Raw genomic sequence first — 72,089 nt, 5'->3', positions numbered from 1 at the left:
ATGTGTGAAACTTGCAAGCTGCTAATTGTCTTAGTACATTCTAAGACAGAGTCTGTTCTCAAAGCAATTCACAGAGAGAGAGACTCAAAGCAATACTCTAACAACAGAAACAGCACCCAGAGACTCCCGCCCTTTTGTTGTATTAACAATTGTGATTAAAATAGAGATAGAGGATGTATGTGGATGGATGCTTGGTGTGGATAATAACTGAATGATCAGGGAGGTGCCAGCCTAAGAATCCAGTGTCCATCTGCTGAAGAAGGCGTCAAGTGGAAATAACCAGAGGACCGCCCCCCACCCCCGGAGGGCAGACTGGAATCCACCCAACAGCCTCAAGAATGGGAGAACCAAAGAACAAGATAACACCTTGGAGCTGTCAGGAATGTGCTATCTGCTGATTGATTCAGCAACAGCATGATGAAGCAATTCCCATAGACTGGCATAGGAAGAAATTCCTATAAAAATAGACTCTAAAAAGTGAGAACTTTGGGGTCTGATTCTGCAAACCAACTTCCAGGAGCATCAGATGAGCATCTGACAGGCCCTGCTCCCTCCTCATGTCCAGGCCACCTGGCCAGTGGCTTGGCATGAGCAACTCTAAGGCTGGTAACTATGATAACAACCTTGCAGAACCTGTGTGTGTGGGTGTGTATGTGTGTGTGTGTGTGTTTGTATGAATGAATGTGTGAATAAATATGAGATTGAATGGAATGTTATAGCTATAACTAACTGCTTACTATGATTCTTTCTGTATTCACAATAAATGTGGTATTTTGCCTTTTTCCCTTTAATAAGATCCTGCTGGTTTTTATTTTATTGGTACAACATGGCTACGTTTTGACAAGGTCCTTTATACTTAGAAAACAACACGAGTCATTTCATGTTCCAGTTACCTTTGCCCAAGTTTTACTGTAGAAATTGAAACTAACAACCCAGAATAATTAAAGTTATTCTCATCACAGCACCTAACTGCAAACGAATAAATCATGGGGAAAGTGTCCTGTTTTAAAAAAGGGAAGCCATGATTTTCACAACAATGGCAAAGTGATAGTGAAAGCATTTAGGAATCAGAGTGTCACTGTTCTAAATTCAGTCATTTAGAAAATGACTGAATTTAAGAGCTGGTTCAATAATTTAAGTTCACACAAAGGAATTAAACCAACCAAAACAAAAAACACACAAACAAAAAGAATTAAATGCATATATGCATTTATGCACAACACCAAAAGTCTGCTTACAGGGCCTGAGCCAAAGTCTATTTTAGTCAATGGAAAGATTCCCATTGAGTTCAGTGGGTTTCAGATCAGGCTGATAAATCCTACCTTTACATATTGCAATGATTCCTCATGCTTTCATATAGTGTTCTTTCCATCTTACTTTACATCAAAGTAAACTGTCTCTGGAAGGCATTATTAAAATGATTGCCCCTGCGGAGGAAGACAACAGCCCAGTTCACCTAGGATGAACTTCCCTTATGTGCACAATGCCCACACAAGGCCTATCTACCACTGAAGTCAGACTTGAGGCAGCACTATAGGACTTACATAGGACTCAAGTGGGCATAGATCTTGTAAATGGTGCCCTATACACAAAGGTAAATGTCATCTTTAGTGGAAACACTGAAAATGACAAATAATTCATAGATTTTAAGGCCAGAAGGAATTGCTGGGATCATCTAGTCTGCATGACCCAGGCCTTCGGAATGACCCAGGCCATAGGACTTCCGCAAAATAATTTCTGTTTGAACCAGAGCAGATCTTTTAGAAAAACAGCCAAACTTGCTTTAAAAATTGCTAGAGATGGAAAATTCACCACAAGCAACCCTTGGTAAATTGTTTTAATGGTTAATAATCCTGGTTGTTAACGTGTCTAGCTTCGACTTCCAGCCATTGGCTCTTGCTATACCTTTGTCTGTTAGATACTGAAGAGCCCAGTATCAAATAGTTTACAAGTATCTACCTGGGCGACAAATATGACAAGTCACCCCTTAACCTTCTCTTTGTCAAGCTAATAGATTGAGCTTCTTTTCAAAATTCTTCTTTTATTATGTATTCCTATTCCTTTTTGTTATATATTTTTCTTTACACATTTTTCAAGCTACAATTACAAGGTAATAACTGATGTCACCCTTTAAAAGCTGTGACAAACATTCTCAACCTTAGGAGTTTAATATTTAAGCAACTAAATCTACAGACACCTAATTAAAAGTGGCCTGATTTTTAGAAGTAGCTGAGCACCAGGAGCTCAGAGGGAGAAGTGGGCACTCAGCACCTCTAAAAATAAAGTTGTTCATGGATCAAAGTGCTTACACTTTAGGTACCTACAGTTGAAAATATTGGCCTAAACATCTCTTGAAATACACATTAGAGCAGATATTTTTGGTGACTCACAAATAAAAGAGACTGGCAAATGTGCATTATTATATATGCTGACAAGAGAGCCAGAGAATGAATTGTGCAACTGAACTTAATATAACTGACAGTGCTAAATATCAAAGTTCATTGTAACGCAGCTTAACTTCACCGAGGCAGCTCAACACACCTGAAGAGCCTTCATTCCACAGAGATTCGAAAAGCCACAGTAGCCGTTGCACATTTTTCTTTTCACACATCATTCCTTGCCACATATAAGGAACCAGTGCTGTTGTCGGAGGATACGCCGAATGTTTGAAGTGTCCTTTCTGGGCTACTTAAAGGTTGCTTGAAATTCCATCAGATGCTTTTAGATGCTGATGGAAGAGCAACAAGGCAAATCTCATTCTGTTCTTTAGACTCTTACCCAGCTTCTCTACCTCATACATAGAGATTACCACACTCACTGATAAAGATTACAGTCTGGGGAGGTGTGACAACACAAATCTCAGCCCTCCCCTTTTGCAGCTAGGTACAGTTGCATGTGAGTGGACTCCTGTGCCAGGTGGAGCCCCACTGAAATCAAAGAGCAGCCTATCCACACACAAGCTACAAGATGCACAAGCTAACACCTTACAACTGCGCTGTATGTAGAAAAGTAACTGGATGACAATGTTAATTCAATTGGCCATTCTTTTAGGAAAGCTCTATGTAAACAGTTGTTTTGAAGTCATGTTGTCTTTCAAAAAACCCCACAAACCTCTTCTAGAGCCTATTGAAGTCAATGGAAAGACCTTCATTAACTTTAGTGGGCTCTAGATCAGCCCCTTAAACATTTGTAAGCTAAGAAGCTACAGCCCCAAAGGATAGTTCCTTCAACATGGCACCAGTTCATTTCAATAGATACCTCTTTATTTGAAATGGAATGCATTTTGAAAAATATGAAAAATAAATCACATCTCTCAGAAATCATTTATGAGTCGTATTTACACACAAATTTGACAACACCGATATTTCAGCTCACGACAAGATATGCTAGAAAATATTTGGTACATCACTGCAGCTAATGGTCAGAATCCGGCAGTTACAGAACATGAATTTTAAGGAAGAGGAGCTACTTCAGGATGTAACAGAGATCACATTTGGTTGAACTTCTTGCTTCTAAATACTAAGCTATTAAGCTACAGAATGGTCACCACAGCTTGAATTTCCCTGCCGAATTCTGCCCCTCCTTACATGCAGGCATATTCAGTTTGCACCAATGTCTTCTACTAAGACATAAAAAAGGTTGACCTCTTTATTAACCGGCTTTCCACACTGCTGCTAGCTACACTGAGCACCTCTTTTTGTTTTACTGGCACTGTAGTTTATTTTCTATTAAATTCATTGGAGTCGTATACCCATTCTATCCTTCTTCCATTAAAGGGAGGGGACTATCATGATTACTTCCCTTGTGAACCTTGTGTAGGAGTATACATGTTGTTCTGCCATGGATGGTGCAGGACACACTGGACCTATTTGAGTAGTTACCACTGACAAAGAACATGTAGGTGACAATCAATATTTAACCAAGTAGAGTCAATGAAGACTGTTCAGTAGGAAAAGAACAAAATAAACATGTATCTTTACAAGTCCAGCTGAATTTTTGGTCTGTATTGCTACTATTCTCAAGAAGAGCATAGTAAATTTAATACTTCAGAAAGTTGCCAGATTGAATGCCCCAGAGATTGAAGTCTCATTGACACTAGAATGGCATGAGCAGTATATGCCAGGCTGCCCTCACACTGCCTCCATCCTGAGCTGAGGGAGCAAACGCCCTCATCCCAGCCAACGACTGGAGCTTCTACTCAGACCACAAGGACAGATGCTAACTCAGAAGTGGATTTTGTGACGTGCTCACCTGTCACAGCAGCACCTGGGCTGACAGCAATGTTTTAAACAACATAACGGGAAATAAGTAACACATCTGGCAATATAAGCAAGCAACAGTTTGTTCATGATAAAGATTATTACATTTAAGATAGATGTTCAAATAATACAGAAAGAGTCTGTCTCAAACCAACATAAACCAAGACTGCAACGTGAAAGAGGACACTTTGATTTCAACCTGGAGGGCAGATGTATCAAAGTGTGAGCTAATGATGCCATCAAACTTGATTTTGAAAATCTTGCCTTTCAGCAGTTTGAGACAGAATCTTAATGTTATTTAAACCTTTAAAAAAAGGTCCTTTTTTTGTTTTTAAAAGCACAAGCACTTTGAGGGAAAATGATAAAATTAAATGATTTAATTAAATGATCTAGCATCAGAAGGAGTCTTGACTTCAGTGGGCTTTGGATCAGGTTTGTGTAGGATAGGAATGACTGCATCTCCCAGGGAAATACCTATCTTGGATCACAGAGACACATTTTGAATAATTCCATTTATTCTTTACCTGGTTAAATGCATGTTTTGATAGGTGAATTTTCTGTGCTATAGGTGTATATCTGAAAGGGTGGGTTAGCTACCTGATAAACTGTAATTAATGGCTCTGAAAAAGAGATCACATTTTTCCACAAATCAATATTTTGGCACTTTTTAAAAGGTAGATGTTTTACACAGTCAAGGGCAATGGTTTTGAAGGAGCCACTACAGTCTATAACAGTCTATTTTGTAAGTCTCCCTTCCAGCACAGTCATCTAGATTTAGCAGAATGAGAATGGCAAATGAACTGAGATGTGAAAACTTGCAGCTGCACTTGCAGGGTATCTTTTCACCTCCTTCCTCCCTGTGTCCCAGACTGAGGGGTCCAGTCCTGCAAGGTGCTGAACATTCTCTGTTTCAATTAGCCTCAAAGGAATGACTTTCTTAGGGCCATTGTAACCTGCCATTCCAATCCAGTCAATATATGTCCCTACAAAGGACCTGAACTCCAATAGCCCCATGGGACTGTTCACATGAGGGTTTGCAGGACTGGGCCTTAATTTTGCTAACACTTGCTTAACTTTATTCACATGCATAGTCCCAATGACATTAATGGGGCTACTTACATGTTTGCAGGATCAGGGCTAAATTATGTTCCATCACCCCGGAAGGGGCTCAGTACCCTAAATGACCTGTAAGATAAAGGGGAGCAGAATGAATTCAGCACCTTGCAGGACTGGACCTCAGTTTGAGATGGGAAGTAATTTAAAAGGTACCCTTCAAATGCAGTGCTTGGTTTAAGATCTCACTGTGTCATTTTCATGTTTTGTTTTATCCAGTTACTAAAAACAATATGAACGGTGTCATTTTTTTAAGGTGAAGCTACAAATCAAAAGCTCTAAACATATTACTTTAAGTCTGTTTACGTTTGTACAGCTTATGAACGGGCAGAGCAGTTTCCCTACTGAGTTGGTAAAAAGAAATAGTTCCATGGCTGAGGCTCTGTACCTTGACTTAGCGATAACAGGCCGTACCGTACTATCAGATTTTTAAGGACAACTTACTATTTATTTCAAAGCAGAGAGCTTTAACTACAGCAGTGCAAAATGGGGAATGACCCACCACATTAAGGGCCCAATCCAGCAAAGCACATAAACACCGGCATAACTTGCTTTTCTGGATCAGGGCCTAGTCACCCCATATGCTGAAATCAACAGCAAAACTCTCATTGATTTCAACAGGAGAAGGAAGACACATATGCCTAGTGCTTTGTTTTCTAACTTCATGGGGTTCATTAACATAATGCAGACAAGGTCCCAACACATCTCTCGACATCCGGTAATATTACACACTAAAATAAACTTGTTTATCTCAGCAATATAACATTTTTCAGTTTAGGAAAATTATGACTGAAATGACTCATTTAAAAACTTGAAGACATGTACAAGATGGGCTTTAAACTGTGGAGTTTTTCAATGCAAGACATTTAAAACCTGTCAGAAAAAGGTCAGGAACATGGCCCTTTCATAAACCTTCTGTACCAAGAGAGCCCTGAACTCAAATGTACAGAAGTTTTAATAAATAGTTCTCAGCTCTCACAACCATTTTCATAACACAAAATAAGCAAGCACATAAAATTGATATAATTTTAATGTGACATGTTCTCATATCACAAATCAAATTGGTCAGAGTTCCCTCTTCAACTGCTATAGGTGATAAATGAAACAAAGGTATTTTATCTAATAATAATGAATCAGATTAGTCTTTCTGTATAACTGAGTTGCATATAAAATGTAATACTCTTCCCCCATATTTATGTTTAAAAAAGAATAATAACCTTGACATCAGGTTCCAACCTTTGGAGAGAAGCATTAAGATCTTTATCCTAATTCTAAACCATGCATTATACTTTTCACCTTAATATAACAACAGTTTCTCAAATAATATTTTGAAATGAAATGAAATGAAAACTATTGTATTCCATGTGGAAAACCCCCTAAAATTCATGGTTATATAAATCATTCTCTTCTCCCACAACCTCCCCCTCTCTCCAAAGGTTGCAAAATATATCCAGGAGCTGAGGTGTGCTTTGAATTTTTATTTGGAATTTGATTTCTGGATAATGGCCTACATTCAGAAAGGTCTTGCAAACAAGCCTTTTACATAATCCCTAATAAATAACCATAAAATACAATACTTTAAAATAAATGTACAGTACATCATGTGTCCTAGAAGCCCCACCATGCCAGATGATCCTTTCCAAGGTTCATAAACAGTAGTCAGAGTCCATATGACTTGAAATGTTTTCCCTGCACCAAGGGAGGGATTGTGCAGAAAACTCGCTGGGTGTTCAGGTTGTTGATCTGACGCTCTCCAGTCTCCCTGCTCCGCGGCTCTCCTTGGTTTGCCAAGCGTTTTGAGCCCCCGAAATGTGTTCACAACAGAAAGGTGCTGCTCGGTCTCACGTCCTGAAGTGGCGCTTGGATTCAGCCTGCGATACAACAGCACAGAAGGAAGGGCATCGGAATGAGCTGGCCAAGGGCGTGTGCACAGGTAGCCAACCTGCCTGCGCCTGGAACGAGCTCTCCCAATGACAAACGGGGTGGGTGCGCGGCCCTGCCACGGCCAACCAGGCACAAACGGAGGGGCAGGAGATGGAAGATCATCTGGGCTCCTGGGGCCTACGAGGGCTCGGAAACCGTTCACCCGCGGCACAAAAGGCAGCGCTCCCCGGCTGCCTCTGAAACTCCTGGAAGGCGCTGGGAGCAGAGAAACCGGCAGCCGGAGTCCCCGGCCGGTACGCTGGCGCTGGTTTGATCTGTAAAGGCTCCCCGTGCCCCCAGAGCGCTCGGGAGCCCACCTGCTCCGGCCAAGGGAGGGACCGGGGGGTTCCCGGCTTGGCAGGCAGCCGGCTGTGGCGGCCCGCAGATCCCACGCTCCCCCGGGGTTCTGGGGCTGCGGGGGCAGGATCCCCTAGGCGCCCGGGGCGGTACCGGGGCTGTGGCGCGGCCGGTCCCTCGGGCGCCCTACGCGGAGTTGGAGGCGCTGCGGAGGCGGTGGCCCGGGTGCTGCTGGGCCAGGTGCTGCTGCTTCTGGCGGGTGGACTTGACGGCCAGGATGGCCTGGCGGTTCTTGTACTGCACCAGCCGCAGCGTGATCTCGGCGTTCCAGCCCTGCTCCTGCGGGCCCCGAAAGTCGATCTCCTTCCCCTCGGCCATGACCACGGTGAAATACACGTACTTGCCCTTCCGCTCCACGCAGTCCACCGTCTTCATGTGGGAGAAGTGCAGCTCCTTGATCTTGGCGGCCGGCGGCTCGGCGGCCGGGGGGCCCGGCTGCGGCTGCTTGGGGGGCACGAGGAGCAGCCCTTCCTCGGTCAGGATGCAGCGCTTCTTCTTCCACAGCTGCAGCAGCCCGTCGCTCCGCTTCTCCAGCACGCCCTCCTTCAGCGCCTTGCAGCCGCTCTCCAGCATCCTCCCGGCATGGGGCGCCGCGCGCCTGCTGGCCGCCGAGCCTCCTCCCGGCGGGGCAGGCAGCAGCCGGTCCCTTTCCTCCCCGCGCCCGAAGCGGATGGCGGCGAGCGGCCAGGCTCCGGCGAAGCCGGGACGATCCTGACCCTCCCGCGGCGTCTAGGGCGGCCGTGCGGAGCCGGAGCCGGAGCCGGAGCCGGGCCGGCGCTCGCTCTGGCTGCTCCGCGCGCCTTGCCCAGCCCCGAGTGACACCCGGCGGAGGGGAAGCCCAGCTCCGGCAAACGCCGCGTTCCTTTCTCACGCCCCCGCTGCCCTGGCTTCCCTTCCAAATATGGGGCTGCCTCGCGGCGCGCTTCCTGGCGGGCGCCTCCCTTCGCTGTCACCCTGCTCGCGTTGGCGCTTGCTCGGCCTGGGGTGGGTCGAGCGCCCCGGGAAATCGGCTCACACTTCGCCTTCATCAGCCCCCTGCAGTCGGGGTGATGGTTTCTCTTCTGCTTACAGTTTGCTACCCACTAAACGGTTTCAGTTATTAGAGCTGCAACGTCAGCAGAGCCACAAACTACCGCGATCTAAGGCTGAAAACAGACTAACACGGCTGTTCCTCTGAAACCTAGAAAAGCTAGGTGGCTTTAGTAATTATTTATTATTATTAAGAGGCAGGTCTCAAACCATTTACAGTCATAAATACTTGTAGTGTATGTTAGATTGCCAATTAATGTGTTCATTAACACTCTTGAAATGCTGCCGGCCATATTTCACATTTTTTTCTTATCAGGTTTCTCAGGTGAATTAGACCCAGCCCCAAAAGGTTTGTGTACTGGAACCTACTTTAATGATGTCCATTGGCATTAGTGAGTAGTGGGGCTTTGCAGGGGCCCTCACACTGTAAACGGGGGCGCTGGACCAATTTATATAGTGGGGACGCTGAGAGCCATTGAACCCAACTGTAAACCTTGTGTATGATGGAAACCACTTCAAGCCGCAGCCCTAATTCCAGTATTTATGACCTAATCCTTGGTGTAGATATACATGGCTAGGTCAATGGAAGAATTCTTCTGTTGACCTAGCTACCACTTCTCAGGCAGGTGGACTAACTAGGGCACCAGAAAAACCACATCCCATCAGCAGAGGAAGCATCAAGGGACATGACAACGCTGGATGCTTCAAAGCCCGCAGCCCCGGGAGCGCTCCCAGTGTTCCTGGTACTCCGCCTCCACAGGGGATTAGCTTAGAGCGCTGCGCTGGGGCACTGTTTACACTGGCGCTTTACAGCGCTGTAACTTGCTGCACTCGGGGGTGTTTTTTCACACCCCTGAGCACAGCGAAAGCTGCAGCGCTGTAAAGTGCCAGGATAGCCATAGCCTACACCACAGTACCCTGGAGCAGTGTTGCTGTAGCAGTCCTAGTGTAGACAGCCGCTGTACATTACTTGGACCTACAGTAAAATCGCAAAATTCTGAACAGCTGACGATCCAAATAGTTACTTTCAAAGTGGAACAATATGCATGTGCCTAGACTGAGCAATTGGAATTAGACACTACTTTATGAAACAAAACTCCTTTACAGCTGTTTGAATGAATGTTCAAGAAGAACAAGGTGGAGTATGTTGAACTACACTGGATGCCTCAACAGTTCTGTCCTATAGTCTGTCATTCCTGCATAAGTACCCTCCAGCATGAAGGAGTCTGTCTTGCTTATCCCTGGCTGCATAACAGCTTCCAGACACTCAAGCACTCTCATCTTGGCAACTTCCAGCCCTAACTTCACCTTGCAGGTTAACAAGAGGTACACACCGGTCCCTTTGAATTGTATCCCTATGATCTACAGCCCCTGATACTGGCTATTCACAAAAAATCCAGATCCTTCACACCCCAAGGTGCAGGGTACCCCAGTTGACAAGTTTTACCTTAAACCATCACTCTTGGAAACCACACAGCACTTGTGAGCCCTTATAATAAAACAAAAGTTGGTTCAAGTGAGAATAAAAATTTAACTAGAAAAACAAAAGTGATAGAAACAAGAGGTTACAGCACAACAAAAACCATAAACTGCAAACCTGGAAGACTTATCAATATATGAAGTAAGTTTTCCCTGCAAAGTTCAGTCTGTGGTAGAGCTGGCTGGTTTCACAAGACTCAGGATCCGGTTCATGAAAGCCCCCATGTCCCTTGGGGGATGTCCTCAGTGAATGGATCCAAAATGCTTCTCCCCCTGTGTGTTATACTGAAAACAGCCTCTTGTTTCTATTCAGACAGAGCAAACCTCTTTCTGTTGTAATGTTCCTTTTCCACTTCCAAGTGGTTTCAATTGTTTGTAGTTATATCTGATGGTTTCCCAGTGGTAGGCTTGGGAGGGAGCAAGGCCAAACAACTGAGTTTTGCATTACCTCCCCAGCTAAACAGGGTGGGGTGACAACTCCCCCTGAATGAACGGGTCATCCCCGAGACACAGAACTCTAGTGGCTAATTTTTATTTCAGTCCATAAAGCATGTTTTCAATATAAATACATTATTCCTTAAATATTGCCCATACATACATCTCACAATGATTCAGAGTCTTGACAAGTTACAAGCTTTCTGTAGATAGGTGTTACTCTTTAGGGACAAATATCCTGTAAGATGTGTTTGGTGTAGTACGTTTGTAGGGTCTGAAGTGAGAGCTGTTTGCAAGGAATAGGGGCCAAGGGGCCTCTGTCTCACAAATGTATCCAAAGCTCTACCTGTTCTACTGTAGTTCTAATAAATCCTATGCAAGGTTTGCTAAGTTTCCTAGTAGCAGCCCTGTTAGCTAAATTCTTTGGCTATAGCTGATGTTCAGATGCCTCCTAGCGCCAAACTTTAATATTGCGAGCTGGAAGGATTCTGAACCTGATCCTTGAAAATATAAATGATAGCCCTCTCATTCTTCTGGTATTTTCCCCTATTCTTCCCTTGCCCAGAGAGGTTGCTGATAGAAGAGTGCAGTTGTACAGACATTGCACCTGTGTATACAATATTATAAGGCTCCTAACTTTGAAAGCCAAAGACTGATGTGCCTGAAAACCTGTAGAATGTACTTATTGTGTGAAGCTTGAGGGAAATCTGGCAATGTTTTGGGAACTACAGAGAATGGGCTCAAAAAGAGGACAGAAAAAGCAAAAGGTACTATCTGCAATGCTCCACGTTCCCCTACTGGTTTCCTCCCAAGATTTGTTCTGATGAAGCTTGATGATCTTAACTACAGTACTTTCTGCGGTAGAAAGGGGATGGTGGTAGAATTTATTAATTGATAGCAAGTTTTGAGTTTCATGATAGGCTCTTACTGGAGGGACTTTATTTCTTCAAATGTTCATAAATATCTGTCTGGGGGTATCATAGATTTAGCTTGCATGACACCGTCAGAATCTGAGATTCCATAGAAGGAAAGGAAAAAAAAGTAAGTTTCTAGGGCCTGGTCTATGGGGCGGGGCAGGAGGGGGAGCGAGCTAAGTCCGTCTAAGCTACGCAACTTCAGCTACGAAAATAGCGTCGCTGAAGTCAACGTACTCAGAGCTACTTACCATGGTGTTTTCACTGCGGTAGGTCGACTGCTGACACTCCCCCGTCGACTCCGCCTATGCCTCTTACTCGGGTGGAGTGCCGGAGTCGACGGGAGAGCGCTCAGCGGTCAATTTATTGCGTCTTCACTAGACACAATAAATCAAACTGTGCTGGATCGATTGCTCCGGAGGTAAGTGCAGACATGCCCTAGCTCTTTTGGCTGCAGACATAACCCTCCAATTGTATAGTGAGTACAAACTGATGTCATGTTTGCCTGAATCTGCAGACAGCCTGAAACACAAGAGTCAGATGTGAGAACTCCCATGTCCACCATAAACTGCACTGGGGCGTGAACCATAACAGTCAGTAATAACCTTTTCAATATCAACTTTAACTATTCCACTACTGATCAATTAAGCAGATGTAATGGAAAAGACATTGAGAGTGAAGTCTGCAAGAGGTGGGCACAGGGAGTTGTTGGGAGAGGGGAAAAAAGAGAAAAGGGAGAGAAACTGTCAAAGAAAGATGGGAAAGGAAGAGAAACAAGGGCAGAAGTAGCAGTGGCATAACAGGGCTCAGCTTTTCTCACACAGCATGACAAGGTACTAAATAAATAATAAATAAAAATTACTACTTGAGTTCTGGTTTCTTGATCTTCATACAAAACTCCCATTGATATCAGTTAGGGATCCACTGTGGACTGAGGAGAAGTAAGATTTCCTGTATTTATTGTCCAGGCCACAAACCATAATCAAAGACACCAGAATAAGAGCTGCATTGACAGCAGAGAAGCAAGTGGCATTCACACTCTGGAAGCTTGGAACATTGGACTGTCACTGCTAAATAGGAAATCACTTTTGAGTTAGAAAATCCACAGTAGGGGACAATGTCTGGGCCAATTGGGTACAATGGAATGATCATGCTTGGTCATAACAAATCTTCCATAAAAACTGGGGTAGAAGTGGGATGGGAGGGAAGGTGTACTTCAGGTGGCCCATCCAGGACAACAGGAGGGCATCACCCTTGGCATCTTGATATTGTGCTGCTCTGGAACACCATATGTTGAACTTCTTGTTCAGTTGAGGGGCAAACTGGTTCTGAGATGGTGTTTCCCACTAAGACGTTGTTCAGCACTGAATTGTGTAATTTCCACTCATGATTGGTGACAAAATGTCTGCCAAGGCTGTCTGCCAGCGCATTCTGAGCCCCTGGAAGGTATACTGCAGAAATTGTGATGCGGATATACTAATTCCATAATTTGACTGCCTCTATGCACAATGGGAGGGATTTTGCCCCTGTTAGTTTATATAGAAGATGGTCATCATGTTGTCTAACATTATCCAGACATGTCGGGATCATAGGGGTTGGAGGAATACATTGCATGCATATCTGACTGCTCTTAGTTTTAAGAGAATAATATGCATCTGCGTACCTTGTGTTGTGTGACCACCTTCGGGGGTTCCCCAATTATAAGGAATGTGTCCATGATTATTGTCATGTGATGTCAGGTCTGGGAGGTAAGAAAAATACTCCACTACACGTGTTTTGGGTTTGTCCACCAGATGAATGATGCCCTGACATTGACGGCAATTGTCACTACACTGTTCATGCTTTGTCTGTCTGGCATCTATATTGACCAGAGCCAGGCTTCCAGACCACAATGATGGAGCCTAGTGGGCACACTACATAAGTACAGGAGGCAATGTGACCTAGCAAAAAGAGACCTGGATTGTTGTTCAGGGTGTGAAAGTGACTTAGTTTATCAAACTGCTCATGGCATTCAATCTGTGTGCAGGAAGGTAGGCGCTGGCTGTGGCCAAGTCCAGGGTTGCCCCTAAAAAGTCTATAAGCTGCAGAAGAGTCAGAGTAGACTTTCTATGTTTATGCAGCTTCCCAAGGATACCATGAGGTAGAGTAAAGACAAGGTTTCCGACTGAACTTCCAGATGGGATCTGCTCGTTAGAAGCCAGTCCTCCAAAGACAATGTAGCTGTTTCATCTCATCTATGCCACCACCCCTGAAAAATCTTTGTGAAGACCCGGGAAGCTGTTGCCAGACCGAAGAGGAGTACCCTGAACTGGTTGTATTTCGGTCTTACCAGAAACCTGAGGAACCTCTCATGTGGATATTCACATGAAAGTAAGCATCTTTCATGTTGAGAGCTGTGAACCATGGGTCCTTTTCCAAGGAGGGAATTATTGATGCCAATGTAACCATGTGCAATTTTAATTTGCAATTAAAAATATTTAGTTGACATAGGTTGAGGACAGGCTTCTGTCCTCTCCTTTCCTTGGGAACTATAAAAATTGGGAGTAGAACCCTTTCCCTTGATACTGAGGTACCACTTGCTCTATAGCTTCTTGTTCAAGGAGAGACCCGAGCTCCTCTCAGTGGATCTCATGAGAGTGGTCCCTGAAGTGGAGCCAGAAAGGGCGTTTTGGAGAAGAAAAACTCAATGGTGTACTCAAAGTGGATATCTAGTACTCACTCACTTGTCCTTTGTTATAGCCCTTCAGTTGTGGGCTAAGTATACTAGGCCCCCACCAAAGCAGACTTTGGAAACAGGTGGGAATGGCATCTGTGTTGGGTCTCAGCTCTTGAGTATCCAATCAAAAGTAACCTTTAGTCGGTGAATTGGATTGCATACCTTGGCCTCTGCACCTGTTGACACTTGTGTGGCAGTTTATGTGGTCATTGGTGGTAGAAAGACTGTGGAAGAGGCCTTGCCTTTTATACCCGTTTATGATGCTTCCTCTTAGGGGCAAGGGTATAAATGCCCAAGGAGTGGAGGGCTGTCCTGGAGTCTTTTAACAAGTGCAAAGACTTCTGTTTTCTCAATAAAGAGATTGGTTTAATTGAAGCACAAGTTCTCAGTAGTGTTCTGAACCTCTGTGAGGAACCTCGAAGACAACTCCTCTTGCTGTTTTGCTATGGCAGTGGCTATAGATCATTATGCAGTGTTGACTGCATCCACTGCATCTTGAAATGAGGTTTTTAACCATGAGTATGTCCACATAAGTCCACAACAAGGGCTTAGAACTGGGCCTTTTCCTCCTGGAAGAGTTCATCTTTCAACACCAGGAACTTCAAGTAGTTCATAAAATCATATTTTGATAACAGGGGCTGATAGTTAGGAGATTCTGAATGGGAGGCTGGTGGATATAAATACCTTCCTCCCCAGAAGGTCGCCATTTAGCTCCCTTGTCCATGTGGTGGTTTTAGGGTGTTGCTGCATGGATCTTCCCATGGCTGCTCATACTACTAAGGAGCTGGGGGTAGGTTAAATGAACAGGAATTCTGCCCCTTTTAAAGGCATAAAGTAATGTTCCTCAACCCTTTTAGGATAGGGTACACATTGCTGATGTATGCCATTCCACTCTAGGTGGTTTTAAAATGGCCTAATTCACCAGGAGAGCTACCCGACTGTGTCCAGCAGACTGCAGCATATGTGAGAGGTTGTGTTGAGTATCTTGAACTTCTAATGGAATCTAAAGTCCTGCCACCACAGTCTGCAATAGTTCTTGACACTGCCTATGATCATCAGGTGGCGATGGTGAAGATAGAGCAATTGCCTCATTCGGTGAGGAAGATGATATCCATATCTGCACTGGCGGATCCAGTTAGTTAGCTTCCTCCTGCATGTATTCTTGTGGAGTGGGTTGTTGTTGTCTAGGAGGAGAGGGACATGACTTTCTGGTAAAGCACACTAATCTGGGTGTCTTGCATAGGAGGACTCCATGAATTCCAATAGGGCCACAATATGAAGGATTGTAAGGTGGTCAGGGCAGCCCAAGGCATTGGGTACCAGCAGTCTCTTGGAGGGTAACCTTGCTTGAGCAGAGGATGGGTCCAAGAAACTCTCAAGGCCCTAGCTGTCCAAACCTCCCTGGGTTGGGGGAGATGATGGTTTGTCTTGGACCCAAGTTTCAGCTGACAAGGTGGCGGGACTTGGTTACATCAGTGGTACTGCTGGTGTCGGCGGGAGGACGCTCCATCTCACAGATGGCTTAGGGGAGTAACTCCTTCTCTTCGAGGTGGCATCCTCATCTGGGATCAAAACATCCATCAGAATTGGGTCCAAAAGTAGAGAAGTTTGTGGGTCCAGTAGGGCGAAGATATCCTCTGGGATAATATATGTTTCAAACCATTCCAGTGTATGAGGGGTTTTGGTTGTTAGTTTCACTGGATCCACTGCCACAACAGACTTAGAAGTTGGCAGAGCCTTAGGGGACAGGGACAAGATGTGTGTCCCATCTGGGGCTCTTGATTGGTACCAGCAGATAGTGGTCCTTTTGCTTGCTAGGTCATGATCAGCACTGATGTCTATACTGGGGATGGCATGGTTCTTGGGACCTGCATGAGAAGACTCACCTGACTTGGAAGGAATCCATTCTCCTAGAAGCAGCCTTAGGTCATAGCTATACTACAGTGCTTACAAAGGCGCAGCTGTAGCGCTGCTAGTGAGGTGCTCTAAGCCAACAGGAGAGAGCTCTCCCGTAAACTAAAATTACTCTAGCCTCCGCGAGCAGCAGTACCTATGTCAGTGGGAGAAGCTCTCCCGCCAACACAACGCCGTCCGCACTGGCGCTTAGGCAGCTCAGGGAGGTGGCTTATTATTCACATCCTTGAGGAATAGAATTTCTACCACTTAAGCTGTAATGTGTACATAGTCGAATGCCATGTCTACGCTACACAATTTTGTTGACAAAAGGCAACTTTTGTTGACAGAACAGTGGAGGTGTGCACGCTGCAATACTCCTCTGGCCGATTTAACTCTCCAGCTATGCCAATAGAATAAAACCACCTCAACGAGAGGCACACAGCTTTTGGAGATGAAGTTCAAGAGACACAGTGTCAGCATACACACTGTGCTCGCTTATGTTGCCCTAAGTGGCCTCAAGGAAGGGTCTCAGAAGGCTCATTGTGACCACTCTGGTCACCCGTTGAACTCTGCTGCCCTGCAGCCAGGTACACAGGCATGCACTCCTCCCCCTTTAAAGCCCTGAGAATTTTTGAAATTCCTCTGCCTGTTTGCTTGGCATGGAGAGTTCACATAGCATATTCCCAACTGATAATGCCAGCTCCCCGCAGCAAACGTGCTCCTAGCTGGAGTACATCAGAGTTGTTGGATCTGCTGAGTCTGTGGGGAGAGGAGGCCGTGCAATCATAGCTCAGCTCCAGCCATAAGGACTTTGATATGTACGTGGGCAGATTGCTGAGGAGGGGCACAAAGGGACACACAGCAGTGTTATGCTAAGATCAAAGAGCTGAAGCAGGCATAACAGAAAGCAAGGGAAGCTAATTGTCACTCTGGGGCATTGCCAAAGTTGTGCTGTTCCAATAAAGAGCTGCACACTATTCTCGGCAGCGACTCCATCAGGCGGGGGGGGGGGGGGGGGCGCTAGAGGCTCCAGCCAGCAGCGTGAACCCTGCAGACGAAGTGATGGACGAGGAGGCAGAGTTCGAGGAGCATTTGGGATATACAACAGGATCATCCAGTAGTGTGACAAGCTAGGACCTCTTTTTGACTCTGGAGGGGTCTAGCCAGTCCCAGCATCCAGCTCTGGCATGCCTGATGCAGGAGAGGGGAGTTCTGGTAAGTACTCATTTTGCTTTGATACTGCACATCACCACATGAGGTAGAGCTCTTTTTTAAAAAGAGGGTAGAAGAGGGATAAGGGATAAAAATTAACACTAGCACTATTCACATTTGCTTTTCATTCCCCTATGTAACTACAGTGGGAACCCTAGCAGAAAATGTTAGGCACACCGGGATGTCCCGGGAATCCTCCATAGAGATCTCTACATAACTTTCCTGGAAGTACTTTGCAATCCTCTGCTGAAGGTCCCTTGGTAAAGCTGCCTTATTCCCCACCCCCCGCTGTGGAAACTTTGCCACACCAATTGGCATTTACATCTACAGGCACCAGAGAAGCACACAGACCCAGTCTGAAGCTGTATACGTGCAGGAGACGCACTCTTGCATCCTTGGTTACCCTCAGGAGTGAGATATCAGCTTTGATCACCCTCACTTGTGGAAAACTGTGCCAGTATTCAGAATGGTGTCCCTAGGTGCTTGTAGTTATCCCCTTCGGAAGCCACTGAACTCTTCGTACCATCTTCCCCCTACCCTCTGGGCCAAACACACCATGCTCAGGGCTCTCACTATTTGTTTCTTTAGCTTCTGCAGATGTCCCCTGAGGGTCACCTCCTACACAACAGCAGAGCAGCTCTGTCAGATAAGGAGATGAACCAGGAGGCATAAGGAGGAAACGTTTAGGGAAGAGCTGCAATCTGCTGCTCCTGCTAACAAGCAGAGACAGACAGAGACCAAAAAAAAACAACCTCAGAATGGATAACCAGGAGAGGAGACAGGAGTGGGAGCAGACAATATAGGAGCAGGAGCAGATGATAAAGCTAATGGAGGACCAGAGATGCTGAGGTCCCTGACTGCACTGCAGGTGGAACAAATCGGTGCTTACCTTCCCCTGCAGCCCATACAGAACTGCCTTTCATGCCATCACCAAACTCTTCCCACACATTCCTTGCACGTTCCTGGCCTGTCACACTAACCCTTGCACTCCATCTCTAGGGATATGTTTCATAATGACAGCTGGACATACACGCACTTGTGAGTGCCAAACTGATTTGTGACTGATCGATAGTCTGGAGTTGCCAACTTCCACACAGTGATCACCACTTTTCCAGTGTGAAGGGAGCTCTCATTTTGGTGTCCTTGCACTGCAGGGTAGGGGCAAGGTCTGCACACAGTTCCAGGAAGGTGGCTTTGCACATCCAAAAGTTCCATAGCCACTGCTTGTCATCCCATATCTGAATCATGATGTAATCCCACCACTCAGTGCTTGTTTCCCTGAGCCCAGTAGTGATGGTTTCCCACTTTGGAGAACTGTCTATACTGACTCATTAAAATGGTTACTATTTCCTCTATCCAGGTGGTATTTAGGGGAATCTATATATTTTTAAGTCTATACAGCAATTTAAAATATAAGCCAGAGTTCATTTGATCAAGTGGTGACCTCTGAAATTCACTAAGGCATTATGAAAAGAGTTTTGTACATCTTTATTCCATGGTTCCAGACTTGCCTATAAATACAGAACTGCAGCAGAAATTGAATTTGTTTGACTAGTCAACATGTCATTTGGGAAAAGAAATATGTAGCTCAAATTCACAAGTGGCAACATGACCTTATTATCCCCATTATATTGACTATGAAAAGCCTAGATAAAACTGTCCAGGAAGGAGAATAGTGCAGTTGAGTTGATGTTTTATGTTGCTGAGTGTTAAACAGTTTGCTTATAAAAAGTTCTCAAAAATGACTGTCTAGTAAAAAAAAATAAATAAAAAAATAAAAAATCAACTGCAGCATGTAATATGTCAACAGTTTACATAGCGTAATAAAACAAGACTAACTTCTGAAAATACTAGGTTTTATTCACACCCCAGTGGTAAACAATAACCTTAATATGATTACTAGGTTTCTTTTGTAGATCGCTGTCACATAAAATACAAAACCCATAGCAGAAACAAGCAGACAGTTATGAACATTTAATGTGGTCTTGTTGGAAGTTAAATGAATTATACTAATCTTCTGAAGTAGTCAAATCCAAAAATGCATCATCTCCTAGTTAGTACAAGTCACTGCCATTTCTCTAACAAGGTAATGGAAGGCACAGCTAGTGCAAGCAGACAAACCCATTCAAACTACTGGGCTGAAAAGACTTTGGTTGGTTCTTCAGGAGAGGATTTTCTCTAAACAAATATTGGTCTCAGTTAACAGTTCTGATAATCTTCACAGCTGCAGTCTAATAGCTACATGACGAAAGACTTCACAAGAACCAAACTATGTAGCAATGAATTAACATTCATGCTTTAGGGGATTTACTGCATTCTACATATTGGCAGAAAGTTATACTATTAAAATGCTAGGTAGAATGAACCTACATTTTAAACTGGTACTTAGGTGTTTGATTTCATTTTAACAAATTGTTTACTTAATTCTACCAAGAAGATACAAAACATAAGGCTGTAAGTAACTAATAGTTGTGTTTAGGCTATTACAGTGCAGGTAATCCTCAAGGCCACATACACACTGCTTCACTGCTGCTTGCATTCTGCTGGGTTTTGATCCTTCTGTTGAGGAATAAAAGAAAGGTCAGTGTACAGATGTCACATCGTTATTTTTCTAAGCCACTTATCAAAGCTGTCAAGCAAGTGTTTTCTAGTTTCAATTACAGCTCTTAAGAATCAAGTTTAGCTATTAAGAATCTTGCATCTTCTCTCCCTTATCCACCCTGTGAATACTATACCACATTGTATTCAAATCTCTGTGCACTAGGCAAGTTAAGGATATCTTTGAATAGCCAAATTCAAGAGGATGCCTCAGTTTTTCCTTTGGGTGGGGGCTGCACTAGCCATTGGCAGCAACACAGAACTTCTGACTACAGTAGGGTGGTATATCCTGAAAAAAAATTGAGGGAAAGAAAATGGGAACAAAACTGGCCTGGCACCGAAATGGAAGAGATGCCCATATACTCTAAGAGTCTTAGCCAAGGAGGACTTTCCTTGACCCCATGAGCACAGACCGCTCAAACATACAGGCTCACTGCACAGGTCATCATGTATCTGTATAATGACATGATGTGAGCAGTAAACTGGTGAGGGTAACACTTAAGTCCCCATCAAGGCTCCCAAGGTATAAAGCCTACAGAAATAACATCTATTCCATGGCGTTTATGGCTTCTATGGCTATATTTCTCAGCACCTGTCATGACTGATGTATATGCAAACTAATTCCTGTCTGCACTGTTGAACAGTAGACCCATTATTTGTGTCATCTGGGCTAACAGGGAAGCCAAATCTTCCTCATAAAAAGGGCAAAAATTCACATTAATACCAGTAGTGGAGAGCTTACTTGCTCTAATGTCATCCCTCAGGAGACAAGTCACACTTTGAAAGCTGGCTCCTGACCTGCATAATTAACAAAAGCATAAAATCCTGAAAATGGATAGTGGTCGCTGAGATGACATGTTGAATACCCTTCGTATGTAAGTGATTTAATGAGCCACCTGAGGGGTGATGGAACTAGATTGTGATGGCATACCTGAATGAGCCAGCAGAACCTGGCCCCTCGACATCAAACACAGGCTGATAGCTAATTTGCGAGTGGGAAGTGAGAATTACTAAAGAAAATTACAAACAATATGGTAGGGCGAGTAGCAAAATGTATATTGGATTATATGGCACACTGAGAATCAGCCTTCCTAACACTGACTGTACTTTCATTATAGTAACAGTCTCAACCAAGGACCAGTCTCAGTCAACTGTGGTGATGGAAGAACTAGCAGAGGGTGGTTTCATACCCATCCCAGTAAATTTACATGGATATACTAAGTACAGTATCTAGGGCATAAGTTTGCAACCTTTTTTCATTTGTGAACGAACGCTTTTGGAAATTCACCTTGTGGTCCGCAGACCCTGAAGTCTTAGACTGAAAACTGAACAGAATTCAACTATAAATGCTGCACATTTCTGGCATGGCACTGGACGCAGCGTGAGAAAGGGCCCTGAACTGTGGGCTTTTATGGTAATGACAACACTTCTGGGTTTTGACCTGTAAAGTGGGGTATTCACATTCTGTTTTTCTGGTCAATCAAAAGTATACCTTTTCTGGCATCTGAAATTTTATTTTCGCAGTCCCCTTAGACAGTCTGTGGATCCCCAGAGGTCCACAGACTGAAAACCACTGAACTAGTGGAGATTGTAAGTTGCTGCATTGTCTGTATACCAGCTACTTGACAACGTTTAGAACAGATGCTGGAGACTCCATCTACTTAAACATAAAACGGAAGTAAATGCTTAGAGCATCTTCTTGCAAGTTTATATTAGCCCCACGCTGCTCAGACAGCCAAACATGAGTAAACAGATGGATCTGTGAAACCATGACAGAAGCAAATCTGAGATGAACATTTAGTCAACTCAGCAATTGGCTTTGACGACAACATTTAGTGCTACATCGACATGCAGAAGAGTTGGTGAATGATGACATGCAGGATTGTAAGATTGCTCAGTGGGAAGTGGTAAAGCATACATGACTGTTGTGCATTTTGGAGTGAAGCAGAAGCAAAAAACCCTTAGTGACACTCCAGGTGCATGTGAGTAAATAATTGTTTCCTGGCTTCTCACTGTGTGCAGCTGAACAATTCCCATGGTAGTGCACATGGGAATGGCCTGTAGGTGTGTTTTAACATGTACTTGCTCTTCATCTTATCAACTTGATTCCCACTGCCAGGCCATGTACAACCTTCTGTTTTGCTTAGTACAGGTCTCGCTCCCCGCTCCCATTTTTAAGGGCCTACTAGCTTCCCACCTTATCGTCCCACAGCACTTTTTTTTTTTTTTTTTTTTTAAGAATCTGGCTCTAAAGCAGCTACTTCTGGGGAACAGAGGTGCTCAGTCCCACTGCCTAAGAGTGTTACTGCCTTGATGACATCTTTCTCCCCTCATTCCCCCACCACTTATGATTTAGGACCACAGGGATGACTAACAAGTCCAGACCCTTGCCCTGTTTCTGTTCCATTTCTTGGTGCTGCAGCAATAGCAACTGCCATCTTGCCATGCTCAGTAGGTAGCATAAGAGGGAGAAGATTCAGTCAAGTGTGGTCTGCACAAACATGTGATAACAGATCACTTACATATACAGATAAGGATACTGAGGCTAGACCTGCACAGGACTGTATGCAAGGGGACTTGCGTATCCATTTGAACACTACTCCCTCCATTGTGCCCTATGCTGGGCTAAGCAACAAAACGGCTGCATCCCTCAGTTGCCTCAAACAGAATTTGAAATATTGCAACCTAGCAACAGCCAATATCTGACCAGCCTACAAGGCCAAAGAGTTAGACAATTAGCATATCCCACAGCAGGTGCATGAGCCCTACGTGTCTCAGCTTGCAAATAATCAATTTGTTGATATTTCTGTCAGGGTAGGTTAAAGCAGTTCAGCAGGAAGGGCACTACGTGCATTACTTTGCTCTCCATAACAACTAATTTTTTGGGTCATGGGCAGTGAAGGGTACAGTGGAATACAGCTGGTTGGATACAACATGGCAAATGCTAAACAGTTTTGTTTGACCTTGCTTGATGTACCATTATTGGTTTGGTCTAAGTCCTGCCAACACTGCTGAGAAGCAATTTTGATGTATCCATATAGCCTGCTGATCTTTCAGTGTGTTCTGGAAAGCCCTCCTTCACGTACGCCCACCGCAGCTAGCACGCTCTGTAAATTCCTCTACAATGTGGGCTGACACTAACAACTCAACTTGCCAAGTTGGCTGATAACTCTCTGCACATTGTTTAGAGATTTCTAGCAGACAGGGAGGGAAAGGCAGAGAAAAATTATCTACAGAATTATTCTGCTTCTGTGTATCTGCAACAAGAGCATCCCTAGTACCTGCCCATCTCCATCACATAGCTTTTGCAGATCAGAGTAGATCTTACCATATTGTGGGTGCCTACAATTTTTGGACCAGTGACATTTCCCATTATAATCTAGCATTTTTTATAACAAATTATAATACATTCTCCCCAAAATGATAGTTGCCTTTTATCTGATGAGTAGTCCCCTTTCCTGCAAGATTTCTTCTACAACTAGCCCCAGCAGGCATCATGTAACTGATATAACCAACTACCCAGTGTCACCTGAGTAACAGTGGTGTTTCCAATGTCATGTATATTTCAGTTTGGTTTGGTTCCCACTCACAATTCCTAATGACCTGGCTTGGCTTCCTGATCAGTGCTTGTGGCCCCAGAAGTAGCTGGATAAATGCTACCTACTATGACAACTAGGTTTCAAAAATCCCAATGGCTCATCTAGAATAAAGGGACTAATGTAGAGGATGAATTTTCAGATGTCTGGTAATCCCAAACTAAGCTATGAGAATTTGCATAAATTTGGGAGTATGCAAAACAGAGGATTAACCATCTCTGCTGCACATCCATATTGCCCTCCTTTTAAGTCATCCTGAAGTCTCTGCTCTCTACATAGTAAACATCTGTATTTTCCCCTGTACATCCTCTTCCCAAAAATGGGGAACGACTGGAATGAGATGGGCTCTTAGCCCAGCAATATATTCCCCACCACAAAGGGGTGCACGTCAGCTACACCTACGTTTTCTTTAGAGCATTGTTGTAGGTTCTGCTCAGTACAGGAGGATGATTATCTCCAGGGAAGACAGCCCAAATCCTCTCCTTACTGTTAAGTCTTAAAATACAGCTTCAGCCCCACTCAAGAAATTTCACCCAAGTGAAAGGATATGTTTCTCCTTGATAGTGCAGCAAAATGCAGGCTACACTTTATGTCACAGTTAATAGCAAAAATACATACATCAGTGACAAACTTGCCCAACTACATCAAAGATTTTAACAGCCCTCATTTAAGATCATTTAACTTGTATTTTCTTTATGAATAACAAAGCTTTTACTTGCTGAAAAAAGGTTGCTTAGGTATATTTTTTAAAAAAAACTCATTTTGTAATAATACTTCTAATTTCTTTAAAAAAAGATCCCTGGCCACATATTTAAAAGTGTTACTAAAAAACAAAATTAGAGTGACTATGTTGCTCAGCAAATCTTAGAAGGTAAAAAGTGGGGTATTAAAACCATCTCAGAGAGCAGTTGAGTCAAAGCATGTTTGTTACAGGAATTATTAATTGTATATTGCCCATTAAAAAGTGTTGCCTTAAATTAATTGCGTAATTTTAATGAAATACATTAATTGGTACTAGTCACCTTCGGGTCATAATCTGGATCATTTTCTTCATCTGCTTCTTCCTCCCCTTCCTGAAAGATAGAAAGTGTCAAGTAGAAAGTACTCTTGGTTCAGATTAAATACACAGAATGCAGTCAACAGGTTAAATGTTCCTCTGATGTTTGTAATTTTTTTTTCCATAAGTTTTCATCAGTGCAGAAAAGAAAAGAACCTGAATGAGATCTTGGTGTTTAGCCATACTCCGCTTTTAAGAGTAAATTTCTACATTGCATTTAGGATAAAGCTCTGCTCTTAAATATACTTGTGCTACTAGTACAAATCTAAGGCAGACTAATATCTGGCATATTTACTTTTATCACCACTTCAGGCTTACATTTATAAAACATCTCAACCAATAATGTTTTATACAGATTGGAGAAATACTAAAGAATGTTTGTCATTTATAGTTAACTAAACAAGAAACTTAAGTAACTTGCCAACTGCTCAGCTACCATTCCATCAAAGATGAAAAACTTGCTCCAAAATGAAGTATATGCGTGTCATTTTACTCATCTAACCCATCTTGTAACTCACCTCATCATCTGCCTCCTCACCTTCTTCATCATACTAAGAGAAAAAAAAAATTGTACAATGTTGTAAACGCCATCACCCTAGATGTTAAGCAGTTTTGTGTAAGTTACATGGAAGCCAAAGAATTCTCATGTTAAAATTAAGTGTATATATATTATATATACACATTTTTTTTTCAGAGGGGTAAATTTACATTAATTCAGCTTTGTCAAAAAAAATTCTAGATCTGGGTGACAGTGATCAAGATCATTAATACTGAAGACATTTCATTGAGCAGAAAATTTAAAATAAGCTTTGACAAAGAAAGGTGTTTTCTAGTTTAAGGATAAAACCTACTCATAGTTAAGTGTTAACACATTCATTTTGCACGCATATATTTTAAAGGCAGGGTTGAAAGCCATACCTACTACAAATGTTTGACACTTCCCCTAACAAAACCGCATTTTCAGTTGCTTATAACTTTGCAAAAAACAACAGTCTGGGTTGAAATTTTCCATGCAAAGTGTCAGCCTCAGGATAAATTTTTTTAATGAATACAGCTAGATGGAGATACAGTTTTGTCCATGTTAATAAATTAGTGACCTTTTCTTTGAATAGCTCTCAAAGCTTTGGAGCAGGGATTTGAAATTTGGTAGGGGTGTTCCAGGGATGCACCTTTTGGTGTCTCCATGAAAATACATCCAAATTTGACCAAGTCGCAAGTGTGAAAAATTGAAGCTTGCAAACACTCAGTAGAGACTTGCTAGAGTTTAACAAGTAGAATTTCCAAAGATTGTCTTCACTGATCATAGCTCAATCTTCATAGTTTCTAGTGCTGACCAGACGGCACATGTGCCATTCCGAAGAGCAAGTCCCAGATCAGGGCTACAGGAGCGAGGCCAAACTTTCCCTGGAAGTGCTGCTCCACACTTGGATTTTTGTGTGTGTAGGAGAGGAGGGTGAGGCCACCTGGAAGTGCTGGAGTGAGTGGGTGTGTGTCTCCCCCTCTCAGGAAATAGTCTAATTTGACTGCAGAGGGCAACAGAAGTTGGACCGAAGGTAGGAGAGAAAAGATAGAGACAATCTGGTGAGATAGGGATTGCAAGCCAGAGTATGGGGAATACAGTTTGGACAAGGGACTAGGGTTTGTGGAGGGAGAACTGGAACACCAAGGAGGCAGGCAGGGATAGGGTCGGGGGGAAAGGGGAGAGTCAGCTTACAGGGTGGACTGGGCAAAAGAGATGAAGCAGTGGGTGGATAGGGTATAGGTAGAAGAATTTGAGCCCAGTTGAGCACAATCCCCTTCCAGAGTCAGGAAAGAAACCCAAGGTTGAAGGTCACCATTCTTCCAGTGTCACCAAATATCTATGAACCCCAATGTCAAAGTGCGTCTCATCCTTATCCAAGTGATGGTCTATACTAGGGGTCGACAAACTATGGCATGTGTGCCAAAGACGGCATGCGAGCTGATTTTTAAATGGCATGCTGCTGCCTGCCGGGTCCTAGCCGCTGGCCTCACTCAGCCCGCTGCCGAACCCAGGCCAGCAGTGGGCTGAGCGGGGCCACCAGCCGGGACTGCAGCAGGAAGCAGCGTCGGGGGAGGGTGAAGAAGCTTGGTCCTGGCGGCTGCTGCTGCAGGGCAGGCAAGCTCCCCCCTCCCTCACCTCTTCCCCCAGCATGCTAGGTTCCTGCCCCTCCTCCTCTCCCTCCCTGCTGTCAGCTGATGGCCCTTGCAAGGAGGGGGAGAAGTGGAGCCTTGGGAGGAGGGGGAGAAGAGGTGAGGGCGGGACCTTGGGGAAGGGGGCTGGAATCAGGGCATATCCCCTCCAGCCCCCTGCCGTAAGCTGCTCTGGGCAGGGGCTGGGAGCACCCCCACAACCCTAGCCCACACCCTCAGCCCTCTGCCCTGACCCCTGCACACCCCTCAAACACACCCAGCCCCCTGTCCTGACTCCTCCACCCCCCACACACCCCTAGCTCTGACTCCAGCACCCCCCATACATACCCAGCGCCCCCACGCTCCATGCCCTGAGTCTTGCACCCCCCACATTCCCACACTGAGCACAAAATGGGAGCTCCTGCACCGCCCCCCCCCAAACATTCCCACCTGCATCCCTCACACAAAATGGGAGCTGCCCAGGTAAGCACGCCACCCCCAAACCTCCAGCCCCAACCCTGAGCGTGCCTCTCCCACCCCATTCTCGCTCCTGGCTAGACCCTACATCCCATCCCCCAGCCTGCGCCTTCACCCCCAGCCCTGTGCTCAATGCACTCCCACCCTCAGCTCAGTGAAGAGAGAGAGAGAGTGCACGCACTAGAACTAGGGAGAAGGTAGGTACCCACTCTATGTGGGCAGGGCCGGGATCCCAGACCGGCAGCGGGCTGAGTGGGGCCGGCAGCTGGAACCCAAAGCAGCAGCGGGCAGAGCTGCTCAGCCCACTGATGGTCTGGGGTCCTGGCCGCCGGCCCCGCTCAGCCCGCTGCCGGCCTAGATGAACGAAACCCCAGGTTGGCAGCGGGCTGAGCGGGGCCGCGGCGTAAGAGCAGCATTTTAATTTAATTTTAAATGAAGCTTCTTAAACATTTTGAAAACCTTGTTTATTTTACATATGGCAATAGTTTAGTTATATAAAAGATATAGACTTATAGAGAAAGACCCTCTAAAGAACTTTAAAATGTATTTCTGGCACGCAAAACCTTAAATTAGAGTGAATAAATGAAGACTTGGCACACCACTTCTGAAAGGCTGCCGACCCCTGGTCTATACAGAGGATGACAACCTACTGTTGCTATCAATTCACTTCCTTAGCACACGTAGCAGTGGATCTAAAGGTTCCAACACTACTGATGATCCATGTCTTAGTATGATGGAATTTACTTTTTTCCAGTTTGCTTTAAAAAGGTTAGAAAGCTCTGCACTAAAAAAACTTGTTAAGAGAACATTAAGATTGCAAAACCAAGAATTCAGGTTAGGAAATGAAAGAATTAAGGTTCCTTGTGCAACCTTAATCTGACACTCTTATATGCAATCACACACTTTTAGGACCTTTGCCTCATTCTGTGAATACAATGAATGATGCTCACTTAATGGGCAGCATTTCAAAATTTGGTTCTCTTCATTGTTCAGTGTGGGCCCCCTCATTTACACTATTTAAACCCTGCTTTGAAGACAAAAAATAAATAGTTTCCTCATGGGCTTTTCTACAGTGCTTATCACTATAGTATTCAAGTGCTTCACAAATATGAATTTATTTTCATAACACCTCTGAGATGGAGTATTATTTATCCCCCCCCATTTTATGGATTGGAAGCCAAGGCACAGAGATTAAGTTTACAAATTCACCCTAATTTTGGGTGCCCAATTTGAGTGATCTAGGTCCTGATTTTTCAGAGTACTTAGAATTATACAGCATTTTATATGTACAAAACAGTTCCCACTGACTTCAGCTTCAGCTGGAAGCGCTCAACTCTTCTTCAGATCAGACCCTACAATACCATATTGGGCACCCAGAAAGGGAAGTACACACAATTAGTGACCACACATGAAACATTTGGTTTAAATAATTTGTTTTGCATCATATAGAAGCTCTACAGCAAGGACAGAATCCAAAAATATCCAGTTCACTCTCACACACACACACACACACTACATGGCCCTGTGCTGGAACAGAATACATAAAAACAAAATGGGCCATATTCCAGCACACCAGGGCCATATGCTGTAGTTGATATTTTCTGATCCTACATCCAGCTTAGGTGAGCTCACGCCATTGTGTAAAGGGTCATGTCCTGATGGCAGAGAGTCAAGGTCATATCCCTCTATACCTTTAAGGCCTTACACACCCTGTGCAAAACAGTTCAGTCAAAACTTACCCCCAGTGTAGATGCAATTAGGCTGACAGACGAATTCTGTTAACCTAGCCACTGCTTCTCAGAAAGATTATTTACTTCAGTGACTGAGAAACCCCTTCTGTTGCTGTAGCAAGTGTCTACACCGCAAATGCTACAGGAGAGCAACTACAGTTATGCTGGTATAGTACTTGTAGTGTAGACAGAGTGGCTACCACTGCCCTCCAAGGCTTTTGTAACATGATGTGTGTGTGGGGGCCCTACTCTGAACAGAGCTGGAAGTACCTAGACAGAGTAGATTCATGCACAAAATCCCACAAACACTACTAAAACTACAGAAATTATACATTAGGAATCTTAAATATTAACAGTATTGTTGGAGCATACTGAACCAGTTTAAAACAGACTTACATCATCATCATCATCTTCAATAGCTTCCCCTGTAAAGTACAATACTGATCGTGGGACTATACGCTCACGTAAAAAGTGGCCAATTTCAAAATCTGCAGCAAGGATTGCTTCAGCGTCATCATCCTGTGTAAGACATTAAAAGAAACAGTCAAGTGGTAAATTAATAACTCATTTGTTTTAGGAGTCTGAACACAAACTAATGTCAGATTGAGGTGACCAGATATTCAAGAGAATTCAGCACAGTGGGATTATGTTCAGGGATTCTGACATTTATTGGATCGTACTTAAGGGACAACTTGCAAACGAGGGCAAATACACAATGTATGCATCTCCCCACGTTTTAAAAAAGCAACCCCTGAAAAGTCTGAAATTTTGTGCAAATTAACACAGAAACCTCAATACAGTTCCTTCATTTTTAAGTCAACATTTTTACCCAGACTAGTATTAAAAAGAAAGTTTCCCCATTTCCCCAATGTTTAGCTTCTCCAGATCATTTTAGTGTTCTTCACGACCTTGCTAAAATTCTGTTAAGCACTAAAACCCCTTGAATATCTTACAAATACATTAATATCCAAATGCTTTAAAGACTCTTTGCTTACTCCGAAGGCATGTCTCTGCCACTTAATTCAACCACAGTGATAGTAATAAATTCACCCATAATTCAGTTAACATGATATTTAAGTTAGATTTACACTGACAACCCAATGAGATGGGTACAACACTTAAGTTTTCACTCCTGTTGTCCATAGATTCAGGTAAACAGAACTCTACTGGTTTACATCTGAAAAACTATCTTCAAACCAAAGGGGCTAGATTTAAAAAAAAAAAAAAAAAAGTGTTTAAATGAAAAAAGTTAAAAATTTGTATAAGATGCCAAAACACCTAGGGACTGAGTTTATGCTAACCGTGGCATTTCTGGCAGCATATTCAGTGATAAAAAGCAGACCCATTACATAAAAAGCATAATCTACATTCAGTGTTTATGAGAATAGGTTTTCAAGACATTGTCACACAGATAAGGCTTTTTCTGTAAAGCTTCCCACCACTGGTAGGCAAGATGAATAGTAGAGCTGAGAAAGCATTTGTGGGCACCTGAGCTTCACCAGTTTTAGCAGTGGTGGAAAGGGTAAGTGGATAGAGTAGGCACATCTTTTCTGAGGTAACTAGATAAGTAGGTTAATTAAATCTTTCTCCTTTAGAGACTGTAGTTCAAGTTAGTTTGACACTCACCTTAGGCTGGTATTATTGGTTCCTCACTTTCATGAGTCCCAACTTTATTCAAATTTTAACCTTTACAAGACAACTCCAGTTTATCCTTCACAAGCATCAACAAGCCCAAAATATACTAATTACAACTAAGAATGCTCTTATACAGCCTGAATAGATCTTCCCATAAAGCAAGCCAGAATACGTGCTAAACAGTATTTACTAGAGAAGTGTTCCTTATTACATGAAGAAATAGCTAGAATAGTTTAATATCTTCCCAAGTTATAGCTTAAGTAGCACACATTCTTTCCAAATTTGGTGTATTGAATTTCTTCAACTTACCAGGTCTCCACTTTCAGGAACTGTAAGAAAGAGGGGGGGGAAAAAAAAATAAGTAATTTAAAAAAAATACTACATATAATTCATCGCAAATTAATCCAGACAATACTTACCTTCAGGGGGACTAAAGAAATTGAAGAAAGAATCATTGGAGACAGTTTTTGTCACTGTTCTAACTGTCCCACGTCCCTTGTGTTTCTGCTTCTTTTTGATGGTTTTCAAAGTAACATTTTTTCCTTTTTTCCAGTCTATTTGGCACCTGCAAGAAATAAGGAAAATAACTATCAAACTGGGACATACTTACAATTTCACATTGTTTTTACACACTAAAGTTACCCCTAGTCTAAGGATATGGTTAAATATTTAAGTACAGCCAGTTGTCTATTTTAAGGTGATCTTGAAAATTATTATGTATTTGGAGAAAACACTGTGGGCTAGCCATAACGCTCATGGGTACTTCATTTTCAGGTGAATTACTCATTCTACTCCCAAAATTCCTTCCAATCAGGAGCTTTTCTCCCCCCCCACCACTTTTCTGGTTGAAAATATTTACATCAGAAATAAAAAAGATAAACTGAGGTTACAGAAAGTTATCCTACAGCACTTATTTCCTGCATGAATAATATTTTGGGCCCCTCACATATTACGTTTCACTTTTAAGCCCTGGCATGTGGAAGGATAAGAGCATAGCTCAGTTTTACTCTACAACAAGACTATCACACACTTTTAATTTGCTCAACAGTGTTCAAGACTATGGAAGACAATGCCTATCCCATGAACTTTGTCAACACTGACCAGGTGCCACTTTCCTTCCATGAATCATTGACATGTTGCATGGACAAAGTACTTTTTCAGGAACGATTTGAATAGGGGGTAGTAATTTAGTTGGCACCAACGATGGTGTGAGGGCTTTTCAATTATAAAGGCCACAAAAAAGGTTGAGACATGAGAAAGACAACCAAATATGTTAATACCACTAGGTTGGGGTGGAGGAGAAACAGGAGGAAAATTAGAAGAAGGAAATATAGCTGTGACAGAAGTGTGCCAAGTCTGAAATGGATAAGAATTATTACTTGCTAATAGAATGACTGCCGGCAAAGCTGCACACTCACTTAGATGTGGGCTCATGGTACTTTGTAGACAGTTCCAATGATTACTATGTACACAACCTGCCAAGGACAGACAAGGGACGAACCCCACGCAAGTTCATTTACTTAGTTTCTTTCACTAAGACCCAAAAACTCAGGCAAACAACAAAAATTAAGTCAGTAAATGTTCATTCTTGAAGCACTGATTGCATGGATCTCCATATTTGATGAACATTGCAAGTGATCCTAAACCCAGAAGTTATACGTTTGAGGTGTCTCAATTTAACACTTATTATAGGACTGTCCTCCTGAACTGTGTATTTGCTCTAGAAGATCAATTCAAGGAATGATGCTATATAAAATTTAGAAAGAATAATGGTTCAATCCATTTGAGAAATAAGACATTCAGAGTGTCAACATATTAACTCTATTCATGGGTATAGGGACTAGCTTTTTGCTATTTACACAATTGCAGAGATGTTTGAGGCTGTGATTGTACTAAAGAACTGTCTGGGGCTTCATGTACCCCTCATTTATGACCCTATTGTTCCCCCCACAAAAGTCAACAAGGTTCTGACCATTGTTGCCTAGTACATGGTCTGAAATTTTAGAGCTGATTGGATGCAGCGTTCAAAAGTTATCCCATTTCATGCATAGCCAAACAGAAATCCCAGCAAGTTGAATGTAAGGCCATTGCTTGAAAGTAAGACTAATACTTAATCCTGCCTTGAATGCAGGGGACTGGACTAGATGACCTCTCGAGGTCCCTTCCAGTTCTATGATTTTATGATTGCAAGCTCAGCCAAATATTAAGAGGAGCCATGAGAAGGTGGTTAACTACATATTAACACTTACCCTGTACAACCCATAATTTCTGGTCCATCAAAGGAGAAGGGATCAGAATCATCTGGCTCTGATCTCATTCTGTATGACTTTGTCAACACTTCATTTGTGAAGAAGTCATTTGATTCAAAGTGAAATTCTAACGTGAAACTCTAAAAACAATTACCAAAAGACAGTGTTATTAGCAACTGAGCAACATTTCCTCATCTTTAATTTCAAAAATCATAATGATTAACTCCTAATATCCAAGAATCAGATATCCCAAATCAGTGTACACCCCTTTTCCAGTAATAAAGTGGCTTACTTAATGTCAATTTTGCCCAATATACGAGACTGAAAATTCTAAAACAATTTCTATCCCCAAATTACAATAATTTAAAAAGTTTTCTTAATTTCATACTGGCATCTAGGATTATGATTTTCATCTTCTGCCTCATACCTTTTGAAGTGAGATAAACAGTGATTTGTGTGTTATAATGTAGAACTAAACCTCTGGACTACTACTACTACTACTAAATTTCTTGCAAGCAACATAGGTAATCAGTTCAAGGACATAATTATCAGCAACTACATTTTTGAAATTGTGTCCAAATCTGAAAGAAACTCCTAGCTGCAAATACTGATTATAGCTAGATTTTGTATCTAATTGATTAAACTGTCATAATACAAGAGATGTGTGGTCATTTTATATATGACTGTATTAACAGTACGCTAGTGCCATTTCTCACGAAGAACAGACTAAAAATTCTTCAGAATCCAAAAGGCACCATCAAATATTTGACAGGCACAGACCACCACTATGTCCCCAGTGTCAATTTTAATCTTATCATGCAGAAATAAATACAGTTTGTCTATGATGTTAAGCTTACCATAGGCTGACCAGCTTCTGAGAACTTCACTTTAATATCTTTTAAGTGTTTCAGGATAGGTTCATCATGTTCCTTTAAATAAAAATGATTTTAAATCAATGCATAGCATTTTTCATACAAACAGCATTTGAGTTAAGCTAGTTACAAAATAAAAAAAAGCATTGGGGTGAAAGGGGCACAGGTATATTTAATATTTGTTTTACAGTAGATAAGAACCTGCGATAGGCATTTGAAAATATTGTATACAATTATTTGACCAGCAGAGGGCAATAGTAAAGTAATAAATAGGCACAGTAAATCATTTAAATTATATAAGCATCCTCAATCTTATTCAATCATGAAAGGCAGTTTCTCATCATTTGATATGCAATTCATCACTGAATATGTGAAGACTTGTGTAAGGAATGTAACTGGCAACTAAACAATAAGATGTGTCAAGCTGAACAGGCATGGGAGCATGATACATCATTCCATTGACAAAGCACTTTGAAATGGGATACAAGCCATTTGATCCTACCAGAAGAATACCAAAACACCCAAATCATATCACTATTTCCACAATTTCTAGGAGCAGACCAGTACAAATTTTAAGACTTATGATTACATTTAACTTTAGGTCACCACCTACCTGAACCATATCACTAAGCAAGTCCACGTTCTTAAATACTGTCAGCCAAAACTCAGGAATTCCTTTAGGGTCTTCTTTTTCTTCATCTTTTTTCTCCTCTTCAAGCTTGGCCTTCTCTTTCATTTCCTCCTTGATAAAATAAAAATGTTAAACTTTCTAAAATTTAATAAGAGTTATCACCAGTACCAGATACTCCGGTAAAGCACATGATTTTATGATAAAGTCAGTGCGCCCGTAACTAGAAGTCAAGCTTTGCAGCTACTTTACAGAGCCACAAAAAGCTATTATGGGAATTTCACTGCTGGCATTTTAAATTTTGCTACAGTATTGGGTCTTGCTTAGTGTGTTAAAGCTTGAAATATGCCATCAATTGTTCTCTTCAGATACAGTGGAGATACTCACTGAAATTTCTTCTTCAGCATCTGCTTTCCATTCACATTCTTCTTCTGTAGGTTCATAAATCGCATTGATAATTTCACTTCGCTGGAAAATAAAATCATGAAGTCTTTCAGATTTACTGTATAATTTTATAATAATGAATCTGAACTACGTAATGCCCATAATAAACCACTCCTCCCAGTAAATTGTATGTTTTTGCAATTAGTAAAGTTACTGTAATCCAAGCTCTCCCTTTGGGGAATGCATTCCATTTGCTTCTTGACCTCATCTGACACTCAACAGTAACATTACACTTTACTCCTATCCCCATCAAAAATAACCACCCAGGCTTTGAGACCCTTAATCACACTAGTTACTCTCATGGGTGGTCCTATTGGAATCAATTCACTCAAGAGACTGAGGGGTTCACATCTGGCCCCACATGGAACTGTAACACCATATAGCTACAGATATGCACCACTGATGTTTATTCCCATTGTAATCCTCTCTTTTGGGATTTTAGTTAACTAGAGCTTACAAATAAAGTCATACTAGCACAGAGTTGTTACCTTATCAAACAAAGGTTGATAGAGAGCAGCATACTTTCTTTCCAGCTCATGAACTTCCTCGTAGAACTTTGCTTCTATCTGTGCACACTTAACTTGAAGGTTCTTGAGAGCATTCACCCGTCTCTTAACTACCTTAGGCAAGCTGAAAGTTTCAGTTATACAGTATTATGATTACTATTAACAGAAGTGTTCCATAAAACACACTGACCCCCTTCTCAATCTTCTCAACCCCCTTCACTCCCTGCCCATCCCATAGCCACCTTCCATAGTACAGATTGGTTTTGTTTTATGCTATGTTACAATACTTTTCATACTTAAGCTTTGGACAGAAGAACAGCTGAACACATGACTCACTAAATCATGCTGATTCAGGGTTAATGCAACTCTTAAACTAACCTGAGGCTTCATTAAGGCTGAGGTTTCATTAAAGTATTCCAAAGAACTGAGACAAACATTAAGTTTAATTACATAAGGTTTTGCCTAAAGATTCAAAGCAATAATGCAGGGGTCAGCAACCAATGGCACGCCAGCTCATACCCCGGGCCACTCTTATCCGCCTCCCTACCCCGGGAGCAGGATGAAGAAGCTTGGTTCTGCCGGCTGCTGCTGCAGGGCAGGCAAGCTCCCCCCTCCCCCTGCTGTGCTGCATGCCTGCCCCTCCTCCTCTCCCTCCCTGCCACCAATCGATCAGCTGATGGCCCTTGCGAGGGAGGGGCAGAAGAGGTGGAGATGGGGTCTTGGGGAAGGGGGTGGAATCAGGGCATATCCCCTCCAGCCCCCTGCTATGAGCCGCTCTGGGCAGGGGGCTGAGAGCACCATCATGATCCCAGCCCACACCCCCAGCCCTCTGCCCTGACCCCTGCACTCCCCTCACATACACCCAGCCCTCTGCCCTGACCCCTGCACCCCCCCATGACCCCAGCCCTGACCCCAGCACCCCCACACACATACCCCCCATACCTCGTCCCCTGACTCTTGCACCCCTTCTACTGTGAGCACCAAATAGGAGCTCCTGCACCCTCCCCCCCACATTCCTACCTGCACCCCTCGCACCAAATGGGAGCTGCCCAGGTAAGCACTCCACACCCAAACCTCCTGCCACAAAGTTGAGCCCCTCCCTCATTTAGCTCTTGGCCAGACCCTACACCCCAACCCCCAGCCTGCTCCTTCACCCCCAGCCCTGTGTTCAGTGCACTCCCACCCTCAGTTCAGTGCAGACAGAGAGGAAGAGAACGGGCTAGAACCAGGGAGAAGGTAGGTACCCACTCTATGTGGGCAGGGCCGGGATCCCAGACTGAGTGGGGCTGGCAGGAGCCGGCGGATGGAACCCCAGACCAGCAGCAGGCTGAGTGGCAGTGGGCTGAGCCGCTCAGCCCCTTGCTGGTCTGGAGTACCGGCTGCCGGCCCCGCTCAGCCTGCTGCCAGCCTAGGTGAACGGAACCCCAGGCTGGCAGCAGGCTGAGCGGGCCGGCGATGTAAGATCAGCATTTTAATTTAATTTTAAATGAAACTTCTTAAATATTTTGAAAACCTTGTTTACTTTACATACGACAATAGTTTAGTTATATAATATATAGACTTATAGAGAAAGACCTAAAATATGTTAACATGTATTATTGGCATGCGAAACCTCAAACTGAAGTGAATAAATGAAGACTAGGCACACCACTTCTGAAAGGTTGCCAACCCCTGCAATAATGTTAGGCTGCTCTCTAAATAGTAGAGTATTCACTGAATTTAAAGTAATTTATCAAATGATTGTCAGGATAGTGTTTTTTCCCCCCTGCAAAGATGGGCCAACGCATCAAGATGACAAGCTTTTTTTCTTATTTCACTGGAGAAAATCAAGTAACATCAGGATTTACATCTGTATGTGAGCCAGTTGAGAGTCAAGAGGCTGGTGCAACATTTCAGAACATATTATATATTATTCCCATGAATTAAAAAGATTTTTCCTAGACAGACCAATGTATTAAGTAAACATGTTGGAAAAGTGTTGAAGTGACCCTGATTATAAAATATACTAATCAGTTGCATCTCCTTAAGCTATTAGCTTTACTTGTAATCAACTGGATGCTCTCCTTACATCTGGGCTCCAATGATGATGCAACATTAAAAGATTAAGGCCCAGAGGCTCAGCTATAGCTAAGGTGGATAAAGTGCAGCTTGTGGGGGAGGTGGGTTGCAAAGCTGGCCTCCGAGTTTCTCCCATCCTGGACTGGCTGTGCACTGGCCCAGTCACCCAGCATTAGGCTACAGCAAGCTCTCTAAATTACACTGGCTAACCGCAATTGGCGGCCCAGGGGCTGGCCAGCAGAATGTACGGTAGGCCTAGCTTTGCCCTCTAAACCGACATAAGAGTGCAGGGTGTCAGAGCCTATATACCACAGGATCCTATTATGGTGCAGTGATCTTCCTGGGGCCACTTGGCTTCATGCCTATGAACCAATGGCAGTGGAGCACAAATTGGCCATGCCACAACCGAGGATCTGAACTCAAGTATTTTATGTAAACTTTATGAAAAAAATGTACATTACTTGAATCGGAGAATGATGGGGTATATTCTTAAGGAAGGTGCTCAATTTGTAAGAATTATACACAGTGATATTTACATGTCTAAGAGTACAAAATTAAATTTTGCCATTTACTCTATATGGCTATCCAAACTGGGTTAAGGTCTGAGCTAATTAATCTGTGGGAAAGAGCAGTGGTTCTCACCAGCGGGGCCACAGAGCCCCGTGGCTGAAAGCCGCTGCCCTGAGGCCCAGCACTGAAGCTGGAAGCGGCGCAGTGCTAAAGGCAGTAGCCACCCCATCCCCTCAAAGTGGCGAGGGCCTGAAGGCGGCAAACCTCCCTCCACAAACTGGGAGCAGTGGCAGGCTAAAACCGGGATCCCCAGTGCCCACCCCCAAAGCTAGGAGCTGCATTAGGAGTCCCCCCTGTCTATACACAGCCCCATGTTATCCCCTCCCTGCACCCTGAGCGGTTTTCAAACTTTTTGAACTGAGTTTCCCCTTTGAGTTATATTTTTGCGTGCTCCCACAGCCCAGACAGGCTGGGTGGCCTCCTGAGTGAGTGAGAGGGTGGAGGTGGCATTCCGTCCCTGAACCCTGCTGTGTGGAGCTGGCTCAAGCCTTGGCAGCTCTTGCTCCCCCAAAATAGAAGTAAAACTATGCCTATGCCCAAGGACCTACGCTGGCCCAGAACTTCCCACCCCCCCGCACTGCGCCTTGGCGTTTTTATAGCATGTTGAGCGGAGCCTCAGCACGAAAAAGGCTGAGAACCCCCAGGGGGCTAAAAAAAAAAAAAGAGTATTAATTACTCAACACAGGACAAACAAAAAGCAAAAAGTTAAAACCCTTCCATTGCCTTCCTATCACTGACAAAATAGGAATTTCATGCTTGGATATTTAAAAAATATTTTATGAACTTTCACAAAGAGAAAATTTGGAAGACTGTCTACGCAAAAGGAGGGTGTACATAAAATTATTTTACAACAAGATTGAGTGTATTAGCATTTGCCTACTTTATTAAGGAGGTGGGCCACATTGATCAGAACAGACTATAGCAAGATTGCTTTTATTCTTCTTTTCACCTTCAGCTTTAAGAAGGGAGAGATAACTCAAGGCTCTGTTAAGCACTGGATGTGACTAAATTAAGTAATTTGACAACTTAAGTATCTAACACTGCTCTACTCATACTGTATTATTTACAGGTTCTTAGACTCTTGGAACGCTAGCTTACTTTTAAAATGCAAAATCACCACCCTTCCTCACGATCATTCTTAGGGTTAACAGGAACGTACCAGCCATGACTAGTAAGATGTCAATTAACATCAAACAAGTGAGTTTTCCATAAGTCACCAATAATTTAGCATCAGCTTTTGCTAAAGTAGAGATACGCAATATGTAATACCAAACAAACTTATTCATGAAAGTTCAGAAAAAGTTTTTAATCCACCCAATGTGACATTTACATTCAGTTATATTACTTTCATGCTCTCTAAAAGAAATGTTCCAAAATTTCAGGTCAAATTTATCATTAATGCTCCACTGCAATTTTAACTTGAAGGAATGGTACGGTGAAAAATCAAAAGGTTAGTTGTATAAAGATGTTAATAGAAAAATATTAGAAAGACTTGTTGAGACAGCATATGATAAGCACTCATTTGAGGTCACTAGAGTAACATTTTGCAAGAGTCTAAGGACACTGGACAGGTCCTAGCAACTGTACATATAAGCATCAAGAAACAAATAGATACACATCTGTTTCTCTGTATCAGAGGCTGTCAGGCTAATATTGGACACCGAATGCAAATTCAAGCCAGAGTAATTTAATGCAGGTTAACCTATTTTATGCGAGCATCTGGGTTCCTTAGTATAAATCATATACTAACGGACCCTGGACTTCAGGAAAGCAGACTTCGACTCCCTCAGGGAACGGATGGCCAGGATCCCCTGGGGGACTAACTTGAAGGGGAAAAGAGTCCAGGAGAGCTGGCTGTATTTCAAGGAATCCCTGTTGAGGTTACAGGGACAAACCATCCCGATGAGTCGAAAGAATAGTAAATATGGCAGGCGACCAGCTTGGCTTAATGGTGAAATCCTAGCGGATCTTAAACATAAAAAAGAAGCTTACAAGAAGTGGAAGGTTGGACATATGACCAGGGAAGAGTATAAAAATATTGCTCGGGCATGTAGGAATGATATCAGGAGGGCCAAATCGCACCTGGAGCTGCAGCTAGCCAGAGATGTCAAGAGTAACAAGAAGGGTTTCTTCAGGTATGTTGGCAACAAGAAGAAAGCCAAGGAATGTGTGGGCCCCTTACTGAATGAGGGAGGCAACCTAGTGACAGAGGATGTGGAAAAAGCTAATGTACTCAATGCTTTTTTTGCCTCTGTTTTCACTAACAAGGTCAGCTCCCAGACTGCTGCGCTGGGCATCACAAAATGGGGAAGAGATGGCCAGCCCTCTGTGGAGATAGAGGTGGTTAGGGACTATTTAGAAAAGCTGGACGTGCACAAGTCCATGGGGCCGGACGAGTTGCATCCGAGAGTGCTGAAGGAATTGGCGGCTGTGATTGCAGAGCCACTGGCCATTATCTTTGAAAACTCGTGGCGAACCGGGGAAGTCCCGGATGACTGGAAAAAGGCTATGTAGTGCCAATCTTTAAAAAAGGGAAGAAGGAGGATCCTGGGAACTACAGGCCAGTCAGCCTCACCTCAGTCCCTGGAAAAATCATGGAGCAGATCCTCAAAGAATCAATCCTGAAGCACTTGCATGAGAAGAAAGTGATCAGGAACAGCCAGCATGGATTCACCAAGGGAAGGTCATGCCTGACTAATCTAATCGCCTTTTATGATGAGATTACTGGTTCTGTGGATGAAGGGAAAGCAGTGAATGTATTGTTTCTTGACTTTAGCAAAGCTTTTGACACGGTCTCCCACAGTATTCTTGTCAGCAAGTTAAGGAAGTATGGGCTGGATGAATGCACTATAAGGTGGGTAGAAAGCTGGCTAGATTGTCGGGCTCAACGGGTAGTGATCAATGGCTCCATGTTTAGTTGGCAGCCGGTATCAAGTGGAGTGCCCCAAGGGTCGGTCCTGGGGCCGGTTTTGTTCAATATCTTCATAAATGATCTGGAGGATAGTGTGGATTGCACTCTCAGCAAATTTGCGGATGATACTAAACTGGGAGGAGTGGTAGATACGCTGGAGGGGAGGGATAGGATACAGAAGGACCTAGACAAATTGGAGGATTGGGCCAAAAGAAATCTGATGAGGTTCAATAAGGATAAGTGCAGGGTCCTGCACTTAGGACGGAAGAACCCAATGCACAGCTACAGACTAGGGACCAAATGGCTAGGCAGCAGTTCTGCGGAAAAGGACCTAGGGGTGACAGTGGACGAGAAGCTGGATATGAGTCAGCAGTGTGCCCTTGTTGCCAAGAAGGCCAATGACATTTTGGGATGTATAAGTAGGGGCATAGCGAGCAGATCGAGGGACGTGATCGTTCCCCTCTATTCGACATTGGTGAGGCCTCATCTGGAGTACTGTGTCCAGTTTTGGGCCCCACACTTCAAGAAGGATGTGGATAAATTGGAGAGAGTCCAGCGAAGGGCAACAAAAATGATTAGGGGACTGGAACACATGAGTTATGAGGAGAGGCTGAGGGAGCTGGGATTGTTTAGCCTGCAGAAGAGAAGAATGAGGGGGGATTTGATAGCTGCTTTCAACTACCTGAAAGGGGGTTCCAAAGAGGATGGCTCTAGACTGTTCTCAATGGTAGCAGATGACAGAACAAGGAGTAATGGTCTCAAGTTGCAGTGGGGGAGGTTTAGATTGGATATTAGGAAAAACTTTTTCACTAAAAGGGTGGTGAAACACTGGAATGCGTTACCTAGAGAGGTGGTAGAATCTCCTTCCTTAGAGGTTTTTAAGGTCAGGCTTGACAAAGCCCCGGCTGGGATGATTTAACTGGGAATTGGTCCTGCTTCGAGCAGGGGGTTGAACTAGATGACCTTCTGGGGTCCCTTCCAACCCTGATATTCTATGATATTGGATATAAAAACAAAATGCAGAACTGCTAGTGCAACTCATTTCAAACTTCAGTTGAGATTTATATATCCATTATCTTTACATGCCTTGTCTTTTCACACAGGAAGTGTCACCTATAAGTAGTTTTATAAAAGGTAGAATATTATGCAATAGCTCCAAAGAAAGACAACAGGTCCAAAAGAATCAAAGCTGAAGGAACAAACAGATACAAGATGATACCCAGTTAGCATTTGGTCCTCTGAATGCAAGCCAATTTAATGAATGTATGGTCAAATGACAAGCAGGGTGAGTCTCCTCAGGAGGTTTGTCTGACCTACAGAAAAACTTCAGATCAGCTTGTAGAGTCAAGCTTCATTAGAATTAGTATAAACATGGACAGAGGAGCAACTGACTGGTTGCAACCGAACTAGTACTACCTAGACTTGGCCAAATAGAATGCTTTTCCATCAGAAAATGCCAATTTGTCAAAATCCAAACATTCCACAGGAATGTATTGATTTCAACTGAATTCCAACAGAACTTCCAATGGAAGTTTGCTTGGTTTCCTGCCAGCTTGCTTAGCTCCTCAGCAGCCTAGACTTCCAGCAGGCTGCCTCTGAGTTGGGGCTCCCAGAAGCCCAGAGATGCCTATAGTCTCAAACATTCTGAAAAGGTTGAAACAAAATGTTTCCACTTTTTCAAAACAGAATTTTGAAATTCTTGTTCTTTGCAGAAATTTTCAAAATTGTTCTTCCCAGTTTTGAATGGAGGGGATTTTTGAAGTTCCCCGTGGACAAGGTATTCCCATTTCAGGCAAGGTCTTATAAAAAAGAATTTAGACGAATTTGTAGCCTGCTTACAAAAAATAACCATTTGGAGTGTCCACGGCACCCACCAGCCCTTTAGAGGAAATCAAATTTAAACATTTGAAAAGGACTTTGCAAGCTTCACCTGCTTATCCTCATTCCTGATAGATTATACTGAGCATACATGGACAGAGGAGTTAACAGGATGTTAGCCTTAAGTTCACCACCAGCTGGACACCACAAGGGGATAAACAGTAGTCGTTTAAACAAGACCCACCAACCAGTGGCAACTTGAGACTCACCTTGGGCAGACATCTGGAAAAGTTTGGGAGGAATACTGCTAAAATCTGTCAGTCAGGATTTTGGAGGGTTACATTTTTGGGGTAGGAGAGGGAGAATAATCAAAGTATTTCTGGAAAAATTTTTTAGACCTGAATGCTTGAAGGGGGGGACATTTTAGGGGACAGAGTTAGGGGTTGCACTGGATAATAGGGATGGGTGGTGCAAGGGAGGTGAGAAGGCTTGGGGGGACTAAGACACTGGGAAGAGGACATGGGGGTAAGTGGCAGGGGCACCTGTCAGCACCACATTCTCCCCTTCTGTATGTCAGGATTGGGGGTCAGATCCTCTCCCTGCCCCCTCCCCCCCATATGTGAGCTAGGATCTAGGGGTCAGTTCCCCCCAGTAGTGTCTAAGCCCCACACTCTGCCTCCATGTGTGTCAGAATCTGGGAGGCTGCTCATCTATGGCGCTCTAACCCCCTCCAACATCCCATGTGAGCCAGTTTCTGGGAGGGCTTGCTTTTCTGGGGTCTGAACCCCTTCCTCTACTCCTGTGAGAACCAGTATCTGTAGAGGTCTGCCCCCTTGCCTCCCATATAAACCAGGTTTCAGGGCTTGCCCTTTATGGGGAAGTCTGAACCCTTCTCCGTTACACCCCTGTGAGCAAGAATCTGGAAAAACCCTGCTCCTCTGGGTGAAGAGCTTAGAACAGGCATGCTCGGAGCATGCAAAGAACATACTGCTGAGACTGGAGTGAAGAGCTGAGAACTGGTCTGTTTGACACACATCAGAAACTCTCCTGCACCGGGGAGAGTGGAGGAAGGGAACACCTAATGACATGACTGGAGCAGTGGCTCAGGCTATGTCTACACTATGTCTCACAGCAGCACAGCTATACCGCTGCAGCTCCACTGCTGTAAGGTCTCCTGCGTAGGTGCTCTATGCTGGTGGGAGAGAGCTCTCCCACCAGCATAATTAAACCATACCCAACGATCAGCAGTAGCTATGTTGGCAGAAGATGCTCTGCCCCCGACATAGCACTGTCCACACTGGCACTTTTGTCAGTGAACTTTATGTTGGTCAGGGGTGTGTTTTTTCACACCCCGATCAACAAGTTTTGCCAACAAAAACGCTAGTGTAGACAAAGCCTCAGAGTTATTGTTTCAATCTGTACTCCTCTCCACTGGGTATTCTTTCATCTGAGAACATCTCATTGCGATTAATCACTTAACATGTCGCGGAGCCTGTAACTTTGAAGTCTGAGATCCACCCAGGGCAGAAGTGTAAGATTTAACTGTAAACATTTTGGAGGGGGAGAGGGGAAAAGAGGAAGGAAGAAGGAGGAGAGGATTTGCCTTTCCCCCCCCTCTTTTTAAAATTTATTGCGGAGAAATGCAATCTGAGTACAGCAGAATATTCAGAAGGTACTAAAACTATTTTTGAGAATGAGATAAATTAGACAAGTAAATGATCATTGGAAGGGATGGGGTGATTAGTGTGGTAACAGGGGGTTGGGTCTGCAGCAAGGGATTATGGGGAAGGGGCTAAGTAGGAATGGAAGATAGGAGGCTGGAGAATATGAAGGGTAGCAAAGAGAGTTGGGGGTTCAGAGTTGGAGGGGCCTGTCAGCACTGAACTCTCCCTTGTGTGTGCATGCTGGGATCTAGGAAGCCTTAACATCTCTGCAAGGACCCGAGATCCTCTGCCCACTACGTATTCCAGGATATGGGAGATCCTGCTCCTCTTGCAGTGTCTGAGCCCCTCTCCCTGCCCTTCCTTGTGAGATGGGATTTGGGGGGGGGGGCGGGCAAAGAGAAGAGAAGAGGGGGAAATGAAGGCAATGCAAATTTAAATATCTGAAATCCATAAAATAACTAGTTAAGGTATGTATCAGCCCTGTGTGAGGTGGGAGGAGTAGGGGACAGTTGGCCAGAGTGTTTGGGAGAAGGGCAGACCGAGCAGACCTGGGACATGCCTGGGGAAGTCTGACAGAAGCAGGGAGAGGAGTGCCAAAGGAGGTGGGTAGTGGGAGTGAGGGGCCAAGTTCAGTATGCCGCTCAGGCTACCTAATAACCACAGCAGCATATGGCCCTCCAGTAAGCTTTTGCCGTGATGTATACGCAGTGGCATAGGTCTGGAGACAGCAAGGAGTAACTTCTTACAAGTTAATGGCTTCTACAGTGCCAGCTAATAGCATAATGGGATGGGAAGGAGAGGGGGAGCTGGAAACAAGGAGGGTGTAGAGAAGAATACCAATCTTTTCAACGCTTTGAGGTCTGGTCTACATTAATTCATACCCTATAGCAACATAGTTATACCATCGAAAGCCACTGCATAGACAGCACTGTTATCGGGAGCTCCCACTGACATAATCCACCTCCGAGAGGTGGTAGCTAACTACATAGAGCACATGCGCTCTCTCTCTCTGTCATCAGCTTATACTCCTGGGGGAATTCTATGTCACTGCACGTGCACAGAATTCGTGGCCCCTGCAGACTGCTTCCCTGCAGAAAAATGACAGAGAAGCAAAGGGAAGCTGCAAAAGAAGTCACGCACCACTCCCTAGCAGCGCCCGTACATTGTTTCAGGCACCTGAAGCAGCCGGCAGAGAGGTAAATCATGGTGGAGCTGGGGACACCCTAGCCAGTGGCTCCAACCCTGAGCTGGGATTAGCTGAGAGTCCCATCAGGGCTGGAGGCCGGAGAGGACAGGACATACCCTTCCCCTCCAAGGAGTGGCTGGGGCTATGTCAGACCTCCCACAGCTGCAGGAAGCTCAGTATCCTCCCCATCTTCCTAGCCCCATCAGTCCTCAGCTGTAGTGGGACGGGTCACTGTAAGGGGAGCTGCTCCCCCATCCACCCAACACCTGTGTATCCATACCTCCTATACCCAGAGACCCCTGCCAAGCCTCACCCGGTACATCCAGAACCCCACCCCACTGAACATCAACCCCTGCTTCTTGACCCCCACCCCTGCATCCAGAGGCCACCCCCCCCACTGAGCTCCCCGCATTCAAACCCCCATCTTGATGCCCCCCCACACCACTGAGCCCCCACATCCAGACCCCCATGCCACTGACCCCCAACTACCTGCACCCAGACCTTCCCCCATGAAGCCCCACTCCCCCAGCACCCAGACCCTCCTGCTGAGACCCCCATACCCAGACCCCTCTGCTGAGCCCCAACCACCTTCACCTGGACCTCCCCAACAAGCCTCTGTACATCCAGATCTGCCCCACACTGAGCTGCCTGTACCCAGATTGTCCCACACAGAATCCTCTCAGCCCATACCTGAATCCCCCCCACACTGAGCCCCTCCACCCTTGGATCCTGCCTGCCCGAGCCTGCCTGTCCCACACCTCGTGCACCTGGCGCAGATGGACAGGGTCCCAGGGTGTTTCTGGGGCAGGCCCAGGCCTTGTGCTGTGTCAGGGTCAGGTGCAGCCTCACTACTGAGTCTGTGTCCTAGGGATGCGAGGTGTGGGGGCTGCAGGGTGATCTCCCCCCTTTCTGCAGCCAGTGGCCTGTGCTCCCCACTGCCATGCTGGAGCTCCTGCATTTATTTATTGACAAATAAAACTTGCAGAATTTTAAAATATTGTGTCAGAATTTAATTTTTTAGCACAGAATGCCCTCACGAGTACTTGGAGCATTTTAATTAAAGTGCTACATCAACTGTATGCTGATGCAGCATTATAATTGTAGATTTGCCCTAAATTACTGTAACAACCAAGTAATAAGACTGTCAAGGTTTTGGGACATAGATAATGGATGAGATTTCTCACACTAGCCCTGTCCGCAACTACGCATTGCAAACATTTCAATGCACAACTATTATCCCCACAAAATATCCTGGAGCGGGGAGGAACACTGAGGAAATCACATCATAACCATTTGGCCTAGTGAAAATATTGACTGGGACTAGTCCTAGCTTTGTCACTGGCCTACTCGGTGACTGTGGGCAAGTCATTTCACCTCTGTGTCTCAGTTTCCCATCTGTAAAAAATGGAGATACTGATGTAAGTTCTTTGAGATCTACTGATGAAAAGCACTATATAAAGCTAGGCCTTTGATTATTACATAGCTACAGTACCTTATCAACTGCAAACCTAGGTAAAACTACAACTACCCAAAGGGCCACTAACAAACATTTTTTGGTTTAAAAAAAAAAAAACTAGGATATTAAGTGGCAAAAAAAAAAAAACCCATGAACCCAGAGTTAAGGTTGCCTGGTGGTAGCTCAGGCCCTTCTAGAAGAAGTTCAGAAAAACTTAACTTCTGAAAAACAAGAAATACAGAATTAAGGTAAACAATGCAACTTTAACTGTGCCCATATCAGAAACACTCCTGCACTGGGTACGGGGTGGGTGGGAGGGAAGGGACCACCTACTGACATGACTGGAACAATGCCCCATAATGCCCATAACACACACATACCTGCACTCTGCCTTGTCACTGTAATGAATAGATGTTACTTGCCCTTGCCCTACACTCAAACTCAGACTACTCCCCAGACAGAATACCATGCTTTAACAACCACTTCATATCCTTCCACAACCCATTGACACCTGCACATACCACCCAAACCCCATCGTTATATCCACCAGCTCCTCTCATATCCCATCTGATGGCAACACCCATGGCAAGAAGACCCTAGAGCTCTGCTACTGACACAACCAACCAAATTCTGTATTAAAGTGATGCAGAGTACAACCTCAAGGTACATGTGTATCTTTCCTTTGACAATATACATGGGGGAGCGGGGGATGGACACAGATCCAGTTCTCCTCATATCACAACTTATTCTTCCACCCTTCAATATAGCTATACTTAACAGTGAATTTAGATGTAGTCCATGCAGATAATTCCCAGGGGACTATTGTCAGCTCCAGGTGGCAGAGTTAAGGCTGTGCAAGCATTTACCTTAACTCTTATTTCCTGGCTTTCTGAAATTTATTTTGCTGAACTTGACATTCTGGAAGTGCATGAGCTATCAGCTGGGCAACCTTAACTCTGCATTAATGAAGTTTTATGCCATTTAATCATTCTAAAAGTTTTTTCTGATCATATTGTAACAAAGATATCAGGAAACAACACAGCAACCATATTACAGGAACAGATCCATGCTTTTAAAAAAAAATAGCTCTAATTATTTCAGTAATAAATGCTACAAGACTGCAAGCAACCTCAAACAATTAAACTTAAACTTAAGTTAAGCTTAAATGTACCTCTGCAAGTCACTTTAACAGGTCAGCTCTACTTTAAGCTCTTTACCAAGCTTCCCAACTTCCCTTCCTCAAATTAAAAATACATAAAAGAACTCAGTTCCTGCTCTCTTCTAAAGGTCAGGTTCTCAGATATATTTGGCCCCGGCAGGTAATTTAGGATGTATTAATTATTTGTCTCAAAGCGAAGAGACTGAGTGTTGTGAACACTTCCACAGAGAACAAGATTATAAAAACAGACAGACACTTAACTACTGAATGAGAACAAGTTGTACCTTTCTATATATCCTGTAGATGTTCCTACCAGACCATCAAGTCTTTCCTGAAGGGCTGCAAGAATCTGAGGATTTTGCATCATCTGCACAGTCAGCTGCCGAGCTAAGTAAAACCAAGAAGAGGAGAGGTTTTGCAAATGCATTATGCTAAATCTTGTAGCCAACCTGGAAATAAACTTATTTTAGTATCTTATTAAAAATGTTAGTGAAGATCCATCTTATGCTGATCATTTTGAAAGACAGCTGAGCATTTGGAAAATCTAAAAGTTGACCATTTTAGAAAAAGGAAGACAAAGCTCTGAGATTCTTATTTTATGAAAAGTTGACCCAGTCATTAGAAGTTCTTGCTGAAAACACAGGTTTACAAGGGGTCACCAAAAATGTTTGTCTTTAAAAAAGCATTTTTTGTCTAACATTTCAAATGAAATGATAAAAAGAAATGCAAGATACTGAGATTTGTACTTTTTGCTTTGGGCAGAGGCAGGGACTGTGCAATAAGTCAATATTCTTCCAAAAAAACAACAGTTTCTGTACAACTATCAAAACTCTAATTGGATTCAGTTAGCTGCCCTACAAGCCTCTAATTTAGACAAGATTTCACTGAAAAATACTAGTGAAAATAAGGCATAAGTGACTTAGTAAGCAGAAAAATTTAATGTGCAGTTGGAACAAGCGGTCATACCAGACCAGACCAGCGATTCATCTAATCGCATATTTTATAGCTTAAAAAATAAAATAAGAGTAACTTCGCCAGTGGAGACCCTTCTTCCTAACCTCCATCATACCTTGAATCAGGGAAGTTTATATCCTATACAATTTGTCTTGTCAAATGTAATTGTAAGTGTTCTCATTATCCATATTAATATTCATCTTTTAACTCTTACCAAGCTCTTGGCCTCAATGTCCTGTGGCAATGAATTCCACATATTTATTATTCCTAAATGCGCAAGATTTCCCTTTTACCTACCTACACCCCTCCTATTTTTGTGCTCTAAATTAAACAAAGTCTCAATCTTTTTAATCTCCCCCAGAAGTGAACACAATACTTCAGATGAGGTCGTACTATCTTTGCATGAAATTGCAAATTATTTTCTGTCCAATACTTAATGCATTCTAAAATTGTTCACTGTTTTGACTGCATTTATATATTGAGCAGAGATTTTCAGAGAGCTATGCACAACAGCAGTTCAGTCCCTTTCTTGAGTGATTGCAATTTAGATGCCAGTAACATGCAGAAGTAGTTCAAGTTACTTCTCCAAAGGGGATTACCCTGCATTTGTCAACAATGACTGGTTTGCCATTGAACTGTTCATTCAGACAACTTTCTTAGATCTTTCTAGTTCTTCCATCTTCTCTAGACTTAAAATATATGTAATTGAAACATATGCAATTTTATCACATTAATATATTAAACACCAGTTCTAGTACAGTATTTTAGGGCACTCAACTGACAGTCTTTTACCATGTTGAAAAGTGATCATTTATTCCTACTCTTAAAACTTTTTAATCCCTGAGAGAACTTCCAACTCTCATCCAAGACTACTTGGTTTCCTTAATAGTATTCAGTGAAAAACTTTCCAACAGGCTCTTGAAATTCCAAATAAATTATATCAAACAGGTCTCTTTTACACTCACTATTTTGTTTACATGGAAAGTCCAATAGGATGAGAAAAGCATAATTTTATTCTATTGTAGTTCTGCTGGCCAGTCCTTAGGATATATTCATCTGGGTATTTTAGAACTTCAATTATTTCAGCCAAGTTTGCCTAGTACTGAACTTCCCTGCAACATATGCTACCCCAGTCTTCAGCTATAATAGCTGATTTTTACTTTGAATTGTGTATCATGCAAATGTACTACTAACTAGATCATAGAATATCAGAGTTGGAAGGGATCTCAGGAGGTCACCTAGTCCAACCCCCTGCTCAAAGCAGGACCAGTCCCCAATGTTTGCCCCAGATCCCTAAATGGCCCCCTCAAGGATTGAACTCACAATCTTGGGTTTAGCAGGCCAATGCTCAAACCACTGAGCTATCCCTCCCTCCCAATATAGATATAAATGGGTATGCTGGGTTTCTAATTTTTTTTTTTTGGACCAATTTTAGGTATTTGTGGGTTTCTAATAATAGTGACTGAATCGTTTTGAAGCTGAATGGTTGTCTATGAAATTAAGCTAAGTGAGCAGTAAAGTTCATTTGAAAGTACTGACAGAAGCACTGACTGGTCAATGACTGGTTCACAGGGATAACGTTTCGTGAACTGCTGCTGTTCATGATTAAAAAAGAATAAGCAGACAAGCATGAAGTGAATGATCATTAAAAATCCCTTTGAATGAGCAATACTCTTCAGGTTTCAGAATTTAAAAAGCATTAAAAAAAAAAATCATGTTTTATCATCATTTGCATTCAGTTTAAATTGAGACGTGAAATCCCTTTAGCATTTCTTTCGATTTAAACATGTTACAGTGTTACCTTTACTGTTCGCATCCTCGCCAGTTTCTTCTTCTTCCACCTCTTCAACATCTTCCATATCCTGTTGGTCAAGTTCAGCCTGTTCTTTGCTAGTAGAAACATTCAATTCAAGAGTTGAGGGTTTGTTTTGTTTTTTTCTTTTAAGCTAAAGGACTTATTTACCAATACAACTTGTCCTGAAAAAGCTGCAGTTACAGATATTGTATTAGTTCCCAGTGTGACAACTAAACTGATGTATTCTGTTTTGTGGTTAAGTATTTGATTTTTTTTTTAAACTTTTGTAACTTCTTTCCACTGGTAAATTTGACCAAAATAGTAAAATTCAAATTAGAAACTTTCCACAACAACAATTTCACTTTTACTATCCTAATGAACAAATAATAAATTTAGTGGTTTGCATACAAGACTAGGAATCAAGAATCAGAGTTCTAATCCTATCCTGGGGAGAAATGCCCTCTGAACTTGGTCAAATCATTTAAACCTCTACCTCTGTCCCAGCATTTCTCCCTCTGTAAAACGAGACTAACGCCACAGCACTATTAAATCACTGAAACTGTTTTGTACCCAATGACATAAGTTTCACCCGTATCCTGTTTAAAGTAAGATTTTGCAACACTTTAAATCTACAATATCACTTTTGTAGTATGTTTAGTAACTGACAATATGTTTGGAGGAAGCAGACTGACTACATTTTGGCTTAGAACCACTGACAAAAAGAGACAGGGAAAAGAAATGTAATGTTTAACATGACAGTGGAACAGGTGATACTGCTAGTTTTAGTAATTTAGTACATTAGTTGAATTTTATTTTGTAGTTAACTAGAACATTGTTAGTTTACATTTTGCTTAATAGCTACTGCAGTTAAAATCCTAAGTGAGCACATAATAAAACGAACATGAATCCGTTTGCATATTTGCTCATTTTACACCAACCTAATATATACACCTTAAAGAGAAAAAGTTACTTAGAGATCACAGCAAGTACAGGATTAATAAATACATGGTGAGACAGTTTTAGTCAAAGTCAATGTCCAAAAGAGTATACTTACTTGTCAATGTCTGCCATGTTCTCAGACCTCAGACAGCCTTAAAAAACCCCAAAAACATTAGTGTTAGATTTTATGTACAGAGACTATGTACACCAAATACATATATTAAAAATGAAGTTTAGGAACTGCATAAGACATACTATCATAGTTTTCAAAGCTTATCAGTAGTTTACAAAATAGTTACTATGCTGACGTCACAGAAGTACCCATTTGTTAGGAGTGCACATTGCACGGATTCACAATAGACTGGCAGGGACTTCAAGCTACCAACTCCAGCTCCCTGTGCTATGACAGGCCTTGTCTACACTAAGGCCTTTTCTACACTACGAAATTAGGTTGATTTTATAGAAATTGATTTTTAGAAACCGATTTTATACAGTTGATTGCGTATGTCCACACTAAGCGCATTAAGTCGGTGGAGTGCGTCCTCACTACTGTGGCTAGCATCAATTTACAGAGCGGTGCATTGTGGGTAGCTTTCCCTCAGTTCCCGCAGTCTTTGCTGCCCATTGGAATTATGGGTTAAGCTCCCAATGCCTGATAGGGCAAAAACATTGTCGCAGGTGGTTTTGGGTACATGTCGTATCCCTCCCTCCCTCCCTCCTTCCGTGAAAGCAAAGGCAGACAATTGTTTCATGCCTTTTTTCCTGGGTTACCGGTGCAGACACCATACGACACACAGCAAGCATGGAGCCCACTCAGCTCACCGTCACCGTACGTCTCCTGGGTCCCGCTGGCAGATGCGGTACTGCATTGCTACACAGCAGCAGCTCCTTGCCTTCACGGCAGATGGTGCAGTAGGACCGATAGCCATCGTACATCTCCTGGGTGCTCTTGGCAGACCTCGGTGAGGTCAACCAGGGGCCCCTGGACAAACATGGCTATCCTCCTCTTAGAGCACTGAATGGGAGTCAGAAACTCCAGGTCATTCTCTTCTTTAAGTTTTGTCTCATGGAGATTCAATGCTGCTTGGAATATCATGCAAGCTGGAGGCTTCTGCCTCAGGCTGCTCTCCCAGCCGGCAGCACTGCACGGTTGCACCTACCCCAGCCTACCCCTTGCTCACATTGCTCATGAAGCCTGGGCAGTAGTAAGGAGCAGTCCAACTATATGCTGAGCAAGTGCAGAATGGTGGTAGAATGTGCCTTTGGACATTTAAAAGCTCACTAGCACTGTTTGCTGACTAGGTCAGACCTCAGCACAACCAACATTCCCACTGTTATTGCTACTTGCTGTGTGCTCCATAATATCTGTGAGAGTAAGGGGGAGACATTTATGGCAGGGTGGGAAGTTGAGGCAAATCGCCTGGCGTCCGATTTTGAGCAGCCAGACACCAGGGCAATTAGAAGAGCACAGCTAGGCACGCTGCGCATCAGAGAGGCTTTGAAAACTAGTTTCATGACTGGCCAGGCTACAGTGTGACAGTTGTGTGTGTTTCTCCTTGCTGCAAACTTGCCCCCTTTGTTTATTTTAATTTCCCGTAAACTAACCGCCATCCCCCTTCGAAATAAAGTAACTACTGTCTTGAAACCAGGCATTTTTATTTTTTTTTAAATTAATAGAGATAACGGACAAGGTAGCCCGGGTGGGGTGGGGGGAGGAAGGAAGGACAAGGCCACATTGCTTATTGTAGCCACACTAAAAATCAAAGCTGTTTGAATGACAGCCTTCTGTTGCTTGGGCCATCCTCTGGAGTGGAGTGGCTGGGTGCCTGGAGCCTTCCCCCCCCCCCCCCGGCGTTCTTGGGCATCTGGGTGAGGTGGATTTGGAACATGGGGTGGAGGGTAGGCGGTTATACAGTGGATGAAGCGGGGGTCTGTGCTCGTTAGCTTTCCCGCAGCTCCAACAGACACTTCATCGTGTCAGTTTCCTCCCCCATTAGCCTCAGCATCGCGTCCTGCCTCCGCTCTTCGCACTCACTAATTCTTTCCTGGTCTCTGCCACTGAATGCCTCCATGCATTAAGCTGTACCCTATTAGTGCGGGAGGACTGTATCAGCTCGGAAAACATGCAACTGCGAGTACATTTTTTCCCGCCTTCTAATCTGCGATAAAATCAGGGACAGAGATGATAGGGGGAGTGTAGAAACATTCTATGCTCTACGATTCTGCGGGGGGGACTGTATGGTCATCTGTGCTGCTGAGTTCGCTACACTGAACAAACAGGAAATGAAATTCAAAAATTTGTGGGGCTTTTCCTGTCTACCTGGCTAGTGGATTGGAGTTCAAAGTGCTGTCCAAGGCAGTCACAATGGAGCACTCTGGGATAGCTCCTGGAGGCCAATCCTGTCGATTTGCACCCGCACTACCCCAAATTCGACCCAGCAAGGTCGATTTTAGCACTACTCCCCTCATCGGGGAGGGGTACAGAAGTCAATTTTAAGAACTCTTTAGGTCAATGGAACAGGGTTGGTTGAGTGGACCCAGTCATTTTTAAATTGACCTAACACAGCTAAATTTGACCTAACCCAAAGTGTAGACCAGGCCTAAGCCAAGATCACCCTTGACAGGTGTTTGTCCAACCTGTTCTTAACCTCCAGTGATGGGGATTTCCCTGCCTCCCTTGGAAGACTATTTTAGTCTTTCATTACCTTTTAGACAGTTTTTCCTAATATTAACCTAAATCTTCCTTGCTGCAGATTAAACCCATTGCTACTTTACATACTTTTAGTGGATATGGAGAATAACTGATCACCGTCCTCTTTATAACAGCTCTACATATTTGAATACTACGATCAGGTCTCCCTTAAGTCTTGTTTTTTCAAAACTAGCCATGTCCCTTTAAAAAAAAAAAAAAAAAAAGCAGCTTTTCCATGTGTCAGGTTGTCTCAACTTTTCATAATTTTTGTTGCGCTCATCTGGACTCTCTCCAGTTTGTCCATATCTCTCCTAATGTGTGGCACCCATAACTGGACACAGTAATCCAAGCTAAGGCCTCACCAGTGCCAAGAACAGGACAGTTACCTCCCATGTCTTACCTATGACAGTTCTGTTAATATACCTTAGAATGACAGTCTTTTTTGCAGCTGTATCAATTGTTGACAAACTCAATTTGTGACCCACTATGACCCCCGATCCTTTTCAGCAGTACTACCACCTAGCCAGTTATTCCGCATTTTATAGTTGTGCATTGGATTTTTAAATTTTCAAGCGATCACTCTGCACTTGCCTTTACTGAATTTCATCTTGCTAAATTCAGACCAACGCAGCAATTTGTCAAGGTCATTTTGAATTCTAATCCTCTCCTCCGAAGTGCTTGCTGTAACCCCTCCCAACGTAGTGTTCTCGGCAAATTTTATATGCATACTTGCCACTTCAAGTCGTCACTATTTTCATTAAATTCCACCAGACCCTGCAGGACCCCACTAGACAACCTCCCAGTTCAACAGTAAACCATTAATAACTACTCCGAGTACGGTCTTTCAACCAGTTGTGCACCCACCTTATACTAATTTAATCTAGACCACCATTTCCCTAGCTTGCTTTTGAAAATGTCACGTGGGACTGTCAAATGCCTCACTTTACCCAAAAAAAAAAAACAAAACAAAAAAACCACACCCAAGACATCACATTAGGCCAGTAACCCTGTCAAATAAGGAAATTGGGTTGGTATGGTTTGTTCTTGACAACTTCCATGCTGGCTATTCCTTATAACCCTATTATTCTCCAGGCACTTACAAATTGATTAATATTTGTTACAGGTTATCTAAGTTAAATTGACTTGTCTATAACTCCCCAGGTCCTCTTTATTCACCTTTATAAAAGACAGATACTATGTTTTTCCTTCTCCAGTCTTCCAGAACCTCAACCATCCTGCAGAAGTTCTCAAAGATAATTGCTAACAGTTCTGAGACTGCTTCAGCTAGGTCCTTGAGCATTCTAGGGTGAATTACATCAGATCCTGCCAACTTGAACACATCTAACTCATCTAAATATTCTTCAATCTGTTCTCTCCCTATTTTGGTTTGCATTCCTTTCCCCTGGCGGTTAACTACCTCATCAGCATTAACCTTTTTAGTGTAGACTAAAGCAAATTAAGCATAACACCTCAGCTTTCTTGATGTCATCAGTTATTAGATCTCCTTTCCCACTAAGTAGGAGACCTTCACTTTTCTTCATCTTTCTCTTGCTAATGTAAAGAATCTCTTATTGCCTTCTATGTCCCTTGCTAGGTGTAATTAACCTTCTGCCTGGGCCTTTCTAATTTTGTCCCTACATGCTTGGGTTATTCTTTTATACGCCTTGTAAGAATGTTTTTGTATATGAAAGATTATAAATGGTCTTGTGCTTTAGAATAAGTTATACTTTATACCTTTACACTTGGTTAACCATGTATTCGATATGGAGTCTAAAATTCAAAATGGCGTGCCTGCCAAACAGCTCGACTCCATCTTTGTTTAACTTCTTGTTGAAGTTTTCACGCCCTTTTGGAACTCTAGCAAGAAAGGCAGCCAACAGTCAGCACAGAACTGGTTCAAACAGGTTCCAGCAGGGAAACTGCCAGTTTTACCTCAGAACTTTGGCACACTTGTGCCTATATAAACTCTGAGCGTCCGCTGCCTAGTTGCTGTCCATCCTAGCAGCAGCCACAGTACCGTTGTATTTGCATGGCTACGGGGACAGGAAGATCAAAAGACCAGCATCTGAAGACATCAGCATTAAGAACTGTGACTGTGCTTACCAATCTCTGAACTCCACATCATTTTCAGAGAAAGGTACAGAGGTCCTGTTGATCATTCACCCTTGGGTGATGGCAGAACCAGGCCTCTCTTAAGAAGCAGTCAAGACCCAAGGTCCATCAGTTGCCTGTGACAATAGTGTCGTACCATCTACTGCCTATCAACACCTAGAAATGGTGCAGTATCTGGAGTATTTTTGTTTTAGGTTTGTTTATTGCCAAGGTGTCTGTTTGGTTGGACCTGGATTTTAAATCCAAATGGTCAAACCACATCTCACTGTTTCTGTTTTAAATAAAAGCTATCATCTGTTTACTTTATTCTTCTCTCTTCTTTATTCATTTGCATCACGGGATAGGGAGGTACACTATCTTTCCCTTCTAACCCCCAGATGATAGATACTGGATAAGGTCCAAAATACTGCTAACTGGCTGCAAGGTATAGCTGGCCTACACTATCCTCACCAACATAGTTAACATTGCATTAGTCACTAAACTATGTTTCCACTCTTTGTATGATTCCTTTTTAATTTTCAGCAGGATGGATAAAAATCAAGGAATTTTTTTTTTAAAAAAATTAATCTGTTTTTGATTTAAATCAGATTTTTTGGTAGTTTTTTTTTTTTTATCAAAAAGCATTTTATCTATAGTTTTAATTAAGATACATCTTTGAGCCATAATGTCTGATCATGGAATAGGGATGATAAATTCTAATTCTATAGTATGAAACAATATATTCATGTAATGTTTAAGAGAAGCTTTGTAAATGAGTTCCAATAGTTCATGGATTAGGGACCCAATTTTATGGGGTTCCAGAGGCTTCGGTATAGATTTAGGTTAATCTTTTTATCTACCCAATGGGACTCAGTGCTCAGTCTAGAAGATACCATTAGAGATGCTTAGTTTTGCAATTCGCCAACTGTGGATTTGCGTCTCCAGAGATAACAGCAAAAATGTTTTTAAATAAACATACAGAGAGGTGAGAAACAACAGACCTCAACCCTACTGTCCCTCTGCAAATTTGTGTACAGAGTCAATCCCTGACCTCTCTCTAAAAGTGCAAAGTTTCAAAAAGTTCAATGAATAGAAGATTGTTGGGGGTGGAAATAGATCTGGACAAGGAGAAGAAGTCTGGAGATAAATCTGAGAAGGGAGGGACAGGCAGTAGAAACAAAAGTGAAACTGTTTGAGCAGCACATTCCAGAAGTCTTAAGGTCTTTCTGAATGTAGCGTAGCCTTCATTGGATTTGAGATCTACCATACCATTTTATCATTAGAAGGGAAAACCTATAATGGCAGCAGGCCTTAAAAGAGACCCAGTCTGGGAATATTTTAATGAAGTTCCTCTACCTGTGGGTAAGATAGGCATGCATGCAAAATACGAACAGCATAACAAAGAAATGCAAGGCATAGTTGCTTGAATGAAACATCATGAGAAGTGTTCCTTCTATGGCGGAAGCTGCATTGAAGATGATGAAAGGAACATGTCTGAACATGCAGGTTGGTAAATGTTTTTATTTCATACTTCTTTCTTAAGGACTGCCTGTCTTTCTTCTGGACTATTTTTGAATTCTCATGTTTGAGCAAAAAATATAGTTGTTACTCTATGGTACTATCATTTTAGATGCAGTTGTGATTAAAAAAAATAAATAGCTGAAATAGGCCAATTATCCTTTTACAATTTCACCTTTAAAGTAATACTGAGTATCAGTGAATGCAACGAGTAATACTAAATGAGCAGTATGGTAATAATAATTAAATAACTGCATTGACTTATTTTGTGTAGGAGAATCCATCCTCAACATACAGGATTCTGAATACCATCCACCTGTTTGGTAGGCAGAGAATGGGGGGGGGAAGGGGGGCCACGCATGGTGGGCTCCACGAGCTGCCCTTTTAACTGTAAATGAGACACATGTGGCTTGCAATCCATGGTTTGGCCACCCCCATTCTATTCCCTACAGCAAGGTCAAAGATTTTAGTTTAAAAACAACAAAAACTTTTGTTACGATGATGAAATGGGCCGCCATGACTGTTCCAGTAAGACAAGGACAATATGTTCACTTTTAGGACAGGCATAAGAATCTAGTCAACTTGAGTTTACACTAATTTAGCCAACTACAAATATGAAAATTACGTGAACAAAGTTTTGGCCAAGTCATTAAACTCTAATATTAAAGTAGTCAGTAAAAAGATAACACTTTGTCCAAATGGTAGAGTTGAGGTTCATCGGAACCCCATATATTTCATCAAGTGTCCCACAACTTCCCACTGAATTGCATCCAATGAATGTGACCTCTGAAATATGTTCATTTTGAAATTAAAGCCAATTTAGAGGTTAGAAACGTATATTCTGTAACAGTAAATCTATGTTAAAAAACTAGGAACTCACTTTACTCTGACTGATTGTGACCTCAGTTTCTCTTCAGCAATGGAAACTAACCTGCTGCAAGGTTACCATTCACTCAAGAATCAACATCTATCAAAACACACATGCGCACACTTCATTGTGTGTGGGAATAAAAAATGATATGCAAAACTAAAAAAAAAGGTTTATCTGGGTGGAAATAGAAGGGTACAAGTGTAAAGGTCCTGGAAAGACATTCTCCATAGGAGCAATTTACTTATGGGCAGTAGAAGGGTCATGGAGAAGAAACAAGAGCTGATAGATGAGGTAGAGGTAGGATAGATTACGGAACTGAATTAGGAAAGCCAACTCTGACATCAGGGGTGTTATTAATACTCAAAAGTTCATGAGGTATGCTGCTGCTTTGCTTTGGAGACAAGTAGTCACAGTTGCCCCTAACCTGACTTCACATGCAAGCAAGGCGGCTCAGTGGCCCCTTCCTCCAGTTGTGCAACTGCTGTTGCTTCAGAGTAACAGTTTTCCGCACTGAAGTGTATTTTGCCTGCAAACACATTCAATCCATAAATTCACAAGTCTGATTGGTTTTATTTTAAAGGAATCTAAAAATCAAGAAGATTTTAGAAAGAGGATATGATCTCAACATCAAATTTAATGAAACAATTGAGACAGTTTTCAATTACACTTGAAACACTGGTAAGTTTTGGTTTTGGTACTTTAATAGTGGCCGAAAAACATTTTTAACCAAAAACGGTACTGAAGTCATTAACATACATTTGACTAAATTAGTAGATTAAAATGTGAGTTCATGCTAAATGAGCACGATGCTAGAAATATTAAAGTCTCACAGCAAAGAAAAATATGTTACATAACCAAAGTATGGAAGTGCCAAATGCAGCTCCATAGTTATGGCTGAATTCTGTTTTGCATTTAAAGCATAGATTCACTCTGTATTATAAAAACATGGGATTATCCTCCAGAAGTTTATAGTTCTTATGCTTTGAGTACAGAAGGATTTGTTAGTTTTCAGCAAATTCAATTTATTAGTTTGAGTAAAAAAACTAAAAGTTGTGTCTCATTAAATAATATCTGCATCAGTCTTTTTCCTGAATCATCTTAAAAGGAGTGCAGGCTTTATATTTTCCATATTATTAAAATCAGTGAAATCTTATGTATAGTCTACAAACATAACTCATCAGATATAATCAAAATTATTAATTTTTTGTGTCCAATTGTTCTATTATATACACTTACAAAAAGAGTTAGGTCAGTAGCTCAGGTAATTAAAATAGGTCCACTGAGATCAGAGGACAGAACCAAACACCGTCCTCTACAGCTAATCTGCATGTAACAACTCTATTTGTTGTAATGAGTTAGCAGTAAGACTGGAGATATGTCAAGAGTTTCAATGGCAGGTCAGAGATCAGTTGAGCTCCTTAAAGTCCATGGCCGTGTGCTAGCTTTGGACATCAGCATCTTAGCCCTGGTCTACACTACGGGTTTAGGTCAGATTTAGCCCTGCACCTGTACACACTACAAAGCCATTTTTTGCTACTTTAAGGGCTCTTAAACCCCGTTTCTGTACTCCCCCCCCACGAGTAGATTAGAGCTGAAATCGAGCTTGCTGGGTCCAATTTGAGGTAGTGTGGACGCAATTCGACGGTACTGACCTCCGGGAGCTATCCCAGAGTGCTCCATTGTGACTGCTCTGGACAGCACTCTCAAATCATATGTACTGGCCAGGTAGACAGGAAAAGCCCCGCAAACTTTTGAATTTCATTTCCTGTTTAGCCAGCTTGGTGAGCTGATCAGCACAGGCGACCAGGCAGTCCCAGAATCGCAAAAGAGCTCCAGCATGGACCAAACGGGAGGTACTGGAGACAAATCCGTGTTATCAGAACTCCGTTCGAAAAGACAAAATGCCAAAATATTTGAAAAAAATCTCCAAGGGCATGAAGGACAGAGGCTGTAACAGGGACCTGCAGAAGGACAGCGTGAAACTTAAGGTGCTCAGGCAAGCCTACCAAAGAACCAGAGAGGCAAACAGCTGCTCTGGGTCAGAGCCCCAGACATGCTGCTTCTATGATGAGCTGCATGCAATTCTAGGGGGTGCCCCTACAACTATCCCAGCCCTGTGCGTGGACTCCGTCAACGGACTCTCCAAAACTGGGATGGAGATTTTGGGGACGGGGAAGATGAGGAGGCGGAGGAGGAGGAGGTTGAACACAGCAAGCAAGTGGAGAAACCGTTTTCCCCGACAGCCAGGAACTGTTTCTCACCCCGGAGACAATACCCTCCCAACCCACCGAAGGCAGGCTCCCGGACCTAGAAGGCGAAGAAGGGACCTCTGGTGAGTGTACCTTTGTAAATATAATACACGGTTTAAAAGCAAGCGCATTTAATGATTAATTTGCCCTGAAGATTTGGGATGCATTCACGGCCAGTACAGCTACTGGAAAAGTCTGTTAATGTGTATGGGGATGGAGCGGAAATCCTCCAGAGACATCTCAATGAAGCTCTCCTGGATGTACTCACAAAGCCTTTGCAAAAGGTTTCTGGGGAGGGCAGCCTTATTCTGTCCTCCATGATAGGACACTTTACCACAACAGGCCAGCAGCACGTAGTGTGGAATATTGCATAAGAAAACATGGCAGCGTATGGTCCTGCTGTTTGCTGGCATTCAAGCAACATCTGTTCTTTACCTTTCTGTGTTATCCTCAGGAGAGGGATATTATGGTCACCTGGTTGAAATAGGGGAATTTCATTCAGGGGACATTCAGAGGTGGCCATGCCTGCTGGGCTGTTTCCCTGTGGCTGAACAGAAGTCATCCCTGCTGTTAGCCACGCGGTGTGGGGAGGGGTGAAGCGATCATCCCAGAGAATTGGGTGTGGGGAGGAAGGGAGGCTTAGTTTGATTTGTACTGCACGTTAACCCGAAAACTGTAGCCCCTCCTTTTAAATGGCCAACCCATTTTAAAGGGCCAACCCAACGGTGCTTGGTATGCAAAATGAGGGTGCTGCTGTTTGAAACCATTTCCACACGTTAGGAAGGTTAAAGAAGCCAAAAGACTGTGGCTTACCAGGTCTGCCTGCAAGCCGAATTCTGCTGCCCGCCGGCCCTACGTGCGTGATCTCTCACACCATACCGGCAGGCCCTCGATATAAGAGGCAAAATGCAACCTTGTAAAGAAAGCACACGTGCTATGTAATGTTAACAGCTTGGTTCACTGTGAAAGAGTTTACCCATTGCTCTCTAAAATGTCTCTTTTTAAAGACTAATCTCCTCCTGGTTGAGGTGCAGAAAAGGCAGCAGGAACACAGCCTGCCGCTGAAGCACCTGTGTAACCAACTGCCCTCCTCTTCAAATTCCATAGCCTCCTCACCCAGACTCCCAAGAAAGCGGTGGGGGGACCTTTGGGCATCCAACCACTCCACCTCAGAGGACTGCCCAAACAGAAAGCTGGCATTCAATAAGGTTTGAAGTGCAGTGTGGCCTTGTCCTTCCGTCCTCCCTTCCTCCCCCACTCCACCTGGTGTTTCCCTCCTCCCCCACCCCTCCCAGGCTACCTTGGCAGTTATCCCCCCATTTGTGTGTCGAATTAATAAAGAATGCATGAATGTGAAACAACGACTTTATTGCCTCTGCAAGCGGTGATCAAAGGGGGGGGGGAAGGGAGGGCGGCTGGCTTATAGGGAAGTAGAGTGAACCAAGGGGGAGGGTTTTCATCAAGAAACAAACAGAACTTTCACACCATAGCCGGGCCAGTCATGAAACTGGTTTTCAAAGCCTCTCTGATGCACAGCGCATCCTGCTGTGCTCTTCTAACTGCCCTGGTGTCGGGCTGCGCATAATCAGCGGCCAGGCAATTTGCCTGAACCTCCCACCCCGCCATAAACGTCTCCCCCTTACTCTCACAGATATTGTGGAGAGCACAGCAAGCAGTAATAACAATGAGAATATTGGTTTTGCTGAGGTCTAACCGAGTAAGTTAACTGCGCCAGCGCGCTTTTTAACGTCCAAAGGCACATTCTACCACCATTCTGCACTTGCTCAGCCTATAGTTGAACAGCTCCTGACTACTGTCCAGGGTGCCTGTGTATGGCTTCATGAGCCAAGGCATTAAGGGGTAGGCTGGGTCCCCGAGGAGAACTATAGGCATTTCAACATCCCCAACAGTTATTTTCTGGTCTGGGAAGTAAGTCCCTTGCTGCAGCCGTTCCCACAGACCAGAGTTCCTAAAGATGCAAGCGTCACGTACCTTTCCCGGCAATCCCTCGTTGATGTTGGTGAAACATCCCTTGTGATCCACCAGTGCTTGCAGCACCACTGAGAAGTACCCCTTCTGGTTTATGTACTGGCTGCCTTGGTGGTCCGGTCCCAAGGTAGGGATATGCGTTCCGACTATTGCCCCACCACAGTTAGGGAATCCCATTGCAGCAAGGCCATCCACTATGACCTGCACATTTCCCAGAGTCACTACCCTTGATAGCAGCAGCTCAGTGATCGCGTTGGCTACTTGCATCACAGCAGCCCCAACAGTATATTTGCCCACTCCAAACTGATTCCCGATTGACTGGTAGCTATCTGGCGTTGCAAGCTTCCAGAGGGCTATCGCCACTTGCTTGTGAACTGTGAGGGCAGCTCTCATCTTGGTATTCATGTGCTTCAGGGCAGGGGAAAGCAAGTCGCAATGTTCCATGAAAGTGCCCTTACGCATGCGAACGTTTCGGAGCCACTGGGAATCATCCCAGACCTGCAACACTATGCTGTCCCACCAGTCTGTGCTTGTTTCCCACGCCTAGAATCGGCGTTCCACAGCATAAGCCTGCCCCAGTAACACCAGGGTGGCCAAATTTCCGGAGCCCGTACTTTGAGAGACGTCTGTATCCATGTCCTCATCACTCTCCTTACTGCGCTGCCGTCGCCTACTCGCCTGTTTTTGCAGGTTCTCATTCTGCATATACTGCACGTGGTGTTTAGAGCTGTCTCAACTGCTGCAGTGATCTGCGCGGGCTCCATGCTTGCCGTGATATGGCACAAGCAGGAGAACAGAGTGGGAGCGGAACCGGCTGGTGGATGACGATTGTTGGCCGTTGCCTTCATGGAGCGAGAGGAGGGGAAAGCAAGGGGCAGGCTGGCAACAGACTGTGCTGCTGTCTGGGAGAGCAGCCTGAGGCAGAATGGCCCCCTCAAGGATTGAACTCACAACCCTGGGTTTAGCAGGCCAATGCTCAAACCACTGAGTTATCCCGCTGCCAAATAGTAATAAGCTTTAAAAATATAAAGCTGCAAAACACTTGGTAGCTAATGGGTTTTAGCAACTATGGTTATGAATGAGGTTACAGAGGATTCAAAACCCCATTATGGCGGGCTCCTCAGATATTTTTGCTCACATCCCCATGCACCAGTGCTTAAGGATTTTGTTTGTGAATTAGGGCTTTTTATTGCCATTTGTTAGATCAGTGAGTGGGAAATGTTATTTGGGGCATGAAAACAGAAGCTAATAGAAGCAACATAGGGTGGGAGAGGGAAAATCTGTAAAAGTGTTGGAATCTTTTCCAAGTCTTCAATTATATGCCACACTTAGTTTGTTATACTAGAACGGTTTTTCATAGCAGAAGGTTGTGTGCCATAATCACCTCAGAATCTCTTAAAATTTTAAGCAAATGAGCCATACTCTGTAATAAAGCTGGAACATGGCCATCATTAGTAGATTAGTGGTGTGCTTTTTACTCTGCCATGGACCTCGTCACTTGACATTTACAATTAATATGTGCATGCTTTTGTTGTGGTTTATTGCTATAGTGGCTTTTCCAGGCTGCAGTAACTGTAACTTACAAAAGTTCAAGACTGCTGCTGGCTACCCTCTCTGATTCTACAAACAGTGAATTGGTTGCTGAAAAAAGGAAAGGTTTCTTTTTAAAAATCAGGTTTAAAAGACTAGTTTCCATGGGAACAGGAATGAACTGCAGCCAGCAGTAGAGGAGTTAGCTACTCAGTGGCTTCAGGCTTGGAGCTGTTGAGTTTTCTGCCTAGGTTTCAAAAGACTTCTTTGAAGAACTTAATTTTGAAGCACTTTTCAACATTTTAAGAGACTTTTAAAAAGCTTTATTCAGGTACAGCTGTTAAAAATATGCTTACTATAAGAGAGCGGAAGAAAATCCACCTTCATGTTGCACAATGCTCCAAAGCAGTGGTGGGCCGCATCTGGCCCGTCAGGGTAATCCACTGGCAGGCCACAAGATTGGTCGATGTAAATGACCTTCCGCAGGCACTGCTGCCTGCAGCTCCCAGTGGTTGCGGTTTGCCATTCCTGGCCGATGGGAGCTGTGGGAAACGGCGGCCAGCCCATGCTGCTTCCCGCAGCTCCCATTGGCCGGGAACAGCAAACCGCGTCCATGCCTGCGGACAGTTGATGTAAACAAACTGTCTCATGGCCCACCAGCGGATTACCCTGATAGGCCACGTGCAGGCCATACCCCTGCTCCATAGGCTTGCAGATATGAGATATCTGTGTAATTGTCAACCTTTGTCGCATTTGATTGTAAGTGACCTCAACAGCCAGCTGACATTATCCTTTCCTTCAGCTGGTTTTGAAATGGGTATGAACTGATCTTGTCAGATAAACTATTAAACTGACCCCAGCTGCCCTAAATTGTTTTGCCAAATTGCTCCACTGTGCGTATCCCTTTCTGGCATCTCTGCCAACTCCCAGATAACTCCTCTGCAGAATTAGGCATGGAGAATAAACAATACATTGAAGTCTTTGGATGAATATTTGATAGTTTGGGTTATTTTTTCCAATACATGATGTAACTAGCCCTCACAACATCCCTTCATGATCAGCATTATTGCCTTTTTATTGATGGTGAAATGGAGAAACTGAGGCAGTCTGTTAAAACTGGAATTAGCGTTTAAGTCCCTGATTCTTAGTTCTAGTTTTAGACCACTAGATTATACGGTACTTCTCTATTAATATAGAATTAAAGCTTGTTCAGTATAGCGAGTATTGAGAGCGTGTGGCCTATATTCTAGGTCCCTACATTCTAATTACCCCACTTTTAGAACCAGTTCAGAGAGTCTGAATCCGTAATAGAATAAAGGGGTAGAATTAATTGTCTGTCATAGTTTTAAACTAATTCTGTAGTACATTTCCTTACTCACTTGACCAGAGTCTGGGATCCTATTCTATCTTCCCAGAAAGGGTAAATTACAAGCACTCAGGGCAGGTCTACACTTAAAATGCTGCATCACCACAGCTGCAGCACATAAGTGAAAACATTCCTGTGCTGACAGGAGAGCACCTATCATCAGCATAGTTTATCCACCTCTGCAGGAAGTGGTAGCTATGTCTGTGGGAGAAAGTCGCCTCCCGACATAGCGTTGTCTACACAGGACTAGGTCGTATAACTACGTTGCTCAACGGTGTGGATTGTTCACACCCCTGAGTGACGTAGTTACACTGATGTAAAGTATCATACAGACCTAGCCTCAGAATGCTACAAACTAGCAGAGGGGTTGTTGAGCGCTTGTTGACGGAATTGTTTATTATCTGATGGAAACTTGCAAGAGAAGCTTTTTTTATGTAGAAAAAAATCAAACCCTTTTGTTAGAACCAGCCCAGGAGTTGCCCAGAAGACTTCTGTACAAGCCCATGTAGATATTTGTCCTTTATTAATCTGAGCAGTTCTTGTTTATCCTTGATAGTAGGAGCGAAATTGAAGCTCCATGAGTTCTTAAATGGTAGTTTGCTTGTAGATAATTTGAGAGTTGAAGTCTAAGGAAAGTTACTGCTGTCTTAGGGTATGTCTTCACTTGCAACATTAAAGTGCTGCCGCATGGTGTAGTCGCAGCACCAGCATTAGGAGAGAGCTCCGAAGTTCCCACTTTTAATGTGATACCTGCTGGGTGAATGGGCAACACAATGGCAGGTGAAATTCAAATGTTCTGAACTGTTCACACACTTGAATGAGCTCTAAATAGCGCTGGCCAGGAAAAAAAAAATTTGTCGAGAAAAATTCACATCTGAAAGATTTCCTTCTTTTTTTGTGGGGGGAGAGAGGGGGGGTGTCTTGAACTGGGACAAACCACCAAAAACATGAAAAAGTTCACGGGAAGGGTTTAAGAAAAAACATATAGCTTGAGAGAACCAAAACAGAATTTTTCAGCTTCCTGGTGCCCCCTAGAATGCTTGGGCAATTCTAATAAATGATGCTGCTGCAAAGTTTCTAGTCTATCATAAAATTCAGGAATATTTCTGCAAATTTAAGGTCCAGCCTGCTGGGGAGTACATGAGGCCTAAGCTGTACAATTACATGCCTCCTCTGCACTGAATTTTATTGCATCTACAAAATCTGCTAAACACATAAGAAATCTTCAACAGGCTGCCCACATTGTGTTTTTAAATCCAATTAAGTCAATCAGGAGCTAAAATGGAGACGTCTTCAAGCACCTTCTGTAAAATCTTCCATACATATGTTGATTGGATTACATGTAAAAAAGCATTTGTATATAAAAGCTAAAACCTAGATGTGGTTTAGGTGGAAATGAGTGTTAGTTCATTAACCTTATGCTTCTGCAGGCCAGGGTCAGTTAGTGGCATTAACAATTTATTTTTAGTTAACTAACTTTAGTTATACACAACTTTTGAGTGCAAAGAATCCCAAAGCAATTTGCAAACAAACTGATCTACAACATGTACTAACAGCTGTTGTAAGATACTGCAGAGCAAATCTACAGTTTAGGACAGATGGAATGTAGTTAGAATGCAGTTACCCAAACTAGGAAGTGACCAGACAACAAGTTCAACATCCTACTCTCAAAAGTCATGGGCTCTAACCACAAGCAATTAGGAACCAGCTTTCACACTTCATCTGGTGGCACCTTCTTAAACCCTAGTGACAGGCTGAAGTATTGGTTCAATATTAATTTAGAGTCAAGTATGCCACCCATTTTGTGGATTAATCGGATTTTGTATATGCTCACAGAATAATGGATGACAATATTTAAAATACAACAAATGTTACCACTTTCTGCAGCATCCAGCTGTTTCTTAAGTTCCCCATACAAGTATTGACCAGGCCTAAACCAGTTTAGTTTGAAATAGAACATGTGCACAGCCCAAAGCCGTATGACTGCAGACCACAAAATCAGTTGGTGTTCAAACACTGTACCAGTAGAGACACCTAAATGTTTGAAACAACATCTGCTGGACCTTAATTGACATTCCCTGAGCGATGAACCATAGATGGAAGCCGTGTCTTGCATCCCTTGGGATAATGCAAAAAAAAAAAAAAAAACCCACACACACAACACACTCAACCGCTCCAAAAATTGTTTTTATTACTTTAACAGCTACACCTCTACCCCAATATAACACGGTCGTCGGGAACCAAAAAAATCTTACCGCGTTATAAGTGAAACCACGTTATATCGGGGTAGAGGGATTAGAGTGTACAAAGAAATAATGTGCTTTGAAATTTTACTAGGAAAGATATTTTTATCCCTTTAGGATAAAAATGTTTGTAAGCTTGCAAACTAAATCATTTTTGTTAATGGGGCAGAGGGTTTCAGGCGGGGCGCAGGAGGGACGGGGGAGCTGAGCGAAGCGGTGGCAGCAAAACCACCCAGCCTGGCGGAGCACGCAGCACCCTCTGGCCGGTGCGCAGGAGGGAGGCAGGAGCTGAGCAAAGCGGCGGCAAAACCGCCCAGCCCGGTGGAGCACACAGCACCCCCGGCCAGGGCGCGGAGCTGGGGCTACAGCACGGACCCACTCCCTCCGGCCGCAGGCACTCGGGCTGGGGCATGAACTTCCAGCCATGAGCCGCCCCCCGGGTTGCCGCAGACTGGCCGAGCCCCGCCACAGCCCCATCTGAACCAACCCATTCCCCTTCCCCCCATGGCCCCATTATCCAACCCCTCGGTCCCGGCCTGGCACCCTTAACATGCCCCTCACAGCAGCATGTGGGAGCCAGACACACTGATGCGCTAGTCTGCCGAAGCACGCAGCCCCGCCCCCCAGAACCCTGCTTTACCTCGTTATATCCAAATTTGCATTATATCGGACCACGTTATATCGGGGTAGAGGTGTACTTAGTTTCTGACATTTCTCTGATAATGAATACGTTTATTTCATGTGGTTACTTTGTATTTTGAAAGTTCAGATAATGGACAACTTTTTACCATGTCACTGACTTGCAGAAATTCAATTTAATAGAATATGGCGACATTCTCAGGAATGCAGTCTCCGCCTAGAATAACCAAGTCTCATATCAAGAAAGAAGTGCTGCAGGGAAGCTTTGCAACATACCTGTACAATGCCTAGCTCTGCTAAATGTCATCAGTTCACATAAGAGAACATCTTCACAAGTTTGTGTGAATGACAGATTAAAACAATAAATTTTCTAAATTTATAATTTACAAGTCTATAATTTCATTTTAAGTTCAGTAGAATTCTGATAAGAGCTTGAAAAGTTTACCAGACACAAAATACACACACAGGGCAAGGCCCTGGTAAGAAACCTAGCATCCAAAGCTGCTAAGAATAGTGCTTCCATACACTTTCCAGAACCTCTAAACTGCTCTCAAGGGAAGAATCTTCACTTCTCTCTCCCTCCGGAGCTTCATGCCTGATGTGAGGAGGAGCAGAATTCTCTGGTACCCTTCCGCCACTACTCCAGTCTCCTGGTCTTTTGATTCCTCTTCCCCTGTGAGTATCTCAGTGTCTACCTCTGCTGTTGCTGGTGGTAACTTTTCCCAAGGAACTACAGCATGCTGTACAAAAGTCTTCCACCAAGTTCCAAACAGCAGCAAGGAATCTAACAAATCTTATGAACTGCACTTTGCTACTGCTGCAGAGGCACTGAATGTCTGGCTACAGACTAAGGAAAACATCAGCATATTGATTACCCTCTGTTCACTTTTGGAGAGTTATTTTATCAACCAAATAGAGACAGAATTTTTTTTTATTAAGCTGAATTTCTATAGAAATTCCTGTTGTAAGTGCATTCCCTGGCTTCTTGGAGTAAGTGGATTTTTTGAAGTCTAAATTCTGATATCACCAGTAATATTATGCAACCGGTAACAGTATAAAAACAACCCATCAACACTGCTTGAAACTTGCTCCGGGGGTGGAGATTACTAATACGTCAAGTTTCCTTTCTGACAAGGGAAGCTACCTCTCATCATCACTTACAGCCACTAATGGTACTTTAAACGCGACCTTTACATGGAATTGTGAGTAAGCGCCAAGAACGAAGCCCAGAGGGGACTAGCAGGCTGCGCTCAACTCACTAGATACCATGCATCGGGGGAGGCTAGGAACGGAGCGGACAGAGCTCTTCGACAAGGCAGGGAGCGCAAGCGATCCACCGCCAGGCTCTGAATCGCTGGGTCCCCCTGTCAGTAACAAGTTGCGCAGCACATTAGCTTCGACGCTCCCCGGGGAGAGAGCAAGGAGCCACACCAGGCGGCCTTCACTACCCTCCCCAGAGGCATCGCCTGCCCCACGCCAACAACCTCCCCCCGCCACAGACACACACCCCACACACAGCCGCCCCCCCCCCCGGCCAATCCACCTCAGCACAGCCTCCCCTGCTCACCCCGACTCTCCCCCCCACCCCACACACGCACATCAGCATCGGGCGGGGCAGCGCCCCGGGGGAAGGTCGGAGGCAGCCCCGTCCCCACGTGCTACTTACTACCAGGCAGACCGACCTCTCCCCACCCCGCGCCAGGCCCAGGGCAGCGCGGCCTAGTGCGACCCCAGCGGCCATGGCGGCCCCGGAGCAGGCGACCAACCGGCGCTGCTCCCCGGGGCGAAGCAGAAAGGCCCCGCGGGAGGGGAGGGCCCCCGCGCCGCGCAGACGCCGGGACAACCGACTCCGTCCGGCCCGGCCCAGTCCCAGCCGCATCCGGTCCCGGCCCACCCCTGCCTGGCGACCCCGGAACAGGGGCCCGGCCCGGCCAGGCTGAGGGGCGCCTCCCCCGAGAGCTGAGCGGACCCCCACCCGCCCAGAGCCGGGCGCCGTGATTCCGCAACGGCCCCCGCCAGCCGCTCCCCCTCCTCAGTACCTGCGCCGAACCGGGGCTCGCAGTGACTCAGGAGCGAGGAGGAGGTGCCGCGCGACTGGCGGTAAAAAGACCCGAGCTCCCGCCGCTCGCGCTCATATAGAAATAACGTCACCACGTAACCCCCCCTCCCCCTCCCCTCCCCGCGCGCCCCTGTCCCCAGGCAACGCGCGCGCGCCGGGGTGAGCGCCGAGGCGGGAGCTGTCCGGCATCAGCCCCGCCCCCCATGGGCCGGACAACAAGGCGCGCGGGTCTTCTCCTGGCCAGCCACAGCAGCACACACACTGCATGCATCCGATGAGTGTGTTCATGCCACACACACTCATCGGATGCATGCAGTGTGTGTGCTGGTGTGGCTGGCCAGGAGAAGAGACATCCCCCAGGCCCCGTCTGAGATCTTACACACACACTGCATGCACCCGATGAAGTGAGCTGTAGCTCACGAAAGCTTACGCTCAAATACATTTGTTAGTCTCTTAAGGTGCCACAGCTCCTCCTTTTCTTTTTGCGGTTACAGACTAACAGGGCTGCTACTCTGAAACCTACCGAATACAGTCCCAAGGGCCACGTGTGATCCCTCACACACACTGTGAACACTCACAGCCATCATCAGCTCCTAGCTATGATCTCACAAACCCAGCATGAACACACGCAGCCACCCCACCAAACCCCAAGTGTGATCATACATGTGTGCACACCTCCTACAGCCAAAGCCCGAGTGTAAAACACACACATCCCCCGCAGGCTGAAACATGACACCTGCACTCCCCAGGCCAAAACACAACATACACACACCCCAGGGGCTGAAGGGTGACACACACAAACACATCCAAACCTCTCCCCCTTATGGCAAAACGTAACACTTGCACCCTAAGCTCTCAGGCAGGGACTCGTCTCTTCTCCTGGCCAGCCACACCAGGTCCACTTCACCAGACTACTAGAACTGACAGACCCATACCAAATTAGGCTAGTTGTTGTTATGGATGCTTAAATGAGTTTCAGTGCCATGGTACTCCATGGAAATCTTTAAATAAATTGTATTGCTCTTCCTGCATGCACTGTGTAAAAGGCTGTTCATT

The 72,089-nt window shown here is 43.9% G+C and overlaps 2 protein-coding genes across 7 annotated transcripts; both read right to left on the bottom strand.

Annotated features, from left to right (window-relative positions):
• Positions 1–6,384: 6,384 nt before the first annotated feature.
• PHLDA1 (pleckstrin homology like domain family A member 1) lies at positions 6,385–8,528 on the bottom strand. The gene has a single exon (XM_073327732.1). It carries the CDS (start codon positions 8,223–8,225, stop codon positions 7,779–7,781), a length of 447 nt encoding a protein of 148 aa, XP_073183833.1. The 5' UTR covers positions 8,226–8,528; the 3' UTR covers positions 6,385–7,778.
• A 10,644-nt stretch (positions 8,529–19,172) lies between these two features.
• NAP1L1 (nucleosome assembly protein 1 like 1) lies at positions 19,173–71,134 on the bottom strand. Of its 6 annotated transcripts, none has more exons than XM_073327717.1 (16): positions 71,014–71,134; positions 51,902–51,938; positions 50,854–50,942; positions 48,383–48,485; positions 35,259–35,400; positions 34,714–34,794; positions 34,312–34,440; positions 33,684–33,755; positions 32,827–32,966; positions 30,997–31,142; positions 30,887–30,906; positions 29,339–29,461; positions 25,103–25,135; positions 24,550–24,600; positions 20,674–20,729; positions 19,173–19,892 (listed from the first exon to the last, which is right to left on the bottom strand). In XM_073327717.1, the coding sequence occupies exons 2-15, from the start codon at positions 51,916–51,918 to the stop codon at positions 20,685–20,687; spliced, it is 1,191 nt and encodes a 396-aa protein (XP_073183818.1). In that variant the 5' UTR covers positions 51,919–51,938; positions 71,014–71,134; the 3' UTR covers positions 19,173–19,892; positions 20,674–20,684. The 6 variants fall into 6 exon arrangements, with proteins under 6 accessions (XP_073183818.1, XP_073183819.1, XP_073183815.1 ...); XM_073327718.1 differs by lacking the exon at positions 71,014–71,134 and adding an exon at positions 70,641–70,709; XM_073327714.1 differs by lacking the exon at positions 71,014–71,134 and adding an exon at positions 63,200–63,224.
• Positions 71,135–72,089: the final 955 nt, after the last annotated feature.

The sequence above is a fragment of the Lepidochelys kempii genome, chromosome 1 (assembly GCF_965140265.1).
Source record: "Lepidochelys kempii isolate rLepKem1 chromosome 1, rLepKem1.hap2, whole genome shotgun sequence".
NCBI lineage: Eukaryota > Metazoa > Chordata > Testudines > Cheloniidae > Lepidochelys > Lepidochelys kempii.
This window is presented reverse-complemented; position numbering and strand designations above follow the sequence as displayed.

Coding starts and splice junctions, on each gene's coding strand:
- PHLDA1 (XM_073327732.1), bottom strand. CDS start 8,225: ATGCTGGAGAGCGGCTGCAAGGCGCTGAAGGAGGGCGTGCTGGAGAAG.
- NAP1L1 (XM_073327717.1), bottom strand. Junction 25,136..29,338: donor TTGAAGATGATGATGATGAT/GTAAGTCTGTTT, acceptor TTTTTCTCTTAG/TATGATGAAGAAGGTGAGGA. Junction 20,730..24,549: donor ATCCAGATTATGACCCGAAG/GTGACTAGTACC, acceptor TTAATTATGCAG/GTCAGGAGCCAGCTTTCAAA.